Source organism: Martes martes (genome assembly GCF_963455335.1).
Source record: "Martes martes genome assembly, chromosome: 8".
In the NCBI taxonomy this organism is placed as follows: Eukaryota; Metazoa; Chordata; class Mammalia; order Carnivora; family Mustelidae; genus Martes; species Martes martes.
This window is the reverse complement of record NC_137895.1, coordinates 45,989,866-46,061,954: the sequence shown is the minus strand read 5'-3', so window position 1 is coordinate 46,061,954 and position 72,089 is coordinate 45,989,866. Positions and strand designations below refer to the sequence as shown.

The window sequence follows — 72,089 nt, the reverse complement described above, 5'->3', positions numbered from 1 at the left end:
GGGACCGAAGGAGATTATGCTGAGTGAAATAAGAAGAGAAAGTCAATTGTCATATGGTTTCACTTACTTGTGGAGTATAAGGAATAACACGGAGGACATTAGGAGAAGGAAAGGAAAAGTGAGTTGGGGGATATCAGAGGGGGAAAAGAACCATGAGAGGCTGCGACTCTGAGAAGCAAACTGAGGGTTTTGGAGGGGAGGGGAGTGGGAGGTTGGGTGAGCCTGGGGGTGGGTATTAAGGAGGGCACGTATTGCACTGAGCACTGGGTGTGGTGCATAAACAATGAATCTTGGAACACTGATAAAATTAAATTTTAAAAAAATGGGCAAAGGACTTGAATAGATAGGTTCACAAAAGAGGACTTCTGAATGGCCAGTAACTTGTAAACGTATGAAAAAGTGCTTATGTTAACCATCAGAAAAACAATGTGAATTAAAACTACAACAAAGTATGGCTCAGACTGACAATACAAGCATCACAATGATGTGGAACGCCCAGAACTCTCACACTGCGAGGGGGAAGGTAAATAAATAAAACTACTTAAACAAAAGGTTAGGCAGTTTTCTGAAGCTGAATAATGCATTTCCTACACCCAACCACTTCCCACCTACGCCTATGCCTAACAGAAATTCCTGATTATGGGGACCGAAAGACTGGCCCTAAAATGTTCCTAGCAGTGATATTTGCAGAGGTCAGAATCCAGAAACCATCCAAATGTTTTCCAATAAATAGAACAGATAAATTGTGGCATCATTCTGAGATGGAATTCTATCAGTAATAGAAGAAACAGTCCTCAACTACATGTCATGATTTGAGTGAACCTTGGAAAATGAGTAACACTCTATAATCTCATTTATGCAAAGTACAAAAGTTGGCGGAAGAGCCCAAGCTACTAGAAGTCCAGGTAGTGGTCGCCCTTGGAGGGTCATGACCAAAGAGAAGCACAAGGGCATGTTGTGGGTTTCTGGCAATACACAGTTTTTCTAAGTACTGCTTCAACAAGCTGTACATTTATGATTTGTGTGCTTTTTGGAAGTATGTTATAGTCCAAGAAGAACTTTTTTCAGTGCTCAGACTGTTTTCCCATCAAGTCTCATTCTAGGAATTTAATCTAAGAAACAACAGATTACAATAAAATTCACATCTATATCCTTCAAGAATAGTCATTAGGACATTAATTTAAATTGATAATTTGAAAACACCCAAATGTCAAGTAGTAGGAAATTTGTTTCCAAGGGTGATATGTTAAAAAAATAAAATACTGCAAGCTGTTTTAAAATATATTTGAGGGACGCCTGGGTGGCTCAGTTGGTTAAGCAGCTGCCTTTGGCTCAGGTCATGATCCCAGGGTCCTGGGGTGGAACCCCACATCGGGCTCCTTGCTCAGCGGGAAGCCTGCTTCTCCCTCTGCCACTCCTCCTGCTTGTGTTCCTTCTCTCGCCGTGTCTCTCTGTCAAATAAATAAATAAAATCTTAAAAAAATAAATAAAGTAGAAGCATACAGGAAAAGGCATGTTCACACAGAAGCTGGGCCTAACAAATCCAGTTTTACAAACATCTCTCTTCTTGGTGGAACCCTCCACATTCCTCAATGCCTAGTTTCAGTTCCAAACTCCTTCATAAGGAACTTCTGGGTCCTGCCCACCCAAGTGAGCTGCCCTCCCTTCTCCAACCTGTTCAGTTTTTAGCAAATTCCAGCGAGCTGGCTTCCCAATTAGATAGTAAACTTTGTAAGAGCAGGAAGGGCCGAGGTACACTTCCACTTTGGAGTCACTTCTTCCCTTCCCCATTGCACCTGTTGTAATTCTCTGTATTACAAATAAAACATTTGTTAGTGTTCAGTAAATACATAGTTCGTTGGTGAATCACAGTGAAGCCTCCCATTAAACCTAAGTGGTTAAGGAGAACGTCATGAACGCCATAGGAAGGAATGGATGTAAAGAGATAATCAGGATCAGTTCTCACAACTTCCAAAATGAAAGCTTCAACAGAGAGGGACCAAGAACACAGGTCACCCACTTAATGAAACCATTTCAGAGTGAGTCCATTTCTTCCCAGGGGCGACGAGGGCCAAATATTGCGTCTAGGACTGTGCGGGCAGCCCCATGCCCCACCACCCAGCCAGCAGGTGGAAGAGAGTGGCTTCAGACGGAGGGAGTCCATCCGTGACAACTAGCTCATTGCTCTTCTTTCTGAACCATTCCAGACAGCTGAACCGCCCGGTGATTGTCCTAAAGAGGGTCAAGGCTAGGGGCGCCTGGGTGGCTCAGCGGGTTAAGCCTCTGCCTTCGGCTCTGGTCATGGTCTCAGGGTCCTGGGATCGAGCCCCGCATCCAGCTCTCTGCTCAGGAGGGATCCTGCTTCCTCCCTCTCTCTCTGCCTGCCTCTCTGCCTACCTGTGATCTCTGTCTGTCAAATAAATAAATAAAATCTTAAAAAAAAAAAAAAAGAGGATCAAGGCTAAATTCTCAAGTACAACCCGTATGCAGGAATTGAAGTCTGTGTGAAGCTACTGGTATTAAAAATTCTGAACATTATGATTAACAGAGAAAGAAAAAAAGAACCAAACCACTACGAAAATCTTTTGGACACGTGGGTTTCTGGGGAGGAGTTTTAAGAAAAGAAACCAGATCAGGTGCTCACTGGTCAGGAAAATCACGTCCAGAGTGGAGACATCACAGCAGGTTCCAATGCTGAAACTGGGCTCTGGGAGAAGGGGGATGGCGCGGAGGTAGAGAAGGAGTCGGGAGTTTGGAAAGAGGGACCACGTGACACCAGGCCTTCAGATCAGGAAGTTTCTGGACCTTAAATGCAAGGCTCTTCCAGTATCTTTTCTTTCTGAGTCAGCCTTCAGCTCACCTCCTCTGTTTCTTTCAAGTTCCCTCCATTGCTTTACGATTAAGACAATCAATTTGCCTGTGTCAGATGAACCTGACCAGTGTGGGAAATCTAAGAGATAGAAAGAAAAGATTTTCTAATTTCCATGGGTCCAAGTCCCCCTCCTTATAGTTTCCTATGTTAGAAAATAGAAATTCAACATGATTTTGCTTGTATCTCCTCACTGAAACAGCTAGTTAACAAAAGAACCTCTTATGTTTTTTTTCTTTTTCTTTTATGGTTGTTTCATTGATCAAAGTTTAGTTCCTATTCCACTAAAAACAAAGCCAGCTGTCCTTAAAATCTTTATCATTTGCAGTTCTGCAAGTGACCCCCAGTGAACCAGTTAGTGAGTACAGATGGAGAACTGGAAGAGAAGGGGTGTGGGTTTATAAAAGTGTCTCCTGGGTTTTAACTAGCCTCAGGCTACAATAAAATGTTAATGAAAATATATCAGAAGAAACAGTCAGGGACAACAATAATTAACCACATGAAACACCACTGAATTATTTAAAACAATGCCTCCCCACCCTCCATCATTCCACCTGCAAGGGAGAACAGGTCAGATGGAAGAGACCTCACAGCCTTGCCTGAAGGTCAAGGTTCTAGGGCAAACCGCAGAAAGCAAAAAAAAAAATCCAGAGGACAGGATGCAACATCTGCCTGAGGTCTGATTTGGGGAGGTTATAGTAAACATATTCCACAGGATCCTGTCTTCAAGTCCATGCTTCCCGAACAAGAAGTGTTTTGAGAATGGTTAGAGCAATGCAGTCTTGGCTGAAGCTGTGGTGTAGACAGTTGACTCATTCGTAAACTTAACCAAAATAAGAGGAGCTGGTTCACAGTTATTTCGGTTTTTCCACCAATACGCATTTCTGTGTTTAATGCTGCCATATTGAAGGCAACCTAACATGTCACATTTTGAGAAATTGAATTTTGAGGGAGTCTCCTCTGAATGAATGGACTGAGATGCTTTTGTAGTGCAGATGAGAAGAGGGCGATGCTCTTTCAAAGGCTCTCCTGCCCTGGTCTGTCACAATCACAGGCCTTAAATTCCACCAACTTTTCACACAACAGAGCAACATTTGTTTTCCTAACCACAGGAGAAGAAATTCTAAAGATGAGAAACTGTCCCCAAGGACACGCAGTACTGGTAAAGCAACATAGCAACAGGCATAATGCAAAAAAAAAAAAAAAACAGGTTAAATTTAGTGATGGATGAACATCAAACGATTTCTAGCTCTGGTTCAATTTAGATACTTATTCCAAGCATGTCGAAATGATATAAACCTCGTGAGCCTACATAATCGAGCTTCCAATTTTTTCTTGAGCCGTTCGGCCTCACAACATCTGCCCCTGCTCCCACCTCCCCAGCTCTCCGCCCCTTCTCTCTCTGAGCTTCTTTGCGTTAGACTCTGGAAAATAAAAGCCAAGGACTGCACAAAAATGAAAACAAACCTTGCAAAGTTTATAAATATGGTTCTGTCTGTGAGGCAAAAGTGGGAGGCCTTTTCTGTTTGCTTACTTTTCCTGCACCATCTGAACCTGTTTCGTCTCATGCCACAGAAGATGGGGAACCAACAGGTGAAAAAATCCCCATGGCCTTAAAAGCATACCTGGCGGAGAATGAAAAAATAGGTCACCATCTTGGATGTAATGGTACTTTTCTTTCAAGTTTTTTAATGTTTAATTATTTTATTTTTCTAACACTTCAAGAATGTATGTAAGAATACATATTTTTGTCCCTGTTAGGAGTAATGCAAAAGACAGAAAATTTGATATCAGTAGACCTCCCCTGAAATGCCAGATTCGCCACTCGATCTCTTTATAGGAAAGCATTCCCTTCAATGCTTTGGAAGAATATTAACCATCTGATGCCCTTGAAGTTAAAATAAGAAATTAGAAAGAGTCACACCTGAAAGTTCTAAAAAAGTTGTCATGTCAAATTTAAATATAAAGGAATGAGAGAAAACAGAGGGGCTCCAGGATTTGTCCCAGAATCATACTTGCTAGAGGACCTAGGCAAAGACCCCAAAACTTGGGAATTCATGTCCTGTGCTCTCATTCAATTCCTGATCCAGTGTTTCGAAATGCACCAGGAGAAATCTTGACTCAATAACACTTCGATTGCCAAAAATGCTACATATCAAGAACAGGATCAGAACTAGAAGGAAGAGCGGAGAATGAAAGGTAAAAAACACTGTGTCGTACACCTGATATTAATGTAATATTGTATGTTAACTTTACTTCAATTAAGAATAAAGAAAAAATAATAAAATGAAGGTTAAAGACAAAAAAAACAAGTCTCTGAATAATCTAAAGCAAGGAATCTAACCTCATACACTGTTCTTTTTTTTTTTTTTTTAAAGATTTTATTTATTTATTTGACAGACAGAGATCACAAGTAGGCAGAGAGGCAGGCAGAGAGAGAGGAGAAAGCAGGCTCTCCACGGAGCGGAGAGCCCGATGCAGGGCTCGATCCCAGGACCCTGGGATCATGACCTGAGCCGAAGGCAGAGGCTTTAACCCACTGAGCCACCCAGGCGCCCCTCATACACTGTTCTTAAAATAGAATCCTTAAGCTTCTAACCACTCTATTGATATTAATGTGATTTGTCAACCTGTGATCAATTAGAAGAGGAGAAAGGGGCCATTAGACATAGAGAGTAGAAGAGACATTTATTGTTGAATACATATCATTGATGCCAGGGACAAAATTGAGGCTCAGACATGCCTGTATGAATTTACGTGACATTACCACCAGTACCTAGCAGAATCCCTAGATTTTCATTGTGCAAAAACGTGTCATGGGAAGAACTACCTACCTAATTCAAGACTGGAATATGCAACCAACCACATTAGATAGAATGGGAGAGGGATGGCCACGTCTTCAAGTTCCATGGGGCCCTTGAATAAAAAATGTCCATTGTCTTAAAAGGAGGTTCAGAAACAGGACCAGGTGTGTAGAAAAAGAGCAGTTGTCCTCGGGTAGAACACGAGGACTGGACGTAAGTCCTTCCATCCCATCACTGAAAGGTTATAAATTTGGGGGTCCTACCAACTCTGCTATCAGGAAGACCAAGAGATGGATCCCAGCCAAAGAGAGAAAGTTAAGAGCTTGAGACCCCTCCAGTAGAATATTCCAAGAGAGAAGGGGTTTTGTCTATTTTATTTACTCATATAGCCCAAGATCATAGAAGAGCCTGGGAAATAGTCGGTGTTTAAGAAATACTGATGGTTTTGATGGGTGAATGAATCAAGAGACCCGTGGAACAAGTGCAGGCAATGAGTAGATCCCCAGCAATCAGCAGGAGAGAAAGGGCAGGAAGGGACAGAGGAATGACAGGAAGTCAGCTCAGAAGGGTGTGAATGAGAAGTAAAACAACCTTTCCGTTGAGGGAAAGAGCTGAGATCCTGTCACTTGACAAGTGGGGGCTGTTGATTCAACAGAGTTGGACACAAATGGCTAGGATGTCCTTTCTGAAGGTCACCTAACTCGTGGGAAGCAGGGGGAGCTCAAGCTGTAAGTGCAAAACAGCTCTATGTATATCAAAAGTCCTTAAGGTCATTACTTCATAAAAATGAATTTTTAATGAAAATGTTCCTGATGCTCCCCTTAAGATACCAACAAAAGATCGATTTCATCCATTTTGCTGTGGGAAATCCATGATATATTTTAGAACTAGTTTCATCAAAAGTCCCTAAAATGGAAAGATAGTGAGCCTAGGTATCAGACCTGGGAAACTACTCTCTGTAAAATGTCTCGACATTGAGCCAAGCAGAAACACAGGATTAGTGCTCTGTCTCAATCACACAGGGCATGACGCTTCCTGACTGGAGATGAACAGGAGTCTGGCATCGCAACAGTCAAGATCAAAGCAGTCAACTCATTTTTTCCAACTTTGAGCACTTCATTGAAAAGTAACTTACAAATCTAGCTCAAATGAATCTGTTCTGTATCAGTCCAGGATTATTGCCCAAGCTCAGCTCAAACCCAGTTCCACTGACCAGTTATTTTATCTTATGTGATATTTACATAAACTTTATCAAAATCATCTCTCAGTGCTGCCAAAAGAATAATAATAATTTTTAAAAAGTAAAAACTTCACGTTAAATCCCATCTTTAGCAGCCCTAAAAAGAACCTTCAGTATGTTACCAGAAGTTGACTTCTATTTTTTGAATTAAGAACCAGTTGACAGGGGCGCCTGGGTGGCTCAGTGGGTTAAGCCTCTGCCTTTGGCTCAGGTCATGATCTCAGGGTCCTGCGATTGAGCCCTGCATAGGGCTCTATGCTCAGTGGGGAGCCTGCTTTCTCCTCTCTCTCTGCCTGCCTCTGCCTACTTGTGATCTCTCTCTCTCTCTCTCTCTCTCTGTCTAATAAATACATAAAATCTTTACACACACACACACACAAAAGAACCAGTTGACATGTGAGTCTTCCTGCTCTCTCTCTTCCCACTATCTCAGAGGTGTGTTTCCCTGAGAACAGACATAGCTACCGCCACATTTGGGCAGCATAAAAACGAAAGTACTCTCAGTATGGCATCACTGATCCACCAATCCTAATGAGTGTTTTAATTCTTGCAAATTCACAAGATTGAGTAGGTATATTCTAACCTAAGCCAGATGTAGTTTGTGGTTCAGATTCTTCAAGTTTTGAAAAGGTAATCAGGCTCTTATACTGAGTACCATGTAGCATCCTTGGGAAAGTCTGAGGAAACACCCAAACATAGGATCATGTCAGTGAAACATGTGAATAAAGATTCTTAAGAGCCCCACATCAATTTAGGACAAGTTTTGCGTTCAAATAAATCAAGAAAAAAAAAGTTCACTTTCAAGAACCCCTTCAGTTTGGGAGTTGAGGCCAATGGGGGATAGACCTGTAGTGGATCTAGTATTTGAGTGTGAGAGGGGAACAAGGTAAGAAAATTCTTGTGATTTCAATGCTCTGCTATCTAGAAAAGAAACTATTTGAAGTTCCAATAGTTGATAGAAACTTTTGAGGGTTGGTCCTTTCCAACTGAGACCTCACTGTCTTACCTTTAAAAGGATCATTTTAAGTGGGTAGCATGAGTATGTGCTTCTGGGGTAGACTCTATAGTGATTTACTGCTTCCAAAATCCACCCAGTTCCTCTTATAATCTTCACAGTTTCAGAATTCAGATCTGCTTAAGTCTGAACTCGCAGCCCACCTGGCTCCATTTATCCCCCTTTCATATTAAGGACCACGTAACCCAAAACCTTTATCTTCAACCTTTAAGCATTTCACACAGACCATTTGGGAAATTTATTGTCATCTTAAAAAGACTTGTCTTTTCCATTCAGTGTACCCCACTACAAAAACCAGTTCGGTACCTGTCGGCCATCTGGTCTCTTTGTATCTACCAGGCCAAAATTTCCAGATTTCCTCTTTGGAATTTGCTCTGTAGAAGACGAATCTGATTAGGAGAAAAATAATGCTGGAAGAGTTACAAGCCATTATTCTGAGCACAAATGACATTTTCTTTAACAAGTGTTCCCAGTCTAAATAAGCTTTGAACTTCATATCTGCCTGGTTGCTGGGGTTTGTTTGCAACAGTCATGTAGCCAACACGATGACACCTCTGGCTGAGACCCAGATATTTTTAATCAGCAAAGCTGTAATATGTGAAACAGCTTGAGATGGTCCTTCCTTTTCCATGTCAGAAATTTCCAGAAACCTAACTTAGTGATTCTAGCACAGAGCAAAGAAACTTGAGCCAAGCTTTATTGCGTCATAACAGCCAATATGTACCAGTAATTTCATATCGAACAGGATCTTGTAGCAAGAAATAGGAAAAGATTTACTTTTTGAGAATACATAGGATTGGATGGCTGTGACAGCATGCCATGGAGAGAGCGCAGGGGTCAGAGCAAGGCATTTCATCGTTTATTAATGATGGCCCCTTCCTTCCAGGTCATGGCTTCTCAGCTCTACCTACACATTAGAACCAACTGAGGTGCTCTTTATTTTTTTATTTTTTTTTAAACATACCAAGGTTCTACTCCATAGCAGACATGAAACCATAAAGTCTAGGAATGCATTTCAGACATCTTTAATTTTAGTAGCTCTCTAGATGATTCAAATGTGAGCCAAATTTGATAACAGCTGCTCTAAGGCATTCATCCATTCATTCATTCATTTGATCAATCACTCAGCAAATACATACTGAGTAGCAGCTATGTCCTGGGACTATTCTAAGCACTGGAGATTCAGAAGAAAAATACCCAGAGTAGCTGGAAGATAGTCACCAAGGGTCACAGCTGATGGAGGACAGCACACAGGAGGTAGGTCATGCCTAACCTTGAAGGACTTTAGATTTCATTCTAAGCAATGGAGATATATGGGAGCCGGGTGGGGGTGGGGGTATTGGAGGGATGGAAGTTAAGCGGAGAAGTGACATGATCTGATTTATATTTTTAAAATAACATTTGGCTGCTCCTTGGAGAATATCATTAAGATTAAATCAAGTCCAAGGACAGAACGAACCACAAGTTTAAGGAGCAGAACAATGGAAACTGTTGGACACTTGCTTTATTATTGCCTTTGTCTCAGACCAATAGAGGGTATATCTGGTGTTTAAAAAAGTCATCATTAGGGGCGCCTGGGTGGCTCAGTGGGTTAAAGCCTCTGCCTTCAGCTCAGGTCATGATCCCAGGGTCCAGGGATGGAGCCCCGCATCAGGCTCTCTGCTCAGCAGGGAGCCTGCTTCCTCCTCTCTCTCTGCCTGCCTCTCTGCCTACTTATGCTCTCTGTCTGTCAAATAAATAAATAAAATCTTAAAAAAAAAAAAAGTCATCATTCTTCTGGGCCATGTTTGTATGACTTACTCTGGCACCGGCCCACTTAGTGGCCCCCGCAATGTTTGGAGGGGGACTGCACATGACTTCCTCTGCTACTAGACAGAACTCACTTTCAGAGCACCACACACATTTCTCAGCTTGGTGATGCATGACTGACAGCTTCCCAGCTTAGGCGTTCATGTAGGAGGATGAAAGGGAATACAAGCGATGCCTCTTCCCAGCTGAGACACATACGCACCATGCAGAAATAGCAATTTTACTATGGGCTGTCAAATGGGGGCTAACATCCACAACCAGTGAGAAACCTATGGTCTCTAACTAAGGCTATGGGCTCTCTCCTGTTTAGATGGTTATTGAAATATGGTCCCATGTCTTTCTCATAAATTATAATGCAAGCGTCTTCCCTGTGATGTGGATTTGTGAGTCATACAAGCAGAATAAGTCAAGATTGGTGAATTATGGAACCCAATTCATGTTGTCTTCTTAACTGGGTCACAAACGAGAGTCAGGGCCTCACCTAGAGAATAGGAAAAAAGTAGAGACAACAAAACCTAGAAAACAACCTGCTTCGTTAACATCTTTTATTTACTAATTGCCCTCTTTTTTCTTTAGCTGAAACTGTTCCAAAGTGTGCTTCAAGCTAAATAGTGAATGAAATCAAGGCTCTTGCATAGATGGGGACAAGCAGCAACACAGTTGAGATTCGGTTTTCACTGTTTAGATCCATTGATTCATAGTTTTTAGCAGCATCTGTAAAACAGGCAAAGGGATTTTTGTAAGCTGATGTCATTGACATCTAGGCACAAAATAATTTTATTGTGAACCAGAAACACAATAACTGCTAAACCCCATTTCCCACTGAGTCTTTGTTTTTACAATGCAAGTTTTGAAGGCACAAATTTTCTGGGAAAGGCAATTAATTTTCTCTTAAAGCAGACTATAAGGAAAATGAAAAAGCACTTCCAGTGAGGCAAACTCCACTGCAAAGTTGTATTAAATTTAAGCCTACTTATTCTAGAAAATTCATACATTGCCATCTACTGACAGATAATAATAACTTTCGTTAGTAACTTACTTATATTTAAAACAATAGTCCCCATTGATATGTAAATGAATCATTCAACAATAATTCACTGGGCTCCTATTCTAGACACAGGGATATAAAATGATTAAGATCCAAGGATTTCTGCCCACCTAGCGCTCGTCGAGCTGCTGGTGTCATCCTTGCTCTCTTTGCCTCCGTTTCATGGCCCTTGTCACCAACAGCATTGCACATTCATCTGTTTACTGTCATACTCTTCTATAGCTTCGAGGAGGAACTGACTTTTTTATGTTCTCTCACCATCTCCAGATACCAGCTTGTAATTGCCTTTCCATAAATATCTGCTCAATAACGAATGAATCTACAAAGTCAGAATCATATAACTTATATAAGGCGGACCCCAAACTCAAGCCCAGGTCCACCCAATTGCAGAGCTTCCAGAATGTTCATGAATTCTTTAATGAGGACACCCCTAAGTTAGGAAGAGCTTACATTTTCTACAGTAGGTGTGCCCACTTAATTGAATGATATAACCAATGGAAAAAAGTTTTCAAATTACCTGAAGTGATACTGGCAATTGCTGATAATATAATTTTTAGAAGGAAAAAAAAAAAAAAGAAAGCCAGGGTACGAAATTAAATATATATATAGCATGAGAAAAATGACCGTGAGGTAGATATAAAATCAAGGACTGGAGGCAAAGGCATGAAAATGTTTGAACTAGTTCACACTGGATAATGGGATTGTAGTAACTTTTGCTTCCTCTTTGCTGTTTTTCTCGATTTTGCAAATGCCCCCGTAAGGACGCATAACCACTTATATAACCCTAAAAAGTTGATTTTGACACTTACATAGATTTTTTAGTAGATTATAAGAGCAAAAAGGGTGTACTAGGGAGGGAAAATTTCAGTAGCAAAGAAACAGAGGAAGGGATTTCCAGAAAACTAGCTCAGTTGGCCCTGACTCACTGGGTGTGGAGGTGGTGGGGGGAGACTCTCCAAAGGCTGAGTTTGGACTCCATCTCCAAGTAGTAGGGAACCATGGACAGTATTGGAGCCGACAAAAAAGGGCTATTGAATGTTCAAAGCCCAAGTAATTGTGAGGAAAGTAGCACAATAAACTTTCAATATCAATAAACCCCTTTGCCTATCATTCCCCCTTGCTGACATGTCTGTCTTTAGTTTTAACATTATATATTTCTATCTTAAACTTTACACAAGAATGCATGTACTTGCCAAAAAGTGCTTTGCTAACAAATTTTGTGGCTGCAAATGTGAGAGTGTCCCTTGGGCCAACACCTTTTAGAAGACTAACCATATTAAAAGTACAATAAACAAAATATATATATTTTTCAATTTAGGGGTTTAATCAGGCATTAGTTTTCTCTATTTCTATTTATTCTTTGTGAAATGAATTAAAAATATGGAATTGGGATACAATATAGAAATATATTTACTATTGAGTATTGAGAATTCTTATGAAAATTTTGTTTGTTAGATTTTTAGACCTGGGCAGTTTCAACTGTATTTTTTTGCCATGTGTGTGTGTGTGTGTGTGTGTGTGAAATTTTTGGTTTCCTAGCACTATATCTGGAAGCCAATCAGCCAACGATATCACAAGAGGCTAAAGTAATAGACCTACTCCTATTAATATAGATTCCTACAAAATCATCAGATTCATTAATCAAACTTTTACTTTTTTTTTTGGCAGAGATAAACATCCATAAGAATTGCAAAATCCAAGCATATAATAATTCTCCTTTCTAAGCAGGGATTCAGAAGCTTCATGAAAATAGCTCTAAGTTTTTTTTTCACTCTGCAAAGGAAATACATATATGCTTCAACCTATGTAAAAACTGCCTTTCTGCTTATTCTACCATGAAAACTCATACTTGTTCTTTCCTATCTGCTTTACATGTTACCTTTTCATGATGCCAACTCTGTGAGAATTTTTTTGGCTTCAGGTCAAAGAAATCCAACTCAAATTGGCTGAAGAATAAACAGTGTGTATAATTAAGAAGTCAGAGAGAGTTTTGACTTCTGTTTTACAAAGCTTAGCAGCGTCCACAGAACAAGCACACCTTTTATCTACCAGCTCCATCAGGAACGCGAGATTCATCTTTCATGGGACTGGCTTGGCTATTTGCCCCTCTCTGAGCCCACCACTGAGACTGGGACATGGACCGCCCCAATTGGTCAAAGAGAATCCTGGCAGGCAGGTTCTAGGCAGAGAAAAATAATGGGAAAGAAGGACAACGGCTTACCATCAAGGGACTGTGGAGTTTCTGGGGAATTACAAGGCACGACTTTCAGGAAAAATATTTGGAAAGGAGGAAACTGCCAGGGATGAGCTGGCAGAGTTCGATGAAGACTGAATCATGAAGGACCTGGAAAGTCATACTCAGGGTTTGGAGTTCATCCTGAAAACAGGAGGGTAGCAATTGAAGAATTTAAATCAAGAAAGTATGAAGTATGATCATATTTGCATCATTAGTTAGCTCATTCTGAAAGTCAGGTGAAAGATGGATTGGAAGGGGAAAAATTCTACATAATTTTTTACCTACGTTAAAACACTTATGTTATTAAATTATAAGCCAACTGGTACAGCCACTATGGAAAAAAGGGTGGAGTTTCCTCAAAAAATAAGAAATAGAGGGACTCCTGGGTGGCTTTTTTGGTTAAATGTCTGACTCTTGATTTTGGCTCAGGTCAGGATCTCAGGGTTATGAGATTGGGCCCCAGGTTTGGCTCTGCACTGGGTATGAAACCTGCTTAAGATTCTCTCTCCCTCTGTCCCTCCCCCACTCTAAAAAAAAGGAAAAAAAAGAAATAGAACTACCACATGATCCAGCAATCCCACTTGTGGGATTATACCATAAATTATACCCTAAAATTATACCATAAAATTATACCATTATACCATAAAAATATATATAATAAATATACATTTATATATATAAATGTGTATCTAAATACACATACACACACACATATATATTAGACTATTATACAGCCACAAAAAATAAGGAAATTCTATCATTTGTGATGCTATGGATGGACCTTGAAGGCATTATGCTAAGCAAAATAAGTCAGGCAGAGAAAGACAAGTACTATTCGATCTCACTCATATATGGAATCTTAAAAAAAAAAATTCATAGCAAAAAAGATCAGCTCTGTGGTTACCAGAGACGTGAGATGGGGGAGGAGGGAACTGGAGGAAAGGTGGTCAAAATGTACAAACCTTCAGTTATAAAGTAACAAATACTAGGGAGGTCATGTAAAACATGATCACTGTAGGTAGCGCTGGTATATGATATACAGAAAAGTTTTTAAGAGAGTAATAGGTCCTACGAATTTATATCACAAGGAGGAATTTTTTTCCTTTCTTTTTATTATATCTGTGAGATGATGAATGTTAACCAAACTTATTGTGGCAATGATTTCACAATATGTATAAATTAAGTCACTATGCTATACACCTTAAACTTATATGGTGATGTGTGTCGTTATTTCTCAGTAAAATTGGCGGGGGGGGTATTATAAGCCAGTATTTATGTGCTTTCTCTACTTTCTCTACTTAACTGTCAGCTCCTCCAGGGCAGGGCCAATTTTTCATTCATCTTTATATGCTTCATCTGTGACCGTAAATCCTTAATGAAACTCATTAAAATAAAAGAAAATTACTTTTCAATGAAATTACCATGTTTTTCATATAAATTAGATCTGAAAGGAGAAGATATGATTGGAAATTCTACACTTCCAAAAAAAAGTCATGAAAATATTAATCTCAGATTAGTTTTCAGACATTAGGATGTACTGAAACTGAGCCTTACTCAAAATTTTTTAGCTAGATTGAAAAGTTGTCTTTGGTCTAGAAAGAGCGTTGTAAATTTGGTAGCCTATGTTCTAGCTTATTTTTTCATTTTTTGTTCTACACCAGGAATTGGCAATTTTTTCCTATAAAAGATCAAATTATAAAATAAAAGATTATTTTAGCCTTTGTGTGTCAAATGGTCTCTCTTGGACCTACTCAGACCTGCCCTTTTGCAAAAACTCAGCTGTAGATAAATCATATATGGATATGGTTGTGTTCCAATAAAATTTTATTCATGAACACTGAAACTTAAATTTTATATAATTTCACATATCAGTTAAGCAATGTGGGCATGTCCTCTTGCTCCCAAAACACCTCTCTTTATTCTAGCATGGTGCTGAAAATCCCAGACATTCATCTGCTTGGGTCTCAGCCAAGTTTTCATTCCATTTTGTAGGACTTTCAGCTTTATTTTCTAACACCTTAAAAGATTTTTTTTAAAAATAGCAGCCAATTAAAAGCAAAACAGACACATAAAGTTGAAACCCCACATGTAGACTCCAAGTGTGTGGCTAGAGGGTAAGAAGAGGGTCAGAGGAGCACTGGACAAGAGGGCCCTGGGAAAGATCCTGAAAGAGAAGGTAGGAGAGAACAAAAGAAGCATATTTGTTCATGATTTCAGAGTTATGTCCAAGATGGTGCCCGTAGTCTTGGATTTCCTTTGTGAGTCAGAGCATAATGTTTCCATTTTTAAAAACACTAGCTTTTCTTTTCATCTGACGCTACCCACTGATAAGATTACTAAGGGAATAAATGGAATTATTCTTATTTCCTGAGCCTTTTATCCTCTTTCAAAAGGTCAAGTTCCTAGAGGATGGTAATAAATGAACCATGATAGAGCAGTTTGTGGAAATTTTTACTTGACCTGTAACTTAGTTTTAGAAGTAATTCTAAGCAGTTATAAAATGACCATGCTTGAAATATAATTGCTCATCGTGGTAGCTAATAGATTCTATCTCTGCAGTTCAGGAAGAATATCATACCCCAAAAAAGACTTTCATTCAAAATTATGGTTTCTAGGTATCATTGTTCATATACTTGGCTAATAATGTAACTTTGTATGTTAGGAAATATACATTTTATATACTTAAAAGAGGAAAAAAGTACTTTAGTGTCCCAGGATGTATCTTGTTTTGTTTTATTGATTAATTTTTTTTTACAAGGGAACGCAAGGATAGGACATAAGAGAGGAGACAGGGCTGGAGAAGATGGGATTAATGTAAATGAAGAGAACAAACCATAAAGGAGAAAGACAAAAGGGCTGCAATCTCATAGTAGCTGAATAAGGCTTTGATGTATGTTAGCAAAGGCAAGGAATAAAAACATGATATGCTCTAGGGACCGAGGGCTTTATTTGTCTTAGTTTCCCAATAGGATGGTCTTCCTGGTGTCTCTCTTCCATTCTCATATTCCAAAATACTTACCCAATTTCTTTAATACCAATGATTTGTTACCTCCTCTACACGATGTTTTAAATACTCAGACAAATAAGAGACAATCCCTGACCTCTTTTTAGTCTTTGACTGTTATCAAGAAAGTTACTATGAGCATTCTTGCATATGTTGCTTGGTACACATAAGATTTGTATCTGTTAGGTAAACATTCAGAAGTGAAATCTTTGTGTAATAGAGAATTCTTATGTTTAGCTTTTCTCGGAACTGTCAGTTTTGCTAATGATTTTTCCAATTTTTGCTTTGCATCAGTGTAAGAGAGCTTCAACATCCTCACCAAAGCTTATTAATGTCAGTCTTTAAGTTTTAGCAGTCCTAGGGGGTAAATTGTGGTGTTTTCATCGAGTTTCTTTGATGATTACTGATGCATATATTTGTAGCATATTCTGGTGGTCTTTCTTGTGGATTGCCTCTCAAGTCTTTGTCTATTTTTAAGTTAAATTATCTGTCTTGTTCTTAATGATTCTTCTTTATATATATTAGATATAAGTCCCTTGAATTAAAGTCTAATCAAAGGCTGTTCCATTTCCCAGAACTGGAGGAAACGACAATATCTGGCTGGTGAAATCTCTATGATTTCTATAGACCAGTGACTCTTTCATATCTATCATTCTGCCCTTTTTATAATTGCATTGTTTTTGTTCCATCATATGTCTATTTTGAATATTTTTTCCTAGCCTGTGGTTTACCTTTTCACTCTTTGAATGACGGCTTTTTATAAACAGACGTTTATAATTTATTGAAGTATATTTTATCAGTTATTTCTTTTGAGGTTAATGGCTTTGGTGACTGTTGAAGAAATTACTTGCCTATCTCAAGGCTGTCAGAATAGTCTGGTGTCTTCTAAAAGTTTGATTTTTCTCACATTTAGGTCAATGGTCCGTTTGAATTAATTTTATATATGGTTTGAAATAGTGGTTAAAGTTAATTTTTTATCACATGGGAATATAGTTATTCCAATACCATTTATTGCAAACATTACATGTGCCAGTTTTTTATTAGTTACTGCTTTTCCCTCCAAACCCACCTACCTGTATGCCGTTTTGTGATGCTGGGACTGAGGCATTGCAAAGCACTTTTCTGTTTTGCCAGCTGGCTTGTGGTTAAACACTACCAGTAGAAGTTACTAGAAAGAGGTTTCAAAGCTGGAAGAGAAGGAAAACTTATTTTTCCTGTTTGTTAGTTTGTTGGGTTTTTTCCCAAGGGCATTGATGGCTGGTGGTGTCCGAGAGTGACACCTGCCAATATTTTACCCCTGTCGAGGTGGAAGAATGTTCTGTCCTTCTACAGAAACAACACTCCTTTTTCCAAGACCTCGGACCCATCACACAGCTTCCTCTTCTGGCCCTCCAAAGCTTGTAAACACAAGCAGCAGCTGAGAATCTGCCCCGTGAACCCCTCCTTTAACTTTTCAAGCTTTTCTCTTTGATCCTTCAACTCGAGGGATGGTAGCAGCGTTTGCTTTCTGTAGTTGTTACACTTAGACTCTCTGTTGCCCTCTTAGTTGTTCATAACATTTTACTCCATGAACAATGCTTTACATTATATTCTCTTTGCTCAAATTAGTTGTGTGGTTTCTAGCTCCTGACAGACTTCCACTAATGCAGCATCTGTTCACTCACTGTGTTGTGATGGAATGTCACCGCGAACCGGGTGACTTCATATAAATGGGTATGTTCTTGGCCTCTACGCTAGTTCATGAGTTTATTTGCGTGTCCTCGTGCCAGTACCACACTGTATTAATTACTATTATAGTAAATCTTACTATCTAGGAGTCATGCGGTTTTGTTTTTCTATGAGCGTTGTCTTGGCTCTTCTAGTTACTACATTTCCACCAGACTTTAGACCCAACTCACCAATTTCCATTAAAAAAGGGCTGAGAATCTGACTGAGATTGCTTTTATCTATAGATCAATTTGGGAAAAGTGGACATATTACGGTGTTGTTCTTTTATTCACAGTAAACAAAGGGATATATTCAGTACATGGTATATCCTACTATGTATTTAAGACTTGCTTAATTTCTCACAAAACTGTTTTGTAACTTTCCTCATAGTATTTTTACACATCTTTCATTAGATTTAATCCTATGTGTTTAACGTTTTTTGATGTTACTACAAAAGGTATTGTTCTTCATTTCATTTTCCACTTGCTTGGTTGCTAGTATACAGAAACACATTTTTTCTTTGATGTTGTATGCAGCAGCCTCGCTAAATTTACTTATTAGTTCTAATAATTTGTTTTATTTCTTTTTCTGTAGTTTTGATTAGTTGTGATTCCCAAGGAATTTATCCTTTTAAACGGAGTTCTCAAATTTATCAGCATCAAGTTATCCATAAGATATTATACTTTTAATGACTGAAGGATCAGTAATAGTATTTTCTTTTTCATTCTTCATATTGGAAAAATTTTCTTTGCCTCTACTTTCTCTTGATCAATACACCTGTGGGGGGGGTATTCATTTTATTAATATTTTCAAAGAACCAACTTCTCACTTTGTTGATTTTAGTGATTAAACATTTGGTTTTTACTTTGTGTTTTTTTTCTTTTATCTTTAGTATTTTTTGTTTTCTACATTTTGAATATAATTTGCTCTTTTCACACCTTCTTGAAAACGAAAGATCCCTCAAAACATTGCTATGGGGGGTGCCTGGGTGACTCAGTCCTTAAGTGTCTGACTTTGGCTCAGGTCATGATCCTAGTGTCCTGGGATTGAGCCCCGCATCAGGCTCCTTCCTGCGAGAAGACTGTTTCTCCCTCTCCCATTTCCCCTGCTTGTGTTCCCTCTCTTGCTATATTTCTCTCTCTCTCAAATAAATAAACAAATAAATCTTTTAAAAAAAACCCAAAAAACAAAACAAAAACAACAACAAAAAAACATTGCTATGGCTGTACCCCTCTGATTTTGATATGTTATATTTTTATTTTCATTTAGTTCAAAGCACTTGCTAATTTTATCTTGCTTTTTTAAAAAATAATTATGAGTCATTTATAACATGTCGCTTAATGTCCAAACATTTGGGAATTTTTTTTTTTTAAAGATCTTATTTATTTATTTGACAGAGAGAGAGAGAGAGACAGTGAGAGAGGGAACACAAGCAGGGGGAGGGGGAGAGGGAGAAGCAGGCTTCCCGCTGAGCAGGGAGCCTGATGCAGGGCTCCATCCCAGGACCCTGGGATCATGACCTGAGCTGAAGGCAGACGCTTAACAGTTGAGCCACCAGGTGCCCCTGGGAATTTTCTAGGACTTTCGCTGTTATTGATTTCTAGTTGATTTTCACTGTGGTGACAGATCTTACAGTATGATTTTAGCCTTTTAAAATTTATTAATATTTACTATATATCATAAGGTCTACTTTGGCTGATGTTCCATGTGTGCTGGAAAATAATGTGTATTTTGCAGTTGTTGGGTATGATGTTGTAAGGTCAATTAAAGCAAGATTAGTAATAATGTTACCTGAGTTTTCTGTAAAGTTTTTTGTAGCTTTTTCTGTTAATTACTGAAAAAGATGTATTAAAGTATGCAATTTTGAACGGGTTTATCTATTTCTTTTTAAAGTTCTACTGAATTTTTCACTGTTATTTAGGTGCCAACATATTTTGAATCATTGTGTCTTGTTGGTGAATTTCATTGAAAGATATAAAATGGATTGAGAGAGGGAGAGGGATGGAAAGATTTCATATCATGAAGATAGCAAGTCTTTCCAAAATAATCTGTAAGTTAAATGCAAGATCAATCAATAGCCTAATGATTTTCTTTTGTTGTAATTGTCAAGTTCATTCTTTAAATCATCCAGTAGAATTTAAACCTAAAAATAGACAGAACAATTTCAATGAAATAATTTTAAAAGGGAGGTTTCACATTTTACTATTCTTACAAACATTCAGTAATTAAATCAGAATGAGACTCTACCAAGTTAGATAAGAAAATTAAATGAATGGAAAAGAATACTTAGGAACATATCCACATTTTTTTATATATACAGGAATTTGGCATGTGACGGAGGTACATTATAAGTCAATGGGGAAAGAATGGTTTAATTATTAAATGGTGCAGGTACAACTGGCTATTCATTTGGGAAGGAAAAATATACCTCTCTACTTTCTACACACAAAAAACAAATTACAGGTTAATTGAAGACCTAACTCTAATCTCTGTTTTGGGCACATTACAGAGAAGATACTTTGAATTAAAGTATTACATTTCTAAGATAATAAATATTAAAAATAATTTTGAATGTTTTGCTAAGCTGGCAAGAAAAAATAACACACAGGAGCCAAAAATGATGGAATGCTAGAATTCTGCAATACAATGTGTACCACAGCCAGCTTTCATCCTGGGCAGTTTGGTTAGGTGGGTCCTGGAGACCTTGAGCTTCTACTTTGATGGCTGCATGGGCAAGGACAGAGGAAAAGCCTTGGGCCTAGCTAATGCGGGATACCAAACAAAAAATGATAAACCTCAAACCACTCAGCTGGGTTGTATCTCCAGGTAACTAGTAGAAGCAAACACAAACCATCTTGGAGAGACACAACTGCATTTGAAGCCTCAGAAAACTCAAAGAAATGAAAGAATAAAATTCCAAAGAACCAATCATGCAACAGTCAAAACACACAACCAATATTGGCTGGTGTGACAATTAATGAGTCGATTATTTTGGAAAGCAGTTTGTCAGTTTGGAGATGGACATTTCTGTGTGTCCCCCCAGCGCCATTCCTGGCATCATCACTGGAGAAACTGTAGTGTATGTGTGTAAGGAGAGGTGAGTGTGCACATGGATGCTGAGTAGAGCCTGTTGATAATTCCAAAGCAGTAGAAATGAATGAGCTGTTTCTCAATAGGTGAATAAACTGAGGTCACAGAATGCAGCATCTCATAGAATGAATTCACTGCCTTTGAATAAGTCTCAGTATTGCAGTGTTCAACTTTGTTTTTTTCCAGTCAGTTACGAAAAGTTGTGGGCAGGTCGACATCATTCCTCTAAAGTTTAAAAGATTCCGGTCTTAAGTGGCACCTGGGTGGCTCAGTCTGTTAAGTGTCTGCCTTCGGCTTGGGTCATGATCCCTGTTCAGCAGGGAGTCTGCTTCTCCTTCTGCCCTTCCCCCTGCTTGTGCTCACTTGCTCTCTCTCTGTGTGTGTCCAAAATAATAAAGTCTTTAAAGAACTAAATAAAAATAAAAAGTAAATAAAATTGTAAAACTCAAGTTACATGGTTATTTTAAGAATAAGAAATACAGGGCGCCTGGGTGGCTCAGTGGGTTAAAGCCTCTGCCTTCGGCTCAGGTCATGATCCCAGGGTCCTGGAATCGAGTCCCGCATCAGGCTCTCTGCTTAGCGGGGAGCCTGCTTCCCCCCCCCCTCTGCCTGCCTCTCTGTCTACTTGTGATCTCTGTCTGTCTAATAAATAAATAAAGTCTTTTTAAAAAATGTTTTTTAAAAAAAGAATAAGAAATACGTAAGAATTTTAAACATTAACTTCTAAGAACGTATTTTTTTCTGGGGAGGTAAGGAGGAGAGAAGTTGTGTGACGCAGAGGAAAATAAGACTTAAGCCGCATCTGTAAGATTTATATCTTTCCTTTTTTGTACAGGACAGATTTGAATCAAGCAATGCATTCAGTCATAGGGCACAAACCAGTGCATTTGTTCTTTTCTTTACTGTATGTTTTAAATGCTTTAAATTATAAAATTTGAAACAAAGCAAAAAGGATAGAAAATCAAAGCCAAACGCATTCTTGGTAAAGAGATTTCCATAATTATTTGCCTTGCTCCAATTTACTCTAAGTGTATAATTAATGCCAAATAATTCTTTAAAAATAAGTCTCAGTGAAAAATCTTAGTTGGGTGTGATCTGAAGCAGAAAACCTGAAATCGACTATCCAATAAATATCTCATTTATGACCATATTTCATTCAACATTGTATCAGTCTATAAGCTAGTATTATTATCCTTTTAAAAATGTTTTCACCAGGGGCGCCTGGGTGCCTCTGTCAGTTAGGTGTCCGACTGTTGGTTTCAGCTCCAGTCATGATCTCAGGCCCTGGGATCAAGCCCACCCTGGACTTCATGCCCACTGGGGAGTCAGCTTGAGATTCTCTCTCTTCCTCTCCCTCTGTTCCTCCCCCTACTCATGCTGTCTCTTTCTCTCTCTAAATAAATAAATATATAAATAAATACCCCCCCCCAAGTTTTCTCTATCCCTTGGTCTTCTCTCCCCCAAGGAAGGTAGACGGATTCATCTGACAATAACCCGGAGCCTGCCATAAACTGGGCCTGCCTGGCTTAATTCCTTCTTTTTCCCCATGGGATGCTGGTATATCTCTTGGGTAGCTCACTCTATGGTAGGATTTTATAGTTTGGAGAGTATTATCTCAAATCCAACATTTGGTGTACGTGCTTTGAACACTAGGAGTAGAATGATAGACCAAAGAAACCTGTCAAGAGGATTCTCACAGGGCTTGGATTATTGGACCACGGACTTGAATGTATGGGGAGGGAGGACCGCCCCCCCCCCCCAGTGGTGCATAAAGTCTCACATAGAGCACAGCAAGCTAAGAGGGTTTTTACTGCTGTGTGATAGGAATGTAACTGCTGTAGCCCGATCTTGGCAGGTGATTGCTGCTCCTGGCCATTCTGTCAACAGGCCATTCACGTCTCTTAGAGGCGGGACCGTATATGTGGGTCACTGCGCACAGATCTCACTCAGACCTCAGCAAAGGCACATGGGTGGTAAAACCTGGGGTAGGGTGCAGAGGTACAGTTTGAATCTCAGGAAAGGTGTGCACCTCTAGACCGTCCTGAGCCAAAGGGCAGAGGCTCCATCGCGTTGGCCACTGGGTCTTACTCCACGGGCACATCTGAAGCGAAGATTCCATCTAAAGGAAAGACAACCCGTCCACATTAGACAATGGAAGAAAAGAACAACGTTGGCTGCTTTCAATACAAGACTGCTGGATCTCAGGCAGGCTACAGAACCCTGGGGAGATAATGGCTATAAATTGGGAGCGAGTCTCTAGAAAGGCAGCGCTGCCTTAAATTCCACTCTGGATTTAGGGCCACGATGGAACCCACGGAAGGCCCGAGCTTGAATTTATGTTTGTACCCAGGCTCGAGGGTGGAAAATAGTTAATTACCTGATGTGTTCCAAGGTGATCTTGTTATAGTAAGGGGCATGCAGGTTCTCTGAGGGAACATGCCTGAGAAAATGTATGGAATTCAACAGGACCAGAGAAGGAGCTACTGGGGAGCAGGAACCAGTTCTCTCTGGCCCCCCTTGAGGGTATGGTTCTCAACTGCAGGTGCACATTGTAACAACCAATCAATTAACAATCTAGAAAATAAATAAATAAATAAATAAATAAATACCTCTAAAAAATGAATGAATGAATGAATGAAAGAATGAATGAATACCTGTAGAAATGGGACCCAGGCATGGGTACTGAGACACTGAGTTGGGCTGTCTAGCCTCAAGGTTGACAAAGAGCTAAGATCTACCAAATAAATGTTGATGCCCTTCCCAATGTTATCAATACTTTTTTTTCTTCACAATAGATAATCCAACATTGTAATTTAATCTGGCCATCTCAGAAAAGCTCATCGGAATAGTCATTTTTCTTTGGAGACTTAAAGTCTCACAATCCCAACACCATTCCTTCTTTTTCCCTGCTCCCCTGAAGTGAAAAATGTAAGTTTCTCAGTTTTCTCACCAGACACACATTACTGCTACCATTTAACCGTAAAGATATAGGATAATTGCATATGAGAATAATCTGGGTAGTAGGGAAAATAGAATTTCTGCTTTATATTTCTCAAATATATGTCGTCCAAGATATTTTTAGACTCTTTATGGCTGGAAGCTTCCCAGGAAAGAAAGTTGGTTCTTCCATCAGAAATTTGCTGTTTCTATCTAAGGATTTTTAGATCTTTAGATCTTTGGAAAGTGCTTTCCAAAGTCCAGAATTTTAAGCCACTGAGGGATAATTAACAAGGATAAAAAAGGTAGTGGGAGTTTAGCCAGCATTGCACAGAGCCAGGCCCACAGCCTGACTTACAACCCCGGGCTCCAGCTTCCAGACCCGTGAGACTCTGCTTTCCCCAAGTCAACAAGTCCTCACCACATCCTAGTGCTCATTATACACATTTGATTCTCGTTTTATTCCTGAGTACTTACTGGGCTGAGTTTTCTTGACTTGCCTGTTTCTATATTAAGCATGTTTGGGGTTATTAAAAAAAAAGAAGTCCTATTGCCAGTTACTATGGCTTCCAGTTATGAACTTATTAAGGATTTCTTGCTTGTTTATGACATTCTTGACTATTTCCATCTCAAAATTTGCCATGAACCCTAACCTGTTTTCCAAAATCATAATTTCTGCAGAGAACAACATGTTCTGTTGGGCTCACTAGAAATAGCGTCGCAAATTGCTCTTGGAGATAGAACGATCCAGGTGCAACGTTGTGTTCGCCTGGGTAAGTTATTACTCTTGGCTTTGCCACAATTGATGCTCAGATTGCGTTAAGTAGACATGACTTATTAGGGTCTCACCTTGCGGGGAACGCCAACAGAGCTGTCTCTCTGCTCGGCTTAATGCATGCTGTTCAACATCACCATGATTCCCAGATTACATCCCTTTTCATTTACTGTCTGTCATTCCATGCGGCTCAGTTCCTGGCCCCGTCTCCCTTCCCTGGCTTTTTGGTTTCACTGCTCAATATGATTGCTGGAGAGCAGTCTTGGAAGGAGATTCTGAGAAGATTTATCGTTCTGTGGGGGAGCTGGTGTCAAAATCCATTTCAAAAATTCAGATCTTTGAAGAGAAAGTCTTTGATGGTCTGAAGCTTTCTTTGAAGTGCGAAGAAGCCTCATAATCAAAACCAAAACTTGATAAGTGAATATTTAAATACCAATGCCAAGTCTATTTATTCTTATAATACTGATGATATTATAGCTGCTAACACCTATTGACTACTAACTGTACTGTATGTTCAGAATATTTTGCATGTATTGCCTTGTTTAATTTCTTAGCAGTCCTGTAAAGACATCCAGACAAATCTGATTCCAGATTCTATAGATCTTAATCACCACCCATAGACAGAGGAGAACAAAATCGTAGTGAACAAACTCCTCTCATTAAAAAGGACAGGATTTTCTAATCTGCAGATATTTCTTGGAGATAAGTGAATTGGTTGTAAGTCATAGGACTTGTCAGCTCTCATTTAGGGATGTGGCCATTTTAATGTCTTTAAAAATGCAAGCACTACTTCTTCTTCTTTCATTCAACAAACATTGGTTAAGCAAGTATCATCAGGTACCGTGCTACGTGTCATTAGGACACTAAGTTTAAAAAGATACAGTTTCTGCCTCAAATTGTTCTGAGCTGGATTAAAGAGGCAGACATGGAAACAAAACCCTGAAATATAGTGTGATAGAGGTTCTGATGGAGGTGTATAACCAGTATGAGGGTGGGGAGAAGGAGACCAATGCATTTGGACTTAAGGCAATGTGTCAACATACGTTAATATTTAGCTATTACCCTTAATGATTCAGCTACCCCGGAAAAAAAAATCTAAAATTCTGTTCCTTAAACAAATCAGCTTTTTCCCCAAAAGATACACTATAGTGTTGTGGTTTCAAAACGCAAGCTGTGGAGCCAGGGTGGCTGGGTTTGAAGCTTGACTCCATTAATTTCTGGCAACTTACCTAACCTCTCTGTTTGTAAAACAAGGATAATAATTTTAATAATGGAGTCATTGTGAGAATTGAATGAGTTAATATATGTGAATTCCTTGGAGCAACACCTGATATATAATAAGCACTATATGCATTAGCTATTGTTATTATAATGTTAATAAAAATATTGACATTCAATGAAAGACTTTTATGAAGTAAGGATGGATATCGTTCTTCAAATGGACCAGGTGATATTAATGACAACAACGTATACTTGAGCCTCTAATATATTCTAAGTACCATGCCTGGGCCTGGAGGACAAATACAATTCAAGACCTCAGGAATACTCAAGGAGCTCGTAATAAAATGGAGGCAACCAAAAACTAGCTACAATACATTAGAATAGGTGATATTTAAGTATAATGTACTATGGGAAAATACAGATGAATGGAAAAATTAATTCAGTCCCCATGGACCCATAAAACCTTTATTGAGGAGGTCACATTTGAGCCAGACTCTGAAAGATCCAACCAAATAAGTATCAAGGCCATTGCAGTCATAAAGAGCAATATGGCAAAGATATAAAGGGATAACATAAAAACAGAAGGTTGGTGTGTCTGGAGATGAGCAGGGAAAAGCAAAATTAGTTCTTACAAAGAGCTTTGTAGTTAATTCTAAAGTTGGGAGAAATTAATGCAACTTGGTAACATCTGCATTTCAGAAATATTCCTGTCGCCGGGCGCGGTGGCACGCGCCTGTAGTCCCAGCTACTCGGGAGGCTGAGGCAGGAGGATCGCTTGAGCCCAGGAGTTCTGGGCTGTAGTGCGCTATGCCGATCGGGTGTCCGCACTAAGTTCGGCATCAATATGGTGACCTCCCGGGAGCGGGGGACCACCAGGTTGCCTAAGGAGGGGTGAACCCGCCCAGGTCGGAAACGGAGCAGGTCGAAACTCCCGTGCTGATCAGAAATATTCCTGTGGCACCATGGGGAGTAGATTTGAAGAGAAAATAAAGGTAGAGAAAAATAAAACCATCAAAAGATTATTGCAATGATCCTAAAAAGAAATGCAAATAGCCTGAGCCTGGGCCATGAGCAAGGATGAGGAAGAGAGGGGCCAACAAGAAGGAGTGACCAGTTAGATACAGTAAATAAAGAGGTGGTGTTGAAGATGACTCCAAGGTATCTGGCTTGGATGACTAAGTATTTGTTAATCCTGATAACAAAAATCCAAAAGGCAGAGAAGAAGCAGATTGTCTAAATCATCTTCGTTTGCACCTAAAAAATTCCACTCAGGGGCTTAGGAGAGCAGTCCTGATGCTGGCAATGGATCCTAAAGTCCTGGGAGTCTGCTAGGAATTTGGAAATAGTTACCATCAGCAAGAAAAAGAGAGTGGAATGAAAAGAAGACTAAGACTAGAAGCCTGAGAAACTCCCAAATGAAAGGAGTGTCCAGAAGAAAGACGGTAAGTAATAGAATATAGAACAGACACAGAAAGAGCAACCGATGCGTGAGTATCCGACTGTGTCCATTGGAGGGATGGTGAGGGAGTTGGAAACAGAAAGAGTGAGGGAGAAAGAGCAGACAGTAGGATTGTGGAAGCTACAAGACAATATTTCAAGAATATGTGGTGCAACTCTGGGGGCAGAGTTTAAGAAGACTAGAAGTCAATCCTCTCAATTCATAGAAATGAATAGAAAGAAATGTAACTAAACTCAAAGTGCCTGCTGTGGGGAGGAGTATAGAAGGACATTTGGTGAGTGTCTAGAGATAGAAACTTAATCTAAGCATGTTTCTGGAAGCCTCAGTGCCAGAGTATCATGGGGAAGCCCATGTGATGATGGCTCACCAGGCCCCAGAACTGCACACAGAACACCGTGTGAAAGACCTCATTTCAGTCCTCATGGCCATTTCAGAGACAAATCCATACCTGAAGTAGAGGACAAGACAAGATTTTTTTCCATTAATTTGGTGCCAAAATTGGTTGTGAGACTGTTCAGAACATTTATATCTACTACATACGCCATGCAGCCTCTCAGCAGCAAGCCCTCCCTAGGTGCTTAGCCACGTCTTACCTAGGTTCATGCACACACACACACACACAGAGTCACACACGGTCACATTCACACATTTCTCCTCTCACTGTCTCTTGTTTGGGTCTGCGAGACACCTCTTCTAAGATGGTGAGGAGTCAACAGTGCCCTAATCTCTCTCCCTTGCGTCTCCCAAATACTTGCCTGTACTCCAAATACATAAAATGTCCCAGGGAGGACACACAAACTTGACTGCTTACGACAACTGACAGGGTATGTGGATGAAAGGAGCAGGTCCATAGCAGCTATCCCACAGTGAAGCTTGAGCAGCCCATCTCAGCAGGCAGGCACTGTCGCGTTCTAGCAAATTCCTCCTTGTGAGGTTGCAGACCCAGCTGGGGCAGATCTTCCAGAGTTTTAGAGTAACTGTCCCAACTTTTAACTGCTAGGAGCTATTAAAAACATTTTAAACACTGAAGAAATACAAAACACATCTGAAGGCAAAGAGGCCCAGAGCTCATGAATATAACCCATCTGTCTTAAAATGTTAAGCTTTTGAATACAAAAGCTAGAAGCAAGGCAGATTTTTCTGCTTTCCACTCTATCACTTCCTCTTCAAGGGCCCTATGTGACTGAACAGTGTGGACATGTAGGGGTGGTGTTGAGACAGGAAGGAGAGGAAGGCCAAGACAAAAGAATACAGTTTATGTGAGAAATAGCACACAACGCAACAGAAAGAATTCAACCCCCCCCCCAAAAAAAGGGCAGAAAACTAACATTTCTCATACATATTTGATATAACTGATGGCACATATGTATTACCTCATTTCCTCTTCACGGTGATCCCAGTAAGTATGAATCCCTGGTTTACAGGTGAGAACCTGAGCTTCAAAGGGATGAAGCAACTTTCCTGTGGTTCCACAATGGTGGAGCTGGAATTTAAACCCAGATTCTTTTTACTTGGATGTCATGGTTCTATTCAGACTGTTTTCCAAGTGGTTGAATGCTCATGTAATAACAAATGTGGGTGCTGCTAATATAAAATATAAATGTGTTTAGGACCATGTGTTTCTCTCTAGTCCAATGCCCAATACCACCTTCCTTGGGGAAAAATAGATGTCTGGGGAGCTGGCCGTTGCCCCTAGTCCATGTTGTTAGTTCCTATTTTCCTCCATCCAAGTTCTTCCTCCAAATCTCTTTGTTCTTTCAGACTTTATGAACCATCTAATCAAGAATATGCTTAATATGGTTTTTTCTTTACATAAGTCCCTAGAGGCTATGCTGAATTTTAGCATAATTTTGGTTACTTACAAAACTAGCAGAAGTATACCCTAATTCTAGAATGTGTAAAAAGCCTATGTATCTACATTGCACACCCATGGAAGACATCAGTTTTATTTAACACTCCACTGAAGGTTTAGTCAATGTAATAAATTTTTTTTAAAAAAGGAATAAAAATGAATAAATATTGGGAAGGAAGGAAGGGAGGGAGAAAGAAAGAAAGAGGGAAAGAAAGAGAAGGAGGGAGGGAGGGAGGGAGGAAGGGAGAAAGCTGTATGTTACAAGCCAATAACATGTGGTATACATAGAAAATCCTTAAATAAAATAATCTACAAGTAAATTATTAAAATTAATTAGTAAGTTTAGCAAGGTTATTGGATTGAAGATCAACACACAAAAATTTCTAATATACATTAATCTCTTTTAATAATGTTTTATGAATTTTTTGTTAGGAATCTTCCAATTATTTATTAGATTTAATCCTAGGTATTCAACATTTCACTATTCTTTTATAAATGATACCTTTTTAAAAATTTCCCAATGTGTAATTTTTATCATTGTTATACAGTGATACAATTTTGTGTATCTTGACCTTAAATCCAACAACTTTGCTAACACTACTTATTAATTTAAATAACTGAACAATTTCTAGCAGAAAAATTCTAAGCATTTTTAAGAGAAATCAAAGAAAATCTAAATAAATGGATAGCCATGCCAAGGATGGGGAGACTTAATATTATAAATACGTCAATTCTCCCCAAACTAAGTTATAAATTCAAAACAATCTAAATAAAAATTCTAGTAGGGCTGTGTGTGTGTATGTGTGTGTGTGTGTAAATTGGCAAGCTGATTCTAAAATTTCTACAGAAATGCAAAGCCAAAGAATAACCACAATATTTTAAAGGAACAACAAAGTAAGAGAGCTTCTTTTATTTTATATCAAGCCTTATAATATTCAACAGTATGGTATCAGTCCAAGGGTAGAACAAAATGAAGAGTCCAGAAGCAGACCTTGAGACAATTTGGAACAATATCCCACCTTTGCCAGCTGGCTGTGTTTGTCTAGTATAGAGCCAGCTCTTAAGAAAAGGTGTTTGGGAAAGGCTTGCATTACTACCCAAGACAGTCATCCTTTCTGGGATACAGAAGTTACTTTTCCAACTGTTCACAGTTCAAATTATGTGACACTTGGTCAATTACAGGCATCAGACAGGCATCAGATTACAGGCATCAGACAGATGGAATCGCTTTCATCAATATGATAAAACCCTACTTTAAAGCTCTATGTTGTGTCCTGTAAATTCAGTCTCTTAAAAGATGCTCTTACATTATTGTAAGAATAGTTAAAAATGGGATCTGCTTGCTACCAATGGGAATTGAGAAACACTCACTAATTATGTGTGTTCTTAGTTTGTGTGTTTGCTAGGTGTGTAAAAGAGGAGATTCACTACAGCAGGAAGCAGGGAACAAAATATTTTAGTCAAAGAGCTGTGTCAGGGTTTGGATCATTGTATGCCAACAAAATCAGGGTATACCAGAGTAAGGCAGACAAAGAAACAAGGACGCTGAGTAGACCATTAGTTGTTTCTACCTCAGGAGGGACTAAGAAAGATCACACAGGATGGCGGTAACAGGGAAATGGACATTTGTCAAAATCTAATATAATTACCTGTATCTAAATTAGTGCAACAGACCAGTCTTAAGCATCATGAACATAATTCCTACATGTCTCTTAACTGGAAGAAATATTTCCATCTATATTGAATTATCAATTTGACAACAGTTATCTTTTATTTTCTTTCACCTTTGTTAAGTAATTTAATGTTTTTGAATATTGTGGTTTGTTCTGGGAGGAATGAAGTTAAAGTATGAGCTTATTCTTAAAACTAATTTTACTATACTACAAGAGAATAAAAGCTTCCCTCATAATCACCTTCAGTACCAAAGACCAAAATTTAAAACTCTAGTGAACTATCACAAGCAGATAAATATCTTCTTCTAGATAAAATGTCTTAATTGCAATGGAGGAAACTTCAAGTTAAGTGATTTGCAAAAATCCCAAAGCCGGCAAGCAGCCTATTCATTTGGGAGCCTGGTCTAGGATGACTCCTGATTCCTCTCCAGTTTGCTTTCCATGGTAACATGCAATTTACTGTGCCCTGGAAAGAGGATATTTTGTTATTCAGATATGATTCTCTAAAGCAGTTTTTCTCAATTAATCCCAGCCCCCAGGGCAGTTTGGTCTGGTAATTCTTCATTATGGGAGAACATTCCTGTGCATTCTGAGATATTTAGCAGCATCCTTGGCCCCCGCCCACTAGATGCCAGTAACATTCCCCTTCTCCCCCTGTTGTGACAACCCAAACTGTCTTCAGACATTGCCACATAGTCCCTGAGGGACAGATGGCCCCCATTAAGGAAAAACTGCTACAAAGTCCTCCCTATCCTTAAAATGCTTTGAAGGTTGATCAAAACAGAAAGAATCCAGGAAATTCTGTACAATTTCTCATGAAAAATTTAAATGTCAGTTATACTTTCAACAATTGTATCACCCTTTCACCAAAAAGTTCAGCTCTTTTGCTTGCTCTCTAAATTTCCAGTTGTTATGAGTCTTCCCCCTCTGCTCAATCCAGTCCTTGCCATTCTTAGCTTGGTTTTGTATCAGAGGAAACTACATTTCCCAAGCTCCCTTGTTCTCGGGCTTCTAGTTGAGTTCAGCCAATGGGACGTACTGGCAAAAGAGTGGACCAAAGGGAAGAATCCAAGGCACTTCTCCCGTTCTCTGTTCTTGACAATAGCTGCTGAGTGACCTCCATGGCTCCAACTCCTGCTAACCAGCCCTTCTCCTGCTGTCCCTGCCATGGTTCCATCTTCCACCAGGTGGGTCTGGATCCTGGGATCTGATAACACCATCTCTGTCCCTCCAGGTCTAAGGGTTGTAGCAATTCCCCAGTGTTGCTGATCTCTGGTTTACCTTGCTTCCCCATTTGACCACTTACTTTTTCCTTCATCTGTGTAAGCACTTGGTATGGGCTGAATTTTGTGCCCCCTCCATTCATATGTTTAGGCCCTAACCCTCAGTGTGGTTCTATTTGGAGTAAGAAAGTAATTAACGATAAATCAGGTTATTAGCGTCTTAATGAGAGAAGATAATGGAGAGTTCTCACTCTCTCTCTAATGTTCTGTTGTTTAAGCCAATGAGTCTGTTGTGTTTTGTTTAGACAGTCCTAGCTGACTAATACAGCAACTCCCTGCATTGTATTTCCATTGTTTGAAATAGCTAAGAGGAATTTTGCTTTCCTGCTTACCCTGACACAGCTCTTTATATCACTGATACCATAAGAGGTTTGCCATAAAATGTCCTAATATGTGCCTGACACTATGCAAAAATCACTTCCATATTCATTTCCTTATCTGTTTCTCCCAACAACACTGGGCAAATGACATAAAGACCCCAGGTTTCCAGTCACTTCGACTAAATCACAACTCCTCCACTTGGTGAATGCATGATCTAAGAAGAGTTAGTTAATCTCATTCATCTCCAGTTTCCTTGTCTCCAAAGTGGGTCCAACAATACTACTAACCTAAGATGGTTGTTCTGGATTAAATGAATTACTCTATGCAAGGTGCTTAGATTATTTTTAGGCACAGAGCATGCTCTTGATAACTCTAAGTATTAGTTTTAGGTACAATGCATTGAGCATCTATTGCGTGTTGAGCACTGTGATAGAAACAAGGGACATAAAGACAAATAAGAAACAACCAATGCCCTCAAAAAGTTACAGTATACTAACAGAGACAAACATATGAACAGGTGATTAAAATACAATGTGGCAAGTACGGTAATAGACATATGGGAAAGCCAAGTAGAACATGATCCATTTGGTAGGCAATTGTTTGAGAGGTTTGGAAGGCAACTGTCAAGGTTTGGATCCCAGTTCTGCTAATCACTAATGGTTTTACCCTAGGCATGTTACCTAATTCACAGAAGTCTCTATTTTCTCACCTACAAAATGAGGATAAATAGTATCTAGCTCATAAGGATGTGGTAAGAAGAAATATGACAATAAAAGTATAGTTTCTGGTTTAGTTCCCAGGTGGTGACAGGTGCTCAGAAAAGGATAGTTTGTTATCTTTATCAACAACAGGGGAGCACAGAATTAGGTTGCCCACCCCAGCCCAGTATACATCCCCGCTCCCCATTTCCCATTCTTTCCCCACACTGAGCCATTTGATAATGACTGCCTTTCTTTCAGTCAGTAGGATAGGTTGTCTATCCTACTTTTCTAGTATGACTATAGATAAGTGCAACCACTTCAGAAAATTTCTTGAATAGAATCTATTAAACCTAAATATATGAATCCAGAAATCAGTACCTATAAGCACTAAAAGATGTAAAAGAATGTTTACAGCAACTTTATTTATACCAGCACCAAACTGGAAGCAAACCCAACACCCATCAACAGGGGAATGGGTAAATACATTGTAATAGGTTAGTATACAGTGGGATATTACAGAGCAACGAGAATCAGCTAGAGTTGCATACAATAATATAGATGAATCTCACAAACAAAATGTTGAGCAAAAGAAGGCAGAGTACATACTTTACTATCCCATTTCTAGAAAGTTCAAAAATAGGCAAAATGAATCTATGGCCATAGAGATCAGAAGAGTGGTTACCTTTGGGAGGTATTTGCGGAGAGAGATGAGATACTGGTAAATGATTACCAACTAACTATCAAAAAAAAATCCTGATTTTATAGCATTTGCCCATTTCCATGGTATCAATCCTCTCACCATGGTGGATTTCAAGCTACCGATGTGTTGTCACTGAGCCCATGTCATGCATACAGTCTGCCCCCGCGAGTTGGTGGGAGCCAGCTCCAGCACATCGGAATGAAGGGACATTCTGGTGTGCTGAAAATGTTCTGTATCTTGACCTGGAAAGTGCTTACACAGGTGGAGCCTTAAGATTTGTTCACTTCATCGTGTGGATATTATACTTAAATGAAAAGTAAAATGTAAAAATACTCCTGAGAACTCGCAAGATAAAAGCACTTATATCCATGTCCCAAAGGAAGATCCAAAGAGGTCCCTGAGATTCAGAGCCTAAAAGGCAGCACTCAGACCTTCTTGCCCCACCCCCACCTCAACAGCTGGGAGGAAAAGAAGAGATGCCATTAGTAAACATTAGCACACATAGAAAAGAAAGGCTGACTCTTTCAGCTGGGCCACTCTCAAATTTTTCAACCAGATGCTCAACTCAATCTTATCACCAATGGTTGACACACCACACAGAAGAGAGTGTTGCTTCTGAAAAGCCCTGATCCCCTGCTTTAACTAACTATGGCCCTACCTGTCACTTAGCAATGAAAATTAATCCTCCCGGGGTTCTGGATGAATGTTCTAAGCACGGTAGGACCTGAACACAATGATCAGACATGGAAATTCGCCAGCATGCACAAGGTCACTTTTATTTTGAGTAAAAATCACATTCATATCATTTTCCTTGTGTCACTCACATCTTAAATATGTTCCATTTGTCTGGGTGATACCTGTGATCTAGTTTAATGAGATATTTGAATCAGACAGCTGCTCCTAATGTGTACGGCACTTGTATAGTTAAAGTTACGAAACCGAAGTCAAATGTTAAAGGGGCCCAATGGAGGACAGCTGGACACATCCACAGATTCATTTGCTCCCAATCTGGCAGTACAGGACCATAGAAAATACAAGACCAAGTACCTAGAAAATACAATAACAAGATTAACATGGAACTTAAAATGCTGGAGAAGTTATAAATAGACAGAAAGGACATTACACATGAAAAGATGCTGGCTAATGACAGTTCTAATCTTATTTATGAAAGTCATCTCTCTGCTTGGGAAATTGGAGCCTCCAGTGGGACAAAAGAGTATTGAGAAAGCTCTCTGAGTAGATTTGTGTTTTAATCAGAGTTTTTAGCTGGCCACTCTGCTTCTAACCGGCTCTGTTTCATTGGGTAGTATTGGCTGCCCCCAGAGCACCCCATCCTTCTCGAACACACACACCCCTCCATGGGACATGTATCCTAGAGCTCTGGAGAGCCTAGACCTTGGGGGGGGCTAGATATACCTACTGCTTCCATGGAAGGGTTATACAATCATCTGGTTTAGATCATCTGCATAAAATCAAGGAGTCTAGAATTTCTCTTGCTATATTTTTAGGCATTGCCAAGAGGAATGAAGAAAGTCACTTTTTTTTTTCTTAAAAATCTTCTAAATCTATGGGGAATAGCTTAATTCAGGAATTTCCTTTGAAGTGAAAAAGTACAGCTGAAAATCTGAGGCATAATTTCCATCCCATTAAATGGCTCTCCCAAGAATGAGGGACCCCAAAATGTGCCCTCGTTGACTCCGCAGTCAGTGCCTGGCCTGCAGAGGCTTCCATGCAGAAATGATGGAAAGGACCTGTGTGTATTACAGACACCAGAGGCAGGAGGGGAGTGAGGGGCCATTTCTGCTGAGTCATCCCAAGTGTTCCCATTGTACTGAGGCATCCTGCTTACTAATTCTTTCCTGGAAATGCATTTCAAACTAGAATTGCTGCCCCATATTTCTTCCTTCTTAAAAACAAAACAGTAGACGCCAGTTCTCTGCAAAAATAATGGTTTTCATCCATAATGTTTTTCTAGAATGGCCTGGAAAAGCCCTGGAATTTCATTTTTTTGCCATAGTCCCAAGCCTTCAGTCTGGGAGACAAGTATCAGGAAAGAGGAAAGAAAATGGGCAACAATCAATCAATTAATTAAATAAAAAAAGAAAATGAGCAAAATATTGAGATAAAGCAACTCTCTATTGTTATTCACTGTCACATCCTTGAAATAGAAGTCCACTATTCATCAGCAGACTAAACAGTTAATATCACATTTTCTTGCATTGGAAAAGATACTGTATCACTGTTCATAAAAACAGAAATAATTTAGAGATTCATCAGATAGTGATGTGTGCTAAGACTCAGGATAAACATGCTAAGTAGTGTGCACGATTTCCCGTGTTCTGAAGCAGTCCAAAAAATGTTACAAATTCTTATTTCCTTCTCTCTTAACTGCTCTGTTTCTAGGATCTCCTGTCAAGATAATGTCTATCCTACAAAGTGATGACGATCATTGCCAATGGCTCTTTTTCTCCCTAATTAAAATGAGGAGTGGAAGTGCTTCTCATTTTTTGTACTGGTCTCAAATAAGGAGACATAGGATAGTCTGGTTATTTGCGCTGAATAATGAGAATTCCAATGTCTATAGATAAAGTTTTCTTACAAAATAAAGCATTTTGCATAGATCCCTGACATCCTATCCTAGAAAAATCCCTCAGGGATGTGGTCCTAACAGAGTCTTGAAAATAACTATTGGCACAGCCCCTCACAGCCTCTGCCTAAGCAGATTATTATCAAAGGTCTAAATGTCAGAGGGTGGTTTTTTCGTGTGATATTTGTCTATGGAAACAGTTTGAATATATTTTCTGCAGGAAGATATTTGTTTCTATTTTCTTCTTAAAAATAGTTATTAGAGGGACTTTTCTCTATATGTTTGTGTTTTCTTGAATTTGAGTTTGAGAAACAGAACAGAGAAAGGCCTGAGTGTTAGGCAACTAGTATTAATGCCTATAAGACAGACTAATGCACATTTTTGGGATATAGTTTTACAGACTGGGTAATTTCAAAGCTCCTTTTTGAATAAAAAGAGGGGGAATATAAAATCATTTTTTTTCTCTTCAAATCCTAGACAGAGGGCAGGTTTTAGATTGAGGGAGTGAACAACACAAAATGGCAAAGAGTTCTTTGAACCAACTCTTTGCTATATCTACAGATAGTCTAGAAATCACACTTAATTTAACTGGCATTAACTCAGAAAAAGGTATACTTTATGATACCACTGCATAAATTCCATACCTATAAATTACTCCATGGAAGTTTTCTATTAAGGTCTTTTCCTATCCATGTCTTTAGCACACCAGTAAAATATCTAAATATGCAACAACACATGGAATATACCAATTTCATAAAATACTGAAATACTATTCCTCTTGTAATCTTATTTTCCATTAGATGTACTTAGATTCTTGGCAAAGTCTTTGGCTATGATCTGAGAGACATCAATCTTCCCAGTTCCCAGTTGACTATGTCCTTATTTTCTCTGGCTTTGCTTCCGAGAAGTTTCTTAAAAGCATCAGTGGTTTGTAGCCAGTCATAGTCAATTGTTTGAATTTGAGTCTAACATGGATTTGACACTTATATTGACAATTACACTGAATACCTCATTTGAATGATCTTTCAGTCATTCATTTAAAGTCTACTCTACCAACACACGTGTATGTGTGTTTTATGCTTATAAATGTATGAGTACATCTATGTCTGATTCCTTACTCATCTCTTCAACCATTAGCTCATATTTCTAAACTTGCATGAACCCAAAACACAGCAGCAAAAGACATTTTACAAAAGACAGAATCAAAAGAGAAGCAGACCTGGTGACATCCATCATATGTCAGACAAAAAGAAAGTTAGTCCTATCTCTGACACAGAATGTGTCATACTTAGGCCTATTAATTTGGACTACAAGGAAGTAATACTCAACAGCTCAACTTGCTGTTCAAACTCTACTAGTAACCTAGAAGACCACTTAGAACACCAAATTGCTTCAATCCCAGCTAAAAATCCTCTCTGTTGGTAAAGTAGCAAACTACAAGCTAGAAAGCTACCAGAAATCCCAGGGAGGACATTGTATAGCAAACTATGAGAGTGAAGCAGAAGTTACTACCTTGACCTAACCAGCCCTCTGGGGCAGGAAGCAGGAAGACACCTCACACATCATTAGGATTCTTGCCAATGTCCTCACAGGGGATCAAGAGTGAATTGACTCATGTGATATCTAAATTAACCAAGATCTGGAATGATTCCAAAAATGCTTCTCTGAAATAGTTTTATTTCATCTTATTAGCAAAGAATTTTAGGCCATGTAGAAAGCACCTTTGGGGTCTTAGAAAAACCCATGCCAAGAAAATCCATCAAGATAAAAATCTTATACAGGATTTTTTTTCAACACCAATAATCAAAATGATGAGTGTAAATATATAAATCTTAAATTTCCTTTGAAACTTCTTCAAGTGAATCCATAGTCTTTAAGATGCCTGTCTCTAGTTTTTAAAAATTATTAGATTTCTTAGATGGAACAGCGGGAAAAGAGCTCCCTACACTCTTGAGTTTTTATTCTCTACTTCAAAATTGGGAAGAGAGATAAGAAATTGTAGAGGTCGGGGCACCTGGGTGGCTCAGTGGGTTAAGCCTCTGCCTTCGGCTCAGGTCATGATCTCAGGGTCCTGGGATCGAGCCCCGCATCGGGCTCTCTGCTCACCAGAGAGCCTGCTTCCTCCTCTCTCTCTCTGCCTGCCTCTCCGCCTACTTGTGACCTCTCTCTGCCAAATAAATAAAATCCTTTAAACAAACAAACAAAAAAAGAAATTGTAGAGGTCATATTTTGGTTTTGTTTGGTGCTTTTTCTTCTAACTTCAGGAAACTTTAACTCTTGGGCTAGTTTTCAACAGGAAAAGGATCTGGGACTAAGAACTGTGTGGAAATTAATTCAATTTTTGTTTCCCAGTGGAGAGATCATTCAGAAATAATGGTCTCAGCCCTGCTGAATTGATAAGATTATAATCCTCTTCCCAGACCGAAGACCACTAGAAAAAGATGCTGGACCTTGGGCAGTTGGCACCCAGTGTTTTTCTCAAGCACCTGGTTTATACTTGGCTCACTATTAATATTTGTTGGAAGAATTAATGAATAAACAAGGCAATGAATGAAGAGTCAACAATGCAAGGTTATACGATACCTCAATAAACACCAGTCCAAATGCTATTCCAATAACTATGAGAAAATGTTTTGCAACTGCTTCTTTTATGAAAGAAATGCATGGCTGTTAAAAACAAAAACAAAAAAGTTACCTTTAATGAAAATTTTATTTTATTTATTTAATTTATTAAAATTTTATTTAATTTACTTTAATTAAGATTCCCCCCCCCCCCCCATTAGGTTGGCTTTTTACATTGCTACAGAGGAGCACAGTCAACAAAAAGGAATTAGATTTCTCCACTCCACCATTCCGCCACACCACGCTCCTCCCCGCTCCAAAAGGTGGTTAACTGTGGTTTGTTCATACGTTAAAATGCACTGGGAAGTAAAATCAAACTATTAAATTCAACTATCTCATTGCTAAATCTAGGGATCTCTAGGTATAAGTAATAATTTTATCCTAACTTTCAATTATTCATTTTAGAGCTGTTATCACTTTGTGTGGGTTTTTTTTTTTTTAGGTTTATAATCTGCAACAAAGAGTTCCCTAGTTTTTGTTTTAGCTAACTGTAAAACAAATTTTCATTTTTAAAACAAGGTTTTTTAAAAAAAATCCCTTCATAATTTATATCAGGATTATTTTTACTTTAAAAGGGAAAAAAATATTATGCCCACTCTTTTGTCTTTACTTCAGATAAAAATGAGAATTGAGAAAGTAGATTCTCTGCCACTTGTTGAAATATATTCAAACTAGCGTGCAATTTCAAGCTTATAACATTTCAGACCAGACCTAAAAATTCCAACAATTGTAAATTACATGGGTAATTTTCAAAATGGAAAAATACTGCATAATGTAATAGTGGTATTATCTGTATTGCCAGAAAATATATCATCCCTGTGATAGTCTTATATGCGCAAAGGGCTAACAAAATATTGCTACGGTTGATAAAATAAAAGTTCTCCATAAGCCTGAGTAAAACAGTCTCTTCCCTCTCATTCTTGAATGTAATGGGTTTCTCCATTCACATCTGATCCAAAGTGGTAAAACATTAGAGTAAATTATTATGTCATTTAGGGTTAACTATGAGATTAATAATCTTATCTACTGAGTCACATTCATTATATTTGAGGAGTTTTCTCCCCCTTTCCCCTGCAGATAACCAGGTTACCTTGGCAAAGGGAAGGGGGAAAAAAGGGAATGTGAATTATGGCAATTCCAGATTTCTTATTTTTCCAGACATCTTGCAAATGACACAAGGCAGATGGAAGTATTTTATGAATTTATGACCCTCCTTTTGGGAAACTGGTGCAGCTATCAGCCTATCTTCCGCTGAATTATGTGTGAATTTGGAGGGAATGTCTATTACTTTTTAGGATAAAGAAATCTATCCTGCAGAAAAACATCTTTAAATCGAATCTTTAACGGGCAACAGATAACAATCTGCAACTGAATTTACTAATGCCCTCATCATCCTAAAAGTGGCAACTGCATTCATTTATACCATATTTATTTCACCTCTTCGAGATACCATATCACTAAACTAGGTTGGAAGGAATATAAAAAGTAAGAATAAAACTGCTTAGGGATATTACTTTGACAATAAAAAAAACATGGTTGCTCTGTAGTCTGGTTGGGATAACTTTCCCCGTGAATTATGTTAAGTACTAGTAACAGCAATTCCCCTTTAGAACAGTCTCTTGATTTGTGATGAGATTAGCAAAAGGGATGTGACAGCCAGGGGGGGGAGAAATGTTCCCCAAGATACTTTCTATTTCCTACTATATAATTAACCTTAATAGCCATTACTGCACCAATGCCAAAATGAAAATAATCTTCAGATGTTACAGAAATTAATTCATTGAATTATAATAGCTTTTATGCATTTTTCTCCCAACTAGATGATAATCTCCTCGAGGGTCCAGACGTATGTGATTTTAGCAAGGGCCTGTCTGATACGTGGTGGACACTGAAGAATAACAGCAAATAAATGAAACATTAATATCAATTATCATTTTCCTATGCATTCCTCCCAAGCAGAGGGAACAATTTATGTAAAGCCCCATGGTAAGGAACAGATATTATATTCTTGAACCCTGAAGACTGTGTTAGATAAGGTCCCGTAATACCTTGCACCTGCCTCTATATAAGAAATACCAATAATTCGTTGAAATGAAGTTGCCTAGTTTTCACTCTCTCTTCACTCAGCTCCATGAGTGCAAACATTGTGCCTGTCAGGAATAGATTTTCAGTGGCTGGCCCTTAGGAGGTGGTCACTCAGTTTTGATGAATTAAACAGTAATAAGAAATATAACACATACTGACATCTACAAGTGACATAAATATGACAACTACAGCTCATAAAAGACAAACCCAGCTTTTTCAATTGACTTTAAATGTCTAAGACCACTTCTTAATTGGAACTATAATTAGGCAAATTGATTGATGTACTTAACATCCAGAGCCAAACCCCTAAAGGCCAAGTCTTTATACCTACACAATTACTTGAGAAAAGGAATCTTTGATAAGAAAAAGAAATCTTTACTTCACAAACTAAAGTGAAAATATAATTTTCTAGGACTTATGTTAAAATAGAAAAAAATAAAGAAGAATAATGATTAGTCATTAATCATTATTAATGAAGATGAGATAACTTTCATCAGTTAGATTATACTTTCCTTCTTGCAGTGGAATGTTTCTTTGATCTATTAATGTTGACTTTAAAAGATATCAGACTCACAGAAAAAAAAAAGAAATACTTTCACTTTTTTATATCTGCTTTTATCTTTAAATAGGATTTATTTATTATTTGGGAAATTCCTGGGGCTTTTATATCATTATTCCCATTGTAATTTCTTGCAATTTATTTATTTTTTTTTGTAGAGACTCATTGTGAAAAAGAATTAACAGAACCACTTACTATGTCAAGTTTGATTTGTTCTTACCTGTTTGTAAACATTTTTGCCTTCATATATCACACAAGAATCTGACGAACTTGTACATTCACATGACTTAAAATTTTGCTGAAAATTATTTCCCCAGTCAGCAGCTCCATTGACCAAACCACAGCATTTAAACTGTTTAAGGAAAAGTAGGTATAAGAAACAATCACCAAAGAAAATTTAAAAAAATTGTCAATACATCGAATCTTATTTTTCTGAAACTATTATTAAGACGTTTCCTATACCAAAATGTCACGTAAATCACCTCACCAATTTCTCTGGACATAGAAGCAAAAAATGAAGAAATTTTCCATTTTGGTCTTAATATTAATGAAGGAAAAATAGGGTTGCAGATGCACATGTCTGAGGAAGTTGGAGAAAAGATGAAAAACTCACCTAGTTTTAAATGACAAAAGAGAGGGGCAGAATCAGGTCTATAGATCCCAGATTTGGGGAAAGAAGCTTCCAAAGAGTTCATGAGAAAATCAAGGTCTCTTTAAACAACTTTTGCTCAAAAGAGATGAGAGGTTTTTAACGATGATTTCTATCTCATGATCTTTGATCATTTTTGGAGGAGAGGAGGAAAAGAATGAGGCCTCTCCAAGGCCAAAAGAAGATGCATGGTGAGCCTCCAATAAAGCTCAATTTTACATGGACCTCTGCAAAACGGGGGAGGTCCATTTTGGACCTCCTTCATGAAGGATGAAATGAAGGAAGAAACTCTTAAAATAATGTCAAGGAAGGCCCAGAATATACTGAAACATGGGGAAACACTTAGGGAATCTGTGGTCGTGTTTTGGGAAGAGAAACAAGGAATAATAAACCCGATGACTCAGGGTCCATGGCCCATCGTATGATTAGATGAAAGAGAGATGAAACCGCACCTCATCTTGTTCTATTTTATCTATTAGAAAGACAACTCTTGGGGCGCGTGAGTGGCTCAGTGGGTTAAGCCTCTGCCTTCGGCTCGGGTCATGATCCCAGGGTCCTGGGATCGAGCCCTGCATCGGGTTCTCTGCTCGGCGGGGAGCCTGCTTCCCCCCCCTCTCTCTGCCTGCCTCTCTGCCTACTTGTGATCTCTCTCTGTCAAATAAATAAAATCTTTAAAAAAAAAAATAAAGAAAGAAAGACAACTCTTCATGAAGAAAAGGTAGAAAAAATTGCTGGAGAAAACAGAACCAAGACTACATGATTTTCTAGGCTCAGATGCATTATAAATGCCAGGATATTGAGACATCTTTCACTTCTGGCTGGGTGACCACACTACCCCCATTACTTAACCCCACCGTGCCACAGTTTCTTCATTTGTAAAATTCAGATAACAGTAGTTGCTCACAGTATATATGAGTCGTGGATTTGTTGTAAAGAAAAAAATAGGAATATTCCTGTGAAGATAGGAAGTGCTTAGCCCAGTACCTGGCTTATAGAAAGTACTCAGTATGTGGAAGCTATTGTTGTTATTTTGTGGTGGGTGTTGCCATTTCCATTATGCTCTGTTCAACACTGATATGAATCATTTAGATAAATATTTGGAAAGTACCTTTTCAACTCTGTAGTTGATATAGAGCTGGCAGTGATGATTAACATTTTGGGGAATGAACTCAAGTTCCAAAGTTAGTTGAAAAAATAGACTCAAACCAACAAGTTCAGTTGAAGCAGATATAAAGTCTTGCCCTTTGGCTCAAAGCCTTAAATGCACAAATATATGACTCAGCAGACATTCATATGACGAAGAGTGAAAGATTTCAGTTTGTCCCAAGGTCAATCAATATGAGCAAAGAAAACAATCTTGAAATAACTTCCTTTCCTGTTTTCATGATAGACATGATTAATTGCTCATGCTTTCTGATTAAATAATCTTGAATAATATTAATTGATATAGATAGCCAGATTCTTTTTAAAGTCCCATTATATGTACTCACAGATCAGTCCATATTTGGAGTACAATATACCTCAGGACTCCTTAAGGAGGCCTAGAAGCAGAAGACATGGTAAGAGGTAGAAAGGCTAAACTTGGTATGATATCTGGTCACCAGATCAGATGTGTGAGAAGTCAAGGAAGAAGTTGGCCAGGATTTGTTGGAAGTGTTATCACAGCTGGATGAATAAGACACAGCGCAGTGAACAATACAACCACCTCTAGACAAAGAGTCGTCACCAAGAATCCGAGAGAAGCACTTTCCATTAGTATGTTAGCAGAGAAGTCATGGGGGCATTTCTCCAAAATCCAAAGAGAAAAACCACTTTGTATCTACAACTTCTGTTCATGTGTGGTGGGGCCCCGAGTCATCCAGCAAGAGTTTGGTGTAGGATTCTTTTTCCAAAAAAAAGTGTTACTAAACCTTGGTGGAGAGAGGAAGAGGGAGGGAGGGAGGGAGGAAGGAAGGAACTCAAAATGGACATTAAAAAAGAACTGTAGTTCTATGAACATAGGAAGCTTCAGGCATAGGATTAGTGTACAAGAACAGAAGTAATTCAGAACTGTGCTATAATAAACAGAACATTTAGAACCCCATGGTTGTTACTGGGACCTTGGATATCAGGGACAATGTGCAGCAAGTGCAATTCAGGACCCAATCCAGAGATCTGGTGTTTACCTAGAGTACCTTTTGTCTTAAGTCAACCACCAGGGAGGATCAAGGATGCTTGGTCCCACTCAGGGGAAGAACTGAGTTGCTTAAATTCTTCCTGCTTTCAACCTGGGTTGATCTGGGCTCCAGAGTAGGATGCTGGAGGGGAGAGGATCAAGAAATGTAGCTATTGGGGATGCTGGGAAAAGCACACCACAGAGGAAGTGAAACAGAGACTGACTCCTATCAGGTTTCAGCTCTTGGAAATGATGCTTTAAACAGAATTTTTACAAGCTGGAGTCTATTCAAACAGGAACTGGGGAATGCTCTGGAAAAAAAAAAAAAAGTCATCTGATAAATAGTTCAAGAAACCAAGGATGTTTCAACTTAAAAAGCAAAGCTTTTAGAAGTCATATGATAGCCATTGTCAAAGTACAAGCTGCAATGTGCAGAAGCATCAGTAGATTTTCTTTTTCCTCTGAAACTCCAGAAGGAAGAACTAGGACTAAATGATGTAAATCCTAGGGAGGCAGGTTTTGTTTCAAATTAAGAAAGAACATACTAATCATCAGACTTAGATATAAATGGGGTGGGATGGGCAAAAACTGATGAACCTAAATTCTTCAACGCTTAGAGAGTGAATAAACATAAATAAAAAAAAAAATACTTCAATCAATGAGAAGTCAAGTTAAATGCCCTACAAAGTCCAGCTGTCCTCTGAGATTCTGAGAATGTCCTTAACATGTGAACCGAATGCTACATGTGGTTAATACAGTGGGAATTCTGAAAAGAAAAAGTGATTCGGAGTTTCACAGAATAAGTAACATTTTCGTCAAGCCTTGAAGCACATGTAGTATTTGGGAAGAAAGAGAAAAGTATTAGTATTTTCCAAGACAGGGAATTATGCCAACATAGGAAGGCAGAATTGTTTAAGGGATCCTAAGTAGACAAAACTGACTGGATGAGAGTGGAGGGGAGGGGCTTCTTTTTTGTTTTGTTTTTTGTTTTTGTTTGTTTTATGTTTACGGAGTAGTATTTACGAATATTAAAATATTCGGTAAGAGCCAGAGAGTATAATACCTTCAATGCCTGTCCAAGTTTTGACTTTACCCTAAAGACAGAGAAGCAGCTTCAATAAGTAAATAAGGGAGAGGCTGGTATACCAATTAAAAAAAAAATAACTAGTCAGACAACTGGGTTCAAATTCCAAGCTCATTACTCATTAGCCATCAGACCTCTCCAACACCTAACCCCCTTATCTATAAAAGAGGGATAGTAAAGATATAATGATCCATCTCAAAGAGTTGTCATAAAAATTAAATGACCTGCTGAATGTAAGGCCTAGTACATACTAAGTAGCAAGAAATGATACATGTAATCATTTTTATGACAGAGGGGACAGACATGGAGACAGAGGGAGAGAGACTTTCCAAATGCCCCAAACACACTATCCTGGTTAATGGTAAGAAGTATGAAACAACTATTGATTTGGTCCATTGAGGCTTAATTGGTCATAAACATATCTTCTTAATCTCTGTCCTCCTAAACTGGGTCAGAACTTCATAAGAAGCCGGAAACAAAGTCAGAAATATTCTTGGATTTTTCTTACTGCATAGTGACAGAATAATCAGTCAAAATCTGCAAAATGGAGACATGTTTTTACTTTAAGGAATACTCCTGCTAAAAATTAAGTAAACGCAAAACCGACGCCCCACTCCCCAAATGACCTATCAATGCTAATTACCTTTTCTTGAAATGTAGCCAGGGCTTCCTGGAATGCTTGTGCCTCCTCGTCTGTTTCACTTAAAAGCTTTATATTTTCATAGAGAGTCTCATTTAGAATGCGCTCAGACTGAAAATTGAAAAGCATTGTTAAATTATTCATGCTGGAAGGTAGTATTTTGATATTTCAGACTTTTCCGGAATTATCAAATATCACGTATGTATACATACATCAGATTTGAAGGTAGCTCCTAAGACACCTGCTGCCACCTGCAGGAGCAGGATCAGAAGCAAGCCTATGAAGAACTGAAAAAAAAGAAAACAAATGGAAGACGTATTATCCCTAGAGCCTTCAGTCACATCTTGGGACATTTGGGCTTGGCGCATTGTTCTGCAATCAGGATCACATTACAGTTGGAAGAATAACCACGTTCCTCATTTGTTCTACCCTTTGCCTCAAAAAGACAATTTCGGGGGGCGCCTGGATGGCTCAGTGGGTTAAAGCCTCTGCCTTCGGCTCAGGTCATGATCCCAGCGTCCTGGGATGGAGCCCCGCATCGGGCTCTCTGCTCAGCGGGGAGCCTGCTTCCTCCTCTCTCTCTGCCTGCCTCTCTGCCTACTCGTGATCTCTGTCTGTCAAATAAATAATAAAATCTTAAAAAAAAAAAAAAAGACAATTTTGGGCCATTAGTCCTCAAAAACCTGTTTCAAACACTAAGCAAAGCAGTTAAAACAAAAATTTACTGAGAGGATTGTAGACGTTGGTGTGATGTTGAACGGAAGGAAATTTGAACGTTTACATACATACAATTATTGGAATATTCTTACTCTTTTTTCTTCATCAAATGCAAACTCGCACACACTTTAGGACAAACTTCAGAAGGGAGTTCAAAACAAGTTTTCTACCGTTAGCAGAACCACCTGGGATCTCATTATAAATGTACACTTCTGAAACCTGCCTCAGATCTACCGAATTCTAACTTGAAAGAATGCAGCCCACAAATTAGTTTTTCTCTCTTTAAAACAAGCTCCTCAAGTAATTAAGTCTCCCAAATTGCGAATGAGGCCTTATTGATCAAAAGGCAACCACTAGGGATACTATTAAAATCCTGCTGAGTTCTGTGTCTCCGCCTTCCCTCATAATACACAAACTGTTACACGGTATCTTTCAGGGACTGACATAATACTTATTCTGTGAGAGAAACAAGCTTAAGTGATCTCTGTGAACACTAATGTTAGCTTTTATCTAATAAATATGTCAGGATCTTTTTCTAATATTTTTTCTACATCCATTTATTATTTTCTACTGTACATGGTAAAAGTAAATGTCTGTGGATTATCCTAACCCAATCCATCCTCCCTGAGACTTTCTAAGCAACAAATCTGATTACCTCACTCTCTTACAATTTTGTCAGCATGGAATAGGATTTGGCACCGTCCGCACTCAGACCCATCTCCCACCATGTACTAAAAACAGCCTCTGTCACACTCTAGCCACACCCAAGGCCTTGTCATTCCCTAAACATGCCAGCACCACGCTGACAAACTCTCTCTCTGGAAAGCCCATCACCCCCTCACCCACACAAACACCACTCTCACTTCTGCTTCTAGCTTGAAAGTTCTCTCCTCTATCCTTGCCCTCCTCTTGGGCCATACACACTATAGCTAATAGTTGGCTTGTCTGTCCTCCCTAATGGGTTCTAATTGTCTTAATGTCTATGTATCTTTTAGCCCAGTGTCTGGCACACAGCATGTACTCAGTAAGAAGGGAGGGAGGGAAGGAGGGGGGAGAAGGAGAGAGGAAGGAAGGACTATAATTTCTTAGGGCACCCTCTAATCTAAGCTAAAAAATATTAGCCTCTATAATCAACCCCCCTAAACAAAAGTTAGAGTTTCCTCAGTCTTGGCAAGTCTTTTTGACAGACAATGGAAATGGAAGACCATCCTCAGAAGTCCGAAGGTTGGGTGTTGGGATCTGTCTGGAGAACTCACCAAAAGAAGCAAGCAGCGGCTTTCTCTCACGGCACCACAGCATCCCAGGAAACCCAGAATCATGACGATAGACCCCACAGCTATCAAGATGTTCACAGAAATATAGGGGCTAGTAACAGAATTCCCAGGGTCGAGAATCTGAAAATAAAAAAGAGACGAATGACAGAAAAATCCCTTTCTTCCATGTTGGTTGTTCGACAAATATCTACAGGGCACTTAGTATGGGCGAGGCTCTATTCTGGCACCTTGAGATACTTCAGGGATTTCCAGAAGCAAAAAAAATCCCTGCTTTCAAGGGGCCTCCATTCTTTTGAGGTATTACTTAACTGAATAACATTTTCCAATTTATATTTTTCTAAGATGATATATTGGATGCCGTATCGAGGAAATGTCATAGACTTTTAAAATGGCGATTATTTTTAAAAGCTTAGAGGGATAGGTACTTTCACCCATGATGCGATTTTTGGTTTTCATATTTTGTGTTTTATACCTAAGAGTCACATAGTAAACCATGCATATTTTATGGCAATCTAATTATTTAAATTCGAAAGGCAAGTTCCTCAAACTACCAAGAGACCCAACAGTATGAATGAGTCTTAAAAAAAATTAGGGTGAGCCAAGTAAACCATATTCAAAAGACAGATTGCTGTATGATTCCATTTATGTGACATACAAGAATAAGTAACTCAGAAATCAGACCAGAGCTTGACTTTGAATAAGACAGGAGGGAAAGACGGAACCAACTGCAAAGGGATATGGTGAACATGTATGGGTCCATAAAAACGCTTTGCATGTTGATTGTAATAGTGATCATGCAGGTCTATACATTCGCCCAAACAAACAAAAATATTTAAACCAAGAAAATAAAGCTAGTTGCTGACATTCCATGTAATTCTGTCTCCTTGTTCCCAGAAGGTATGGTCTTTAGAGTTGTCAGAAGCTCTTTATTTTGCCTGTTAAGCAATGGTATATTGAGGAACACATCCTAGGGCTCCTTATATGGGCTTGGGCTACCCTCCCTGCATAATTCAGTTTTTCTCTCCAGTAATACAGATACTCTTCTTCATCAGCTTTCTGATACCTAGCCTTGATCTACCACTTGTTCTCCAGATAAATCATAAGCAAAAACTGTGCCTTGTTGCCTATTATGTACGTGAGTGCTACTGGGATCTCATCCATTTGTATGATCTCTATCTACCGGGCTATTTCCAGGGAGAGTCCTAGCTGTTACACTAACTCAGAGACTCTGCCTTCTAGAAACTGCTGCACAGCATGTGGGCCAGCATGTGGACTCCCTTAATAGGAAATACATTTTTTAAAAAAACTGCTAATAATTATGTGTATGATTTTTAAAGACTTTAAAATCCAACTTATAGCCTAGAGGAAAGCTTCATTCAACGTTAAAGGAAAGAATGCGCTGAAACTGTAAAAGCATTAAAACAAAGATTTATACTCTAGTCAGAGTCCTTATATATAACTAAGGTTCTAACCCCAGACTAGTCAACTAACCTTGTGGGGACCTGGTTTCCCATTTATAAAGGAAACTAGGTCAGCCTCTGTGATCCCTGAGGCCTCCTTTGTCTCTAAGAGTCTATGCTTACAGATAATGTTTCAACCTACATATTTAGAAAGCTTGGTTATGTCCTAAAGATTTTTTGTTTGTTTTTCACGTTTTTTGTTTATTTAATTGTTGTTTGCTTGTTCATACTGGAGCTAAGAAATTGGTTTTGTTAATAAACACATAAGGCACCTGGGTCAGAGTAGATAATGACCCAAAAAAGCAGCATTAGGAAACCCCCTCTACCCATCTACCGTCAAACATCACTCCCCTAGAACATGGTGGCCAGTGCAGGTAAACCTGAACGCGTCTGAGAGGGATAACTCACTGTCTTGAGTTGTCAGAATTCGGCTTATAGGCCAGACAGAAATAACAGGTCAAATACCTACAGGTGAGACTGTAGAGGGCAGCCAGCATTGTAATGAAGCAGTTCTAGAAGACTGGTGTGGGCAGTGTGACCCCTTGCCAGAGACTGGCCAGAAAGCAATGTGTTGGATGCCTGAAGGTTTGCTGTTCCAAGACCAGCCCAACAAGTGGCTCTTCTTTTTCAGGCAAGAAATGGAAATCTGAGTTCAGGTGTTCACTCCAGGAAAGGGAGAGCAGAGTTTCAAAGACTGTCTTGGATGAACAGTGTCTGTGTGTGTGAAGACAAAGGGAGAATAATTTCTAATGGCTGAACCTTGAAGAAGACTCAGGGTGTTCTTTGAATTCTAAGAGATCTCCTGAGACAGAATGGCTGCCCACAGGCTTTGCCTCAGGGTGCTGAGTTTCCCTGAGGGAAAACAAAGTGTCCTTAGGAGAGATACTTTGAGCATAAAGAGATATGCTAAAATTTGTGCACAAAGACCTCCCAGACATTCTTCCTTTTTGCCTTCATGCTCCAGCTTTTCCTTGTAAAACTGGTGCCTCTGTTTTTCCCCTACTAAAATTAGTTCTTTGCAGTCTTGATTCTTAGTCAGAGACTTTAGATAAAAATAAATCAAGGGCGCCTGGGTGGCTCAGTGGGTTAAGCCTCTGCCTTCGGCTCAGGTCATGGTCTCAGGGTCCTGGGACTGAGCCCCGCATTGGGCTCTCTGCTCAGCAGGGAGCCTGCTTCCTCCTCTCTCTGCCTGCCTCTCTGCCTTTTTGTGATTTCTTTCTCTCTGTCGAATGAATAAAATCTTAAAAAAAAAAAAAAAAGAGAGAGAGAGAGAGAGAGAGATAAACCAAGCCAATTTCACAGAAGTCAAGCTGGTTCCTGGTGTCCTAGCAGATACGGACTTTCCATCTGGGGTTCGAGGCTGACAGAGCACAAGAGTCAAAACGTAACAGAAGATGCTGCCTCGCTCTACGAATTCATTCTGTGTCCCCAGATGTGGAGTCCCACCCTCTCAAGGACAACAGTTTTCCTTTAATACGTTCAATGTGTGGAATTTCTTAACAGACTAAACACCAAAGTTGTTTACCAGAAGCACTTGGAGGAAAGAAAATGTTCCCATATCAACCAGAAATAAAGTGAAATAAAAGACAGGCTGCACACACATCTTAGGAAGGCAAAAGCACCCTCTGAATAGGCAGCTGTCTAATCTCTGGGCTTAATTATGTGTCCAAAAGTCAGACGTCAGCTTCTAGACAACAGAGGTTCCGCGTATCTTCAAATATCCTTCTTGAGTGCAAACCCAGGGCCCAAGGCCACCTGGAAGTCCCTGTTAACATTTATCAGTATAAAACCATAAATGAAATCCAGATGGACTAGGATGTTACCGACTAGTTGCCCCACCTGTCCCTCACCCAGTTTCCTCACCGTGGGAAGGCACCGAATGAGGAAGCTAACTGCCCCTGTGATTCCTTGGGTTCTCTAAGGGTCGAAAGCAGATTTGAAAAAGAGAAGAGGAGATAGAGAAGGGAGGAAGGGGGGGGCGGAGAGAAGGACAGAAGGCAGGCAGGCCGGCACGAAGGGAGGAAGAGGCAGAAAAGCCACCCAGTTGAGGAAAGGAATCAGAACAGATATTAATTTGCTTTTAGTCTCTCTTACAGCAAGACTGTCTCCAAAGGCATTTAGCTTCATCACAGTATAATAAGAATACATTACTTTAATCGCTGGCTTAGTGTATCTTCATAATTGTCAAATAAGGATTGAAATTTCTCTTACAGGCAGAAACTTTACTGGGGCAAATAAATACCTTGAAAAGGCTCTAGCAGTAGAAGACGGGAATCCTGAATGGTGGCAAGAGTCCAGACCACAAAGAATAAGGGAACTGCCGTGCATGCAGCTAAGAATAATTTGGGGGGGGGGTGGAGGGACCCTCAGAAGAAGGGGGAGAGAAGAATGGAAGCAGAGGAGTCAAGGAAATGATGCCAGCTATTCTGTTGGGTAGAACCAAAGTAAGAGCCCCGACGCCTCCCTCCTCCTCTCTTCCTCATGCACTCTTTTGCATTCACAAAGGGGATGTAGTATGGAACGGACACTGCCCATGTGCCATCCAAAGACTGGAGCCAGAATTAACTCTACGAACTAAGCTTCATCCTGACCTGTGAAAATCTTGGTAAGCGCTTTGCCACGGGGCGTGGAATGGTGCCGGGCGAAGGAGAGGGGCTTGCGCTAATCTTATCTAGATAGCAAGAGGTTGGACACCCCCAGCCCATGGCTCAGTTAACCCTAATGGGATGGGTCTCTTACTGTTCTAAGGAGTCACCCTCGATGCCAGTTGGCACAGGTAATTAATTACTAACCACCTTTGTACTTTGTTGCCTTTAGATTCAAATTCTTCTTCTCCAAAAGAACTTCTCATCTTCTTTACTTTGGACCAAACTCTCACCTTGTGATCAGCCAAATGATGGTCAGTACCTTGTACTACAGACACTGTTGTTGGTGTGGAAGAATGGCAGTCTGTCTCCTCTAGCTACACTTCAGGCCGGCCTTCCGCCAATAACGAAGGAGCCTGATTTCCATTCTAGCTCCTTCCGATCTCCACGTTCATGGCAATCTTCCTAACTTTGAAATAACACCCCTCCATTCTCCAAAAGGATTGATCCATGCCTGGCACAGTTCCAGGCACATAGTGAGTAATTAAATTTGATTAATTAAATTGAATTAAATTATAAGATCACATACCAGCACAAAGGACTACATCAAGCAGTTAAGGAAAAGGCTATAGAAATATTTATATTACTGTTGTCATTTTCATCATTGGAAGAGAAATAACCTGTTTTGGGAGCAGAGAAGTTTGTATCTATTTATTTACCTCTTGACCATCTTTGTTAACTCGTATCCAAATTGCTGCTCCCAGGATCAAGATGCCACATAGCTGCAGAAAGAAAAAAAAGGTGTTAGAGGACAACAGAGACAAACTGCGACTCTGATTGAACACACCCCTAGATCATAATGGCTTATCACTAATCATACATTACCACCTAAAAGATGTAAATCCGGCATATTCACGTGCAGGTAATTGCTAAAACATTCCACTAAAATTGGTAAATTTGTTAAGAATAATTCTGTTTCCCAGCCACAGTCCATTCATCGGTCTGCAGACGAGAAGTCAGCACCACTACAGGGGAGGGGAACAATAGTTTTTCATATTTCAACACTAACTCTAGTGTTTTTGCTAGATTATAATAGCTGAAAGATAGGTCACAACAGTTTAAAGACAAAATATCCTTACTAGGCCCCTGGGTTTGTCTCAGAAGCTGTCTTGGACCAAAAGGGAAGAAAACAACTAATCATCAAACATTCCTTCAAGATTCTAGAAGCAAGAAATTGGGATAGGCAGGGAAGATTAGTACATCTGACAAAATCTTCAGGTAAGCAACAAGGGTACACTTTTTGTACCCAAATAAACTCTTATAAAAATAAGCTCTTTTAGGTCATAAAACTTACCCAGAGAGGAGGAACAATGAGCAACAGTACTTAAACTCTTAAATGCATTTAATGACTTTCCCAGATTATTTCATTTGGACCAAAGCCAACACATAAAATGTGAAACACATTTTACTTTTGTGTAAGGAAAACCCTTGTCTTTCAGGGTTTGATTTTGTTTTGTTTCATTTCAGATATATATATATATATATATATATGTTATATATATGTATATGTAACATATATATATATATATATATATATGTATGTTACAGCCTCAAAAAAAAAAAATCAAAGCTCTATCATTAGAGAGAGATGTTGAGAACAAGTTTGGTAACATAGCAAACATAGCAGCGCTCACAAGATTTTCTAGACTGTTCTGGTCATGGGGTGCTCTGACAGAGAAATTCCTGAGTCTTCTGAAGCTCGCTGACCTTGTCCTACCATTGCTGTTGTGCATGGTTGAGCCGTAAGCCAGCAAACCCAAAACAACCGGTTCACTTTCAATGGCTTCTCATTAAGTCTACCCTGAATGCAGAGTCAAAGGCTTTGTTAAGGAATAGGGAGTACCATTAGCAGCTGAAAAATCAGAGAATATCCGTGTTGTCTAAAAGATCTCAAGAAAGTCATCTGGGTTCAAACCGTTCCTTTCAGATCAAGGAGCTAGAACCCCAAGAAATAACAGTTCCGTCATGAAAATCCAGCCCCACTCCTAACCCAATCCGCCCCTCCACATGCTTTAACTCTTACCAAATAATGAAGGCAATGGAAAACCAAAGCTCCTTCTCAAATCGCCAAATAACCTGCACAATTTAATTATCTTACAGTCACACACTGGCATAAACCATAAAATTCAAACCACTGAAAAGACAGCTTTAGAGACTGACAACCCTGAGTTCCCCCGCCCTTTCCACTAAATCCTAATTTCACTTGCAGTTGGAGATAAATGCTCATTTTAGTAGTTCTGTGTTAATAAATAAGTCTGTAAGGATTTATGTCGAATGATAATGAGACCCCCTGAGATTTTCAGTAATTTACAGCAGTTAGATTTTTGTTTGTTGTTTAATTTGCTCACTGATATTTTCTTTCTTTTTCTTCTCAAGTAGATTTACATTGATTGTCTTAATAGTTGCTCTGGCTTTTAGCTTTAACTGAACATAGCATTAATTATCCAACTAGCTATTATGATTATTATCCTTATCTGATATTAATTTATGAGACTATCAGTGAGAAAACCGTAGGAACTCCTAGAGACGAAGACTTTGGTTTTTCAAACCCTTAACTTTTGTTTGTCTCTGTGTGGTGCTAGTTTACTTTTTAAATCCTTTTAGATATCAACTCATTGAGAAGTCAATGAAATCAACCATATTTTCCCTTCAAATGATAACTTTGAGTCTTCTCAACCACAAAGCGTAATCTGCAACACTAACTTTAAAAGAAGGAGTATAAAAACCACAAGATAGGGGCGCCTGGGTGGCTCCGTAGTTAAGCGTCTGCCTTCCGCTCAGGTCATGATCCCAGGGCCCTGGGATTGAGCCCCGCATCCGGTTCCAAGCCCAGCAGGAAGCCTGCTTCTCCCTCTCCCACTCCCCCTGCTTGTGTTTCCTCTCTCGCTGTCTCTCTCTCTGTCAAGTAAATAAATAAAATCTTAAAAACAAACAAACAAACACCACAAGACACCCTTACACACCTATTGGAATGGCCAAAACCTGAAACACTGACAATCCCAAATGCTGACAGGGATGTGGAGCAAGAGAACTCTCAACCAATGCTGATAGAAACGCAATATGGTACAGCCACCTTCAAAGACAGTTTGGCAGTTACAAAACCCAACATACTCTTATCCTATCATCCAGCAATCATGCTCCTTGGTATCTCTCTAAATTCATGTCCACACAAAACCTGCACAAGGATATTTATAGCAGCTTTATTCACAATAGCTAAAACTTGGAAGCAGCCAAGATGCTCTCCAGTAGGTGAATAAATGGAAAATAAAGTGGTACATCTAGACAAGGAATGTTATTCAGCACCAAAAAAAAAAAAAAAAAAGCTATCACTCCATGCAAAAACATGGAAGAAACTTAAATGCACATTATTAAGTAGAAGAAGCTAATCTGAAAAGGCTACATACTGTAGGATTCCAACTATATGACACTCTGGAAGAGGCAAAACTGGATTAGTTTTAGATCTTAAAAGATCGGGGGTTGCCGAAGGGGATACAGAATGAATAGATAGAGCACAGATGATTTTTAAGGCAGTGATAATACTCTATAATTATGGATACATGTCAATGTCATTATACATGTGTCCAAACCCATAGAATGTGAGACCTAATGAAAACGATGGTCTTTGGGTGATTATGGTATGTCAATAGAGGTTCATCAATTGTAACACGTTGTACTGCTTTGGTGAGTGATATTGAAAACAAGGTAGGCTATGCATGTATGGGGGTAAGATACACGGGAAATGTCTGTCCCATCTTTTCCATAGAATTGTACACCTAAAACTGCTCTTTAAAAAATTCAATTTATTTTTAAATTATTTTAAATAATTAAAAATTAATTTTTAAAAAGAAAAATAAAGAGGGACACCTGGGTGGCTCTGTCCGTGAAGCATCTGACTGTTGATTTCAGTTCAGGTCATGATCTCAAGATCGTGGGATCAAACCCCACATCAAGCTCCACACTGAGTATGGAGCATGCTTAAGATTCTCTCTCTTTCCCCCTCTGCTCCTCCCCACCCCACTCGCATGCTCTCTCTTTCTTTCTAAGAAAGAAAGAAAGCAAGAAAGAGAGAGAAGGAAAGAGAAAAAAAAGAAAGAGAGAAAAAGAAAGAATATCCAATTATTTCAGAAGTCAAGAATATTTTGCCCAATTTCAATTTCTACAATTAGCTAAATTTTCATAGAAATTTTGAAGTTGGATACATTGTCATGTCCATCGCTCTCTATCCTTTCTTCTAGCTTAATCTTAAAAACAAAAGAAACACATGTTTAGAACATGTCTGTCTCATCTTATTGAAAAAACTTACATATAAAAATCAGCCTAAATAATATAAAATTATTAAATTTTATACTGACTTTAAAAGTAAATTTATTTTCTATCAAGAATAATAATTCTAGAGTCATGGTTGTTATTAACCTATTTTATCCCAATTGTTACAAGACTAGCTATCACAATGGTTCTCTGAGCCCTTTTCCAGTTTGGCTTTGGGTCTTTGTCCCCCAGCTTTCTTATACTGTCTAAATAATCGAGAGTATAAATTAAGATATAAGTATCTAGCTCTGTCCCACTTTCTGTTGAGCAGGTTGTAAAAGGAAATGTAAATGGACATGCAGAACTGGCCAGACCTATTGCCCCCAAACCCCAAAGGTTTCTCCTTGAAGGTAGTCATTGTGGTTATCACTCAGCTCCTATAAGACATCTTCCTTTTTGTGGAATTAGGATGTAGTTGGTCTGAGCCAACATTCTAAGAAATTAGATAATGATTTTGATGTTTGCTTAGGAGCATGCTATGGACCGAACTATAGCCCTCCTAAATTTACATGTTAAAGCCCTACCCTGCAGTCTGACTGTATTTTGAGATAGGGCTTTTAGGAGGTAATTAAGGTTAAATGAGGTCATCAGGGTGGCATGCTAATCCAAGATGATTGGTGACCTCTCTATGCACCAGCAAAAACCGTGTGAGGACAGGTCAAGAAGACAGCCACCTGCAAGCCAGGAAGAGAGCTCTCACCAGGAACCAAATTGACTGGCACCTTCATCTTGGACTTCCAGCTTCCAGAACTATGAGAAAATAAATTTCTATCGTTAATCCATCCAGCCCATGGTACTCTGGTATGGCAGCCCAAGCAGAGTAAAACAGGGCACAAGCTGAAAACTACAAAGTGCCAGGAAGAAAAAGGGAGGCACCATCTAGAGCAAAGATAAATGGTACAGAACCAGCTGATTTGTCCTCTTCTTGGATACAGTGTCCACCAGTCATCCCTACTCCTTCCCACTCAATTCTACCTTTTGATTTATCACAGTGTATTTAAGGGGCATTAAAAATGGAAGAAAGTGCACAGTACTCTGTTAGGGGGAAGTATGGATCATGAGCTCTCATTATTGGCCCAGAATGGACACATTTTCAGTAAGCTTAAGGGAAAGCTTCCTATGCTGCTCCTGAAAGGCTATAAAAGAATAAGAAAATATCCAAATGGATAACCTGGATGACTCCAAGATCTATTTTTATGGTAATCCAAAAACACCTCCGGCCATGAATGCAGGAGGCAAGGATTCCAAGAGCCCTAATATTTTAGGACAGAACTGTTTTTGTTGATTTTCAAGTTTCTTTTTTTAATAAACATTTATTTAAAGTCTAGTTCCATGGCATTGTGGTTAAGATGATGCAGAGTGAGCCATTGTTGCCTGTGAGAATTTTTTTTTTATATGAGATTATCTTTCTTTTCCCATTTATTGTATCCTCTTCTTCAGGAATACAAATTGTTCTGGTTTTCCATTCTCTCATCTACCTTCTTCCACCTCATTTATCTCTTTCTGATTTTCCTCTGGGAGGGTTTCTCAATATGGGATTCTATCTCACCGTTTCCATTTAATGTTTCTGGAGTGGATTTTAACTCTGTCATTGGGTTTCTGGTTTACATGAGGTACTTCTTTAGTTTTAGTTTTTTCACCACATTCTATGCTTTTCCAGTTGACCTTTTCCGCTCTCGTGGCCTCCATCATCTGTTTCATAGGGAGTTGTTTTCTGCCATTGCTCTGTGGATGCCAATTCCCAGATCCTTTCTCCATGATGCTGGAGTGTTTCTTTCAGGGATGCGTGCTTGTCCTCTAAGGTTTCAGAGTTTCCTGTCACTTGTCCAACAGTCTTTATTAGGACCTAGGCTGGATTTTCCCTTTTTCGTCTTTGAATAAGATGAGACCCATTCTGATGTATTATTCATTGAGAGTAGGCTTTGCACTTTGCCTTACTCTGGTGACATGGCTGATGGTAATTCTCAGACCTCCTGTTGGAGGAGAACTTGCTGGGCCTTCTCTTTCCAGGCATGGCCTAATGCAGCTCTGACTTACCGACCGTGCCTCCTCTCACTCACACACTATCTGCTTTTCTGATGCTCTACACCAGTGGAGTTACTTAAAAACTTCAATTCTCAGCAGGCTCTGCCCTCTTGGTTTTTCAGGCCCCAGTCACTAATTATTTGTTGTATCAAGGACTGGCAAGCACATGGCAAAGTGTCTCTAGAGTTGCCTTCATGTGTCTCTTCTGAACCCAGTAAATAAGCCAAACGCCCAGTACAACTGCTGAAAATTCTGACTTTAAGGAGCTCTAACTTTAGGAGAAAGAAATCAAATTTAGGAGGATGAAATCAACATTTCTTTCTGACATAAACAGGGTCTGGGTGAACACGCTTCAGGTTATCTTTGCTGCACTAAAGCATAAAATCACTAAAATGTACATAACTTCAAAAATAGGTAAAGAGAGCTGGATGTTCAGCATTTATTGAGCATGGTTATGAGTTAATGTTTCTGAATCATAAAATGGATGCAAATTCACTGCATCACCTGGGTGGCTCAGTCGTTTCAGCGTCTGTCTTCGGCTTAGATCATGGTTTCAGGGTACTGGGATCAAATCCCGAAACAGGCTCCTTGCTCAGCAGACAGCCTGCTTCTCCCTCTCTCTTTGCCCCTCCCCCTACTCATGCTCTCTTGCTCTTTCAAATTAAAAAAAAAAAATGATGCAAATTCAGGAATGTTTTTATCACTTTGCATCGAAAGCACAACCTGCAGAACCGTACATACATTTGCAGGGCCTGGGGCAAGGACACCAAGAACAAACAGTCCACAGCCCACAGGTCTCTATATTGAGAAGTTATCATGAGCCTGGTGTGAGGCCAGGCTCAGGGTGGCTCAACAATTCCTTGTCCCATGAGGCCAAAGGAGGGTCAGAGTAGGTCTAAAATCATATTTCAGTTTTTAAAGCCAATTATGTATAAAATATTACCATGCCAGACTCTAATACTTTTAAATTAAAAAGCAATATGATGGGTGGCATTGGGGGAAATTGCATTAATTGCACTACTATTGCATGTGAGTCCTTGATTATAGGCTCTCAGAAAGTATCTTATTTAATCTTCACAATTAACTCTCCTGGATAAAATTATCATCTTCATTTTACAAACACAGAGACTGGGGCACAGAAAAGTCAAGGAACGTGTTCCCGTCCACAGAACAATATGGAGCGAAGTCAGGATTTGAATCTCAAGGCTATCTGCTTATAAAATACGCTTTCCTTCTTTCCATTCCCCTTATCTGTGCTAGAAGAATTTTCTGCCTCCATCATATTTCTTGCCATCTTACTTCTGCCTCTGTTTCAGAATCCAACATTGGAACTGATTTCTTACTATGCAGCATAGTTGCATCTTTTTGTCTCATAAAAATGTCCATACAATGTTGGTGGAAATGTCTGCTTCTTAAATATTTCTTTAACAATTCTTGTGAGTTTTTTTCTATGCCTTGACTCATTTAACCTTCCCAACGACTCTATGAAGTAGTTACTGCTCCTAGCCCCAGTTTTAAGGATGAGGAACTCTAAAGCACAGAGAGATCAATACACTTCCCCAAGGTCACACGGCTAGTGACGAAGGAGCAGAGGTTCAGTCTGGCCTCTCAACCCCTGGGCTTGGCTGCCTCTTGTCAGGGTTACAGTTCCACACGACTGCATAGTGGCAGGAAACCACAGCATTTACCAAGTTCACACATTCCAGCCATAGTCAGGTCTTTAACCTGGGAGATTTCACCAACTGACAGAATGAAATATCATCGGGCCTGATTTTTTTTCAGCTTCCTCTATCTCAGTTATCTCTTCCTTGCTGTCGGCCCAGCCAGCCAGGAGACCCAGGCACCACAAAAAATATAAGGAGGAACATCGAAATTCTGGTTCCTGGACTTCCTCCAAGTTCTGACTTCCTTCTGCTCTCTTCAGATGGCTTCAGGTCCCAGCACCCTGCATTTGTTGATACATTTGGCTCTTACAACCTGGCTCCTCCTTCTCGCCTTACCTCAGTTGGGATTGGTCATGTGACCTCACTCCACTTTCCTTCACGCAGGGCTGGCCTCTCCATAGCTCCCTTTTCACGTCTTCTGGAGGTTCCACTGCGTCCCTGGGTGAAGGCTCTGTGTCCTGTGCTTACCCAGAACAACTACCATACCCCAGCAACTACACTACTCCCCAGCCTGACCTATTTGAGAGGACCATAAGGAAATTTGGGCGGCTCATCTGTTCTGACACAAGACTTGGAGAAATAGATTTTGTACCTGGAATTTATCCATTCTCTACAACACCTCTACTTCCCTGTGACTTGCATCCAACACTAGCATCACTGATTAAGAATGATTTCCACTTTTACATGTTTTTCTTCAATTGCTAATTCAGTTGCTAATTCTGACAATTGGAAATTGCCCGCATATTTACGTGACCTATCTCAAGTTCTCTCCCAAAAGAAACCGGTATGTTTAGCTTACATGACCATAGGCATATCTCAGAGATATTTCAACATCTGGCCCTATTTTGCGAAGGCTTAGTTTTGCAAGCTACACCAGAAGGAATGCATTTGAACACATGAGGCCATGGATATCTATGAGAAAACCACATCAGTGGGACTGTTAAACTTGTTGTTTAAGTAAACATTAGGAATGTGACAAATTGCTAATTTCCTATGAAGGATCATAAAATTCCAATGGAGAACGCTGGGTTGGGGATAGAAGGGGGAGTAGAAATAGTAGTGGTTCCCTAACCTCAGGGACTCCTGCTATCTAAATTTTGAATGAAAATGTTGATGTCACCTGTTGGCTGAGAAGTTATCACTGGCCTTTACCTCCATTCCTCTTACTCGAACACTCCATTTCGAGATGTGTCATATAGAGATTGTAGGTCACACCGATATGTGGATGGAAAGAACAAGGCCTTTTACCTGAGGGAAGTTAGAAATATCTAACTGAAATCTAATGCATTGGAAAGACTTTGTCTTCATTACCAGAAAAATAAGAGATAATGGGAACCATAAAATAATCAGAGAATCCGGGGATAGCAGTGACAATATGTGGGTACAGCACAGTAGAGATCTCTAATCTTAAATGTATAATCCTAAACCTATAACATGCCCCTTGCTTAATCACTCTTTGTCATTTCAGCTTAAAATCCAGATTTCAAATTCCTGAGTAGCTCTTTAATGGAACACCGATCTCCAATGTATTCACAATCTTTGTGAATGCACTTTATAATGCTGTTTTCATACAATATAGATATACTTTAATGCTTTCATAATTTGAAGACTTACTAGTTTAGGTACTTTAGAAGATCTTACTAAAATAAGAGGTGTGTATTTATTGACATATTCATATTTTGGCTTGTTTAAATGGCCCATATACATTTTGTGCCTTAGAAAGACAAGGTTTGTAGTTTTTAAAAAATAAATCTCAGGACTTCTTGAAGAAAAAGCTGATTCCAGGTCTAGGGCAAGAACTAGGGAAATAAGCCTGGAACATCTTGTCATACCAATGGGAAAGAAGTTATGCTATTAAGATCATGTCAAAAGGACTGAGGAGCCAACATGAAGACGCTCCCCAATGGCCAAAGATAAGAGTTACAAAAATGAAAAAAAAAAAAAAAAGTTACAGAAATGCTTGCTAATTACTGTTGCATGATACCAGGAAATTAACTCATTATTTCTAAATTGGTTAAGTAAAGAGTAAGAAGCATTTATGCTGCCTTTTTTCTTTTTTTAATAAAAACTGGGTACTACTGGTAACCAGTCAATAAATGCTGGGTTTCTCTGTATTGAAAGTATTCCCGCCCGTACATGAGGTGATGGATACAGAAAATCACCAATTTGGAACTCTTAATGGACTGTTTCTTAGGTTCTTGAGCATCAAGTGGCAACGAGCATCACAAAAAGTAACCCAGTCAGACAGTATGCCTGTATGGCCAGTGAAAGAACTCAATATCACTTTGAAAGTAGTTGTGCTCCCCTGCCCTCTGCCCCCCAAATAACCACCTGAATCCCTTCAAGGTAACACATTCAATCACCAGATTAGAGATAATACAGAGGACATGGGGACATGATAAACTAGACTACAGCTATGCAAATAGCAAACTCCAGACTGTGGGAAATGTGGAAAGAACGACAATACACATCAATACATAAAATTTCAAGGGCAGGGGGGAAGAGATAAAGATGGAAGGAGAACCTAAAAGTGAAATTGACATACAGGATATATCAGCCAATGGCAAGGTGTGAACCTTATTTAGATTCTGAAACATCCCTAGATGGATATTCGATAATTGATTAAGAAATTCTTGTTAACTTTTTAGTGTGATAATGACATTGTGGTTATATATATATTTTTAAAGAATTACTTCTCTTTTAGAGATATATACCAAAATGCTTGCAGATGAAATGATGTATCTGGGATCTGCTTCAAATTCATACAGGGTGAAGAAAGTGAATGAGAGCACACAAACAGAATTGCCTTGATGTCCTCACTGTTGGGGCTCGATGATGGGGTTGATCACCCTCTTCTATTCTGTGCATGTTCAAAATTCTTTGTAACAAAAAGCTACAAACAAAACCAATCAAAGTACATAGGCATCCCTTTGTTTATATTCTACTTTCAAGGTTTAACCAGTTTTAAATATTTTAAGGGAAGAAATTTATCAGGACTAACTTTAAAAAACTGGCATATATTCATGATCTATACTTAATATTTGTAAAAACCAGTCTGTTTTTCTAGGGAAAAGAGGAAGTAAAGGGACAGATCGTCTTTATTTTATTTTATTTGTTTACATTCTCATTTACTTCACCAATATTTCATCTGTACTCATGAGGGTTGCTGACACTGAATGGAAAGTCATTCTGTACAAGACTGCATTCCTGTAGTTGTTTAACTAGGTACATCATTGTTTTAACAGGACAGAAGTTTACCAACATATAGATACCAGCTGCCTGTTTACTAAAGGTAACGAGGTAGAAAACAAAACCAGAACTCTCTCCTGCCTATACTACATAAGCCATTTTTTTTTAAGATTTTATTTACTTATTTGTCAGAGAGAGAGAGAGAGAGAGAGAGAGGACAAGCAGAAGGAGCAGCAGGCAGAGGGAGGGTTCAGCAGGTTCCCTGCTGAACAAGGAAGGAGTCCTATGCTGAACTCAATCCCACACTCTGGGATAATGACCCAAGCCCAAGGCAGACACTTAACCAACTAAGCCACCCAGGCGTCCCACGCAGAAGCCATTTTTTAAGTCTAGTATGCAAAATAAATTTTTCATGTAAGGACATTGGGCTATTTCTACTGTTTCACTTCTGAAGAATCTTTAATTGCACCTACTTTACTAAAAATGATGTCGATTGTCCAACATCCCAGGCTGCCTTTTACCTTTTGCCTTCCATATCTTATTTTTTCCATTTTCTAAGATTTAATGTGACTTATCAATTTATTTGCTGTTTTATGTCAACAGGCTTTCAAAAAAACCCATGAGACCTGCTAAAATACCAACCCTGTTGATTAAGAGGCAGGGTGATGCCACACGGAAATACTAACTTTTTTTTAACCTAGTTTAACTAAGTTTAATTTTTCCATGATTAAATATTGTATTATTTCCCTCTCAGGTTTTTTATGACCCACTGTTTCTTCTTTGGGTCTCTGAAAATGATTCCTTCCTCACATCTCTCATTGGACACCCCACCATTCACCTGTTTCAGACCCAGATGTAAAGATTAGGATTCGGGGGCTGGGCGCCGGTGGAATCAGACCAAATTTTTCCCACAAGATCCTTAAACCAGGGAGGCCTGCATGATACACAACTGAGAATCACTGTCCTTTAATTAAGGGATATTTTTTTCCCTCTGTGATTGTTTTGTAACAATATCAAAACATTTATGAAATGTTTATCCTCACAGATCCTGAGGTCCACTTTTCTTGAGTCATTGGCTCATTTTCAATTACTGAAATAACCAAAGAAAGAACAAACAAAACCAAACAAGTAAATGGAAAATACATTTTCCTCCTCCTCCTATTTCTCTAGTGCAGAGTCTGTTCTCATTTATGATATTTGTATCAAGGTCCCCCTTTCTTGTCTAAAATTGATAATTAGAAAAAAAAAAAAAACACTTACCCAGAACAAGAAGTTGAAGATAAACATAGAATATTTTATACAGCCACTCACACCTGCCATGTCGGAAAACGATCAGGAATCCCGATGCTGTGAATGTAACTGTTCCTTGTAGGACTGTCCAGCGATATGCTCTGGAGTAATTTGCCTGCAGAGATTTCTGTGCCCACGGCTTCAGAGTAGAAATAGAAAGCAGAGGAGGAGTGGAGGGGAATAATCCAGTTATTAAAGTGGATAAAAAATTAACCCACACATTTAAATATCACAAGGGCTATCACTAGGCGAGTATGTTCTTTTGCTTGTCATGGCTCCTGGGGCACCCGGCCAGGATATTTATGATCCTTTCTCAAAAAACTGCCTCCTCTAAAGTAAACAGATATCAAGTTAAGGAGTGGCGCTGGATCCGAGTGAGAGTGGCACGGCGATACGAGGTTGTTGGATTTCAGTAACCACAACTTGACTTCCTGCCCTCTGTTTCTACTATAGGAAAGCAAGACTGTTTTGCTCTGACATAAAGGGACATTGTGTCTCAACTCGTTTTTACATTGCATTTTCTCGACAATGCAAGATTTCTCCTGGGGGCAATAGAATGCGTTTAGAAATGTGCAAAATCTGAAGGCTTACCGCCCCCCCCCCACCCCGGTCTCCTTTCATCCTGAACCCCAGAGTAATGGGAACAACCATGACATGCACCTGCCTTCCAAAGCTTCTAAACTCATTTCAAAACAAGTCCGCGGAGCTGCTACGAAGGCAGCACAGATACGGGAAGTGGGGAGGGAGAGACTGCCCTGCCTATGACAAGACCATTCAGCTTTTACCTTTATTTCTTTACAGTGTAAAGAGGGGAAAAATGCTCAGGAGTCACTTTCTGACTGCCTCATTGTGTTCATTTTATAATGTGTAGCCATTTTGATAGTTCAGTTTATTGTTAAGGCCGAAGTACTTCCCTTCCCCTGGTAAGTTACATCCAGCAACAGCTCCTCTCCACCTCAGTTTCTGGATTCCTGGTCCTGTTAGACAAAGAAATTCAAAATGAGAAGGTGGTCACAGTTCAGTGACCATAGATTGTACAATTTGTTTCTAGTGCTAATAGAAGGCAGCTGTGGCAGGTAAAAGGCAAAATTCTCTGACCTAATCAGGGAGGTGTGGACTGCTTTTGTATAAACAATTTGGGTCATGCTAGTTTCCACATCCTGCCTCTTAAAGGGAGTTCTTGTCTCTTTAAAGAAAAGAACCCTATACTTCAAAACGTTTTGGGGGGAAAATAATTCTTTAAAATCTTTGTTAAGTTCTTTACAATAAGCTAACGTGGACCTGTAAGAAACTGGGTCAGTTAAAAGACTTTTTCTACTTTTCACTGACATATAAAGGTGCTCTTGAAACAATCCCACTCCTTGGGTATAAACACAATGTATTTTTATTGTATTGGCATCAATAATATTTAGTGTGAAGGCCAAGTTCAGGATTAGTTCAAAAATAATGGCTTAATATTAAATAATCATGAAAACTGGTGGAGTTCTATGCTGTTTCCTCTAGAAAATGGAAATAATTTCACAAACTTCTACCGAGATATTAATGTGGATAGGATTATCGGAAGCTGAAAGAAGAAACTGGTTTTGATTGAGTGAAAAACCAAAATGGATTTGAAGTCCTAGAAATGGTTATCAGCTAGAGGTTAAAAAAAAAAAAAAACCTATAGATAAAAATGCTGTTTTGTGGACAAGAATATATTGAGTACTTACCAAATTTCAGTTTAGAATACATTTTTTAAAAGAATATAGTCTTTAAATTGCTAATGAACTCTGAAACACAAAAATCAATGGAAGCATTTTATAGAAAAATTCCTTTTTGTAGAAGATTCTGACATCCAATTCGAAATCTAAATGAAACAGTTCACTCCTCTGAATTTCTATCCCAGCAAATTTTGTTCCACAGTCCTCTGAGCTCCTGAATTTCCTTCAAATCTGGTTCCTCCATCTCTCCTTTAGCTACTGTCATTATTTAACCTGTTACCCTCTCATTCCATAAGAACCTTAGTTTCCCTGTCAGTCTCTTCCCCCTCCATCTGCCTTAGCACTTCCGAATTTTCTTTTTCATGCCGTAAATCTCTTCATAAATACTTACTGATTATGTAATTCCCCTGATTAAAAACCAATCAAAGGATGGCTTCCTGTCACCTACAGGATATGTTCCAGACTTCTTAGAATGGCTCTGATAGCACAGGGTAGGTAGGCATGCCTCTGCCCACCTCCCAGAACTTTCTCCCATTCCTCTCTCCCTGGCAGCCTCTATCTATCAGGTAACTAGTATCCATATCCGTGAAATTGATTCACAGGACCAGAATATTTCTTGGGATTTTATGACTCTGTGTTGTGTCACCAAGTTCTGGGGACTACCAACATGTTACCCTTCGCCCTTCTCAAAAGATCAATTGTCAAGTAAGGAAAAAGAACTTTATTTCAGAACTTGTCAGAATCCTAAATTGCGGGGCGCCTGGGTGGCTCACTGGGTTAAAGCCTCTGCCTTTGGCTCAGGTCATGATCCCAGGGTCCTGGGATCAAGCCCTGCATCATGCTCTCTGCTCGGCAGGGAGCCTGCCTCTCCCTCTCTCTGTGCCTGCCTCTCTGCCTACTTGTGATCTCTGTCTGTCAAATAAATAAATAAAATCTTAAAAAAAAAGAATCCTAAATCACTGACATTCTAGCAGGTGACAAAATACATAGCAATTCCCAAATGAATGGGATCCTGGAAAGTATTTTTGAAAGGCATATCTTTGAACCAGTGTTACAGAACTTACTTATAGAAATGCTGATCTAGACGAACATCCACATTTTACACATAAAAAAAGTGAAGCCCAGGGAGATTCAGTAGCCCAACTCCACAAAACTGGCTAAGGGCGGAGTTCTTTAGCTCTAGACTGGAGGTCTCATGATGATCAGATCAGTATTCTGTCCACCTGCACCAACTATGTCTTATGTTATGTAATATGATTATAAGATGAGTCAGTTACCACCTTAGATCTTGAGAAGTTGTTCTATGCTGATATTTAACAGTGGGAGGGTGGAGGGAGGGAGAGGCTGGGGAGTATCAGTAATATATCTTAGACCCAGCAAAATGCCAGGCCAGGAACGAGAGGCAAGGGAGGATAGGATATCACAAGAAATGACACTGAAGAAAAGAGCTGAAGAAAAGTCTAATAAATTAGACAAAGGTTTCCTAATGTTGCCATTGTGCCAAGTATTATCACTCGTAGTAAATGCACAGGGTAGCTAACACAAGAAGAAGATTCAGATCCAGTAAATCATGAAAATTCTCCATAAGGTGGTAATAGTAAATTAGGTGTTGATTGCAGTATGGGGACCCTGGCAGGGAGAAGAGAGAGAGAAATTCCTGTGTTCAGAGTGAAGGGCCTGAATAAAGCCATCAGGTACCCTACATGAAATACAACATTTTCTCTCGGTCATCAAACAAATCAGGCATACATTTGGGACTTGAACCAGCAAGCAAACATTAAAAGGAGGTTCATTTTTCACCATGATATCATGTTTCCCTCCACAAGATACTTCATATCTTCACAAATGTATTAAATACATTGGTGAGATATAGCAGTGTACAAAACAAGATTAAAAACCCCAGCCCTCATGGGAAATTATATACAATATATATACAGATATTTCAGGTAACTAGATTTTGGAAACGAAAATATAAAGAGGAAGTTATCGTCCCACCACAATGTGAATATAAACAGATGCTCTTTATTATTATTTAAAGATAAATTAGCATATCCAGATAACTTGCCGTTTAGTCATTCATTCGACAAACATTTATTGAACACCATTTATATTCTGAGTCCTGGGGATGTGGCAGTGAACAAACAGAAAATGCTCCTGATCTCCTGAAGTTTGTACTCCAGAAAGGAAGATGACTTCCTCTTTGTATTTTTGTTTCCAAAATCTAATTACCCAGTATATTTGTCTTTGGAGTAGGTACTGAAAAATCAAGTCATGTATTTTATTTTATTTTATTTTAAAGATTTTATTTATTTATTTGAGACAGAGAGAAGACCGCATGTGAGAGAGCATCTGAAGAGGGGTGGGGGGTGGGAGAGGAAGAGAGGAAGAAGCAGAACTCCCCAGTGAGCAGGGAGCCCGAAGCAGGGCTTAATCCCAGGACCCTGGGATCATGACCTGTGACCTGAGCCAAAGGGAAACACTAAACCGACTGAGCCACCCAGGTGCCCCTCAAGTCACATGTTTTAGAGAAAAGGCTATATTCTATTTTATCTTATATATTCTCCCATTATAACTGTCATTGTATACTCTACGGGTTTTTTAATGGATCATGGATATTCATTTCCTCAAAAGCTGATAGCAGTAGTAAGAGAAATGATGTTGAAGTTTCTCTTCCTTATGACTACTTAGGTGTGGGTGTGTAAGTGCATGAAGATATGAGGTCATACATTATAAGCAATTAGAGTGAAGAGAACGTTTTGGTACTTTAGCGTTTTCTCATTTTGAAAAACCTTTTTTCTTACTTTCAGAAAATGGAGGGTTGCTCATTTACTGGTTTTTATGATTCCCTTTACAGGAGTGGAGCCTTGGCTCTTGTCCTCTAGTCCAATTCCAGCATTCCCAAGACCAACATTTTTCTTCTGCTTTCATTTGAACATAATGCTCTATGCTTCCTATCCTGTGTGCTTATGGAGCCTAGCTCATAAAAACCTCTTGCATATTCCCACTGGGGATGGGAAGCATCTGGTATGAGAATGATCTGTCTCGTTCCTTTGTAGGACATTTTGAAACAATAATATCTATTTGTAGTATTAATTCCAGCTCAAAAATAAAGTGTGACTTGGAATTGTCTTCGTGAAGTAGCAAGACAGTGCTCATGAACGATGGATATCCAATATCTTCCTCTTTTACAGATACTTTTCCTCTAAAATAGTCATGATTTGTACCTAGACATAAAGTTACTAACCATATAGGTTACAAAAGGAAAAATATGAAAATATGAATCAGAAAACAGACTTTAGATCACCAAAATCAACTTTTTAGAAAGATTTATTTATTTGAGAGAGAGCGAGAGAGAGAACATGAGCAGGGGGAGAACCAGAGGGAGAGAGAAACCTCAAGCAGACTCCTCACTGACCACGGAACCTGACACGAAGCTCGATCCCAGGACCCCGAGATCATGACCTGAGCCAAAATCAAGAGTGAGATGTTTGACCAAATGAGCTACCCAGATGCCCCACCAAAATATATTTTCAAGTGTTTATTAGCAAAGACTGAGACAAAATGGTACAGTGATTAAAAATGCACTTTTTGACTATGATGGATTAGAGATGCCCATGAGTTCTTATTAGATCTCCTTGCAGTGTTTATACTTCTTTCATGCTTGCAACAAGATGAGAAAGAAGCCAGCTGTTGGGTGGGAGCCAGGGTCAGGCTCTAGGTTGGGCAGCCCTTGAACCTCAGCTTTTCCAGTCTTTCCTGAAGTGATCTCCTTCTTAGGACAGACTCACTTTAGATGATCTCACAGGAGCCAGAATGTCAATTTCGCAGATTATCATGAGACACACAACCCATGAAGCCATCCAGCATTAGAACGTGGCTGATCAGACAATCCTCTCCCTGTAAGCAAGCAGCAGAATCCAGAGCACACAGAGATGGCTTCCTTGAGGGTAAATTCAGTAAAGGAGTCGGTGGATGCATGGCTGAGATTTGATAGTCCTGTGAGTCTAGAACCGTGTCACAGATCCAACAGCCCAGCCCACCAAATGACACTCAGTGAAGGCAGCAGCCTCTCCGTGGATATTGCTGTGACAAACCACGGATTTCTTACCCCCCCCCCCAGGTGGCCTTCTCCGTACCCTGTTCAGTCTGTGCTTTCTCTGTGATCACAGTCTATCCCCAGGCAAGGGGATGTGAACATTGGGTATCCACTTACTGACCGTAATTACCATTCAGTCCTGCTTCCAAGATGGCATTTGACTTGCATTTTAGAGATTTCTCAAATTCCTCACTTAAAAATGACTGCTCTCTTGGTCCATGCCTATAGATTTTCCTAGTTGATATCTCAGAGATCAATCTTATTTTCCTTCTCTCCGAATCGGGATGTGTGCCCACGTACAGACCAGAATACTCAACAGGAGAATGAAGAATACAAAACAGAGCTTTGTAATCTTCAGCCCAGGATCATCGGATACTCTATTTCTGTGCTGCACATTTGCCTGGCTGTTTGCTTTTTAAGTTTAAAGTGTAAATGCCAACCTGCTTCTCCCTGAGTTCTCTCTGAATCAGTCCTTTGTTTGGTCGGTTCACAAGGTACACATTTGCTGCCAGGCATGATTAGGCTCTGAGGTAACAGTGATTAAGAGGCAAGGAAATGAGTAGAGGCCACCAACACAGCGTTTAAAAAAAGAAAAAGAAAAAATAAGAGGGTGGGGATGTTTAATGCTTCTATCAGACACCAGCTTCTCAAACTGAAGGAGGCAACAAAATGTTACACTGAATTTAACACAGGCTTATCCCATGACTGGTCAGAAATAAACACAGACGTTTTACTCATAATGCTAATTAGGCTCTCACAAGTGACTGATTCTAAATTAGAAAGGTTTATTCAACCTCACACAGTGGGAATGTATGGCATGGCTATTCTGGTTCCCGGGAGAAAATAAAATAACAGAAAGTCACTGTAGAAGGTCATTTACGAGGAAATCCCAAACTTCCATTTCACACCTTTATAAAAAGCAACAAAATGGATCCCAAATTAAGCTCAGGTAGAAAACAACTCAGACACTGTCTTGAATTTTTTTTTTTTTTTTAAACCACAGAGAGTCCTACTTAGATTTTCCCTGAGCACTTGAAAGACATGGTTTTCCCTTACTGCAAGAAGGCAAAAGAAGCTGAGAGAACCAGAAAACCCATGGGTGAATACCTACCCCATTGTTCCCGAAACAAGAGGGCCTGGCTGCATTCTCTTCACTATCATCCCATATAAACGGATCACCCCAATTTCAATCCATAGCAAATAAAAGAACACATATTTAAGAATCTAATATCTAAATGCAATCTTACCACAAATGGAATACACCATTTCTCCTAGAATTCTCTTCTATTCCTTTCTTCATTTATACTCAGGTATTAAAGCATCCTTCCCTAAACTTTCCCAGTAATTATTTTACTATTAACACACTGACTGATTCAGAAAATGCTCTGTCCATAAGCCAATCGCGTGAGGAAGTTAAAAAAAAAATTAAATAAGCTACTCTTGGGGTCAATTCAAGTTTTTTACTTTATGCAGAATCATGTTGACCTCTAATTTAGCCTACACTAATCATTAAACCTTAAGAAAATATTCTAAAGGAGAACACACTGACTTTTTTTGTGTGTGTGAAATGGACCCAGACTCTCTCTCTCTGCATAC

The 72,089-nt window shown here is 39.2% G+C and overlaps 1 protein-coding gene across 1 annotated transcript; it reads right to left on the bottom strand.

Annotated features, from left to right (window-relative positions):
• Positions 1-33,442: 33,442 nt before the first annotated feature.
• Positions 33,443-65,247, bottom strand: TSPAN8 (tetraspanin 8). The gene is made up of 8 exons (XM_080811190.1): positions 64,668-65,247; positions 52,881-52,943; positions 48,099-48,236; positions 46,338-46,412; positions 46,129-46,236; positions 41,818-41,949; positions 38,915-38,998; positions 33,443-34,791 (listed from the first exon to the last, which is right to left on the bottom strand). The coding sequence occupies exons 1-8, from the start codon at positions 64,725-64,727 to the stop codon at positions 34,738-34,740; spliced, it is 714 nt and encodes a 237-aa protein (XP_080667316.1). The 5' UTR covers positions 64,728-65,247; the 3' UTR covers positions 33,443-34,737.
• Between the last annotated feature and the right edge of the window lie 6,842 nt (positions 65,248-72,089).

What these genes read in the sequence shown, in the direction of transcription:
- TSPAN8 (XM_080811190.1), bottom strand. Translation starts at nt 64,727, where the DNA reads ATGGCAGGTGTGAGTGGCTGTATAAAATATTCTATGTTTATCTTCAAC. An exon ending in GCCGCTGCTTGCTTCTTTTG is followed by an intron (nt 46,413 to 48,098) that starts GTGAGTTCTCCA and finishes CTTTTTTTTCAG; the next exon opens with TTCTTCATAGGCTTGCTTCT. An exon ending in GCAAAAATGTTTACAAACAG is followed by an intron (nt 38,999 to 41,817) that starts GTAAGAACAAAT and finishes TGTTTTTAACAG; the next exon opens with CCATGCATTTCTTTCATAAA.